This window comes from Schistocerca serialis, chromosome 1 (assembly GCF_023864345.2).
Source record: "Schistocerca serialis cubense isolate TAMUIC-IGC-003099 chromosome 1, iqSchSeri2.2, whole genome shotgun sequence".
In the NCBI taxonomy this organism is placed as follows: Eukaryota; Metazoa; Arthropoda; class Insecta; order Orthoptera; family Acrididae; genus Schistocerca; species Schistocerca serialis.
This window is the reverse complement of record NC_064638.1, coordinates 280,676,202-280,748,290: the sequence shown is the minus strand read 5'-3', so window position 1 is coordinate 280,748,290 and position 72,089 is coordinate 280,676,202. Positions and strand designations below refer to the sequence as shown.

Genomic DNA, 72,089 nt, shown 5'->3' with positions numbered 1-72,089 from the left:
AGAAAGACAAGTAAAAAAGAATTTCCGGTACCATGTGCTATAATAGAGAGCTACACTAAGTCAGTATAATTGTTCTTCATTTAAAAGAAGTATGATTCCTTTTAGTTGCAGGACCCGCAATACCAGTCTTAAAAAGGCAATTCCATTTAACAGAGCCCCGGCTGGGCCGGAAGGACTCAGATGGAGCGTTAAAAGTCACTTTACGCTGTTCAAGAGGGAAAAATTTGCTGAATTTCAGATTGCGTCCCCTTATCTACTTGTGTCACCAAAACACCAACGCAATAAACAGCAAGCATGTAATTAGACGGATATTTTGCCACGAGAGGCTGAACTTGGTAAAAAAAAAAATCAAATATTTAAATAACAAGATAATAATTAGCAGGTATCGTCTTCCCTGCCCAGTTAACGAGCATTACACAAATCGGCGCAACTTGCAAGACACTCGGCTGGTATAACGTGTCGCAGTTGCAGTTACAAAAGCGCTGCTGCACTGCTAAATATAAACAACGTCTTCAAGCTTCTCACCGGGTATCAAAGGAGACGTAAACATGCAGCTTGAGGTGCCGTGACGGCGTGTACAGTAGAGTTGTGGCGATTCGTGAATGAGTCGTTCATTTGAACGACTCTAAATAAAGAATCGTAAGAATCGAATCGTCATACGGACGAATCGTCGTTCAAAAGAATCGTAAGAGCGATTACGTGTTTCCGAGTCGTGACGATTCCAAGTTCCAACGATTCATCGATTCTTGGTACGCTATGCCTCGAAGGGAACTTCCGAATCATGCCGAGTCGTGCCGAATGATTACGACCGCCAGATGGCAGTCAAGTGGAGGATACGTGTGAACAGAGGAAGCTCGGAACGAACAAACCAAGCTGACACTTGGCGGGGGCTGACGGGAACGAGCGTAAAGGCATTTCCCATTTACTGTCGCTACCATCAGCCACCGCGCCGACGTCAGCTTAGCTTGCGCGAGTAGTACACGAACTAGTGATGACAGAAACGATATACAGCGAGTACACAGCTCCCAATACACACGATTAAAATCAAGAAATCCAAGTATGATGAATAAATACGTACCTCTAATTGTTGCAGATGCAATGCAAAACACACACACCTTCTTTACACACCAGCAATAGCACTTGGATTATGTATTATATTTCGCGTATCTCGAAAACGGCCCTAACGATTTGGATGAAATTTTGTAATTAGACTCGTTTTTGCTTTTTGAGTTCACGTACATAGTTCCATTCTTTCTTAAAAAGTCAATTTTACAATATATATATCCTACATAGTTCCATTCGTAAAAACACAATTTTATATTATAAAAACGCTATTTCACATGATCTTATAATGCCATCTAGTAAAACTTTGTTAGTACGTATTGAATGTAGTTAAGGTTTTGGTTTTCATGTTTATCTGTATATAGGTGTCTTTCCTTACAGCATGCTATTTTATACAAAAGAGTTTTTTAAACAAAAACGCGAATTTCGTGTTTCTTGGGAACGGCTTTAACAGTTTGGATGAAATTTTATATTTAGATACGGATTTTGATTTTTAAGTTTATCTATATTGGCGTGTTTCCTGAAAAACTCGATTTTACGCAATAAGTATTTTATATCGCAATTTCGTAAATCTTTGTAACTGTTGGATGTTACAGTAGAGGTGTATCAAAATTTTGTGAGATGGCGGTATAACATTATCCGAATACGAACACGTTGGACTTACCGTACATCCAATAGTAACAATCATCCTAGATATGTTTTAGGTTAGACATGGTGTCCTTTCATCAATTAAGGCATTACACGTATAAATCGAGAATCACACTTGTAACGTCATATGCATGTTTACTTATAAATAAACTATTTCTGGCATATCTCGTCATGACACAGTTCGATTCTAACCCCATTGACAATTTCAGACATGTCCTGCCATCTGTGAGTAAGATGTAGAACTTTTTGCATTCCGTAAGAATCGTGCCATTGCAGACTAGAATGAATCGTGAAAGAATCGTGAACGAATCGTAGGAATCGATTCGCTATGTGAGATTGAATCGTAGGAATCGAATCGGGAAAAAGAATCGTGTTGCCCACCTCTAGTGTACAGTATAACAGACGGCGGTTTGCTGCACTAGTCGTTAGACCGCAACGGAAATAGCCCCTCTTCCTGCGATACTACTGTCGAAAGCGGCCCACATGCCTTCCGTGTAGAGCACAGCCACCAATCCCGGACCGCCAGGTGCTCCGCAAACCCCTCCCCTTCCAACCCCCCCCCCCCCCCCCCGCCCGAGATTTCCAGCCTCCAGATGTCTCAAATGTGTATGAATTCGTAAGTGACCAAACACCTGAGGCCATCGGTCCCTAGACTTCTTAAACCAACTTATACTACGAACAACACACACACACACACTCATGCCCGAGGGAGGACTCGAACCTCCGGCGGGAGGGGCAGCGCAATCCGTGACATGGTGCCTTAAACCACGCGGCCACTCCGCGCGGCACGACCTGTCTCCTCTGCTGTCTGCCTGAGAGAGCGATCTCGCCAGAGACTTGTTAGAAGCCGCCCTTGGACGCACTGTTGGCAAAGATAAGCGCCCACGAAAGAGTGGCGATATGGATCGATTCGCGACACGGCTCACATTCAACATACTTTTGCACTGTCGGCCACGCACTCACGGAACGAGGGAGGGGCTGTGTCGTCGTGCCCATCTATTGATTTAAAGAGGGCCCCAGAGGCCATGCCGGACAGTGCAAGTAGCGTCTCTAGACCATCACCTGAACGTGCACTGTACCCAAACAATATGCTCGACAGCGGGTTAACCAGTTGACGAGTACGAGAGGGGCCGCATCGTCGGACTGCGGGAGGCTTGGTGGTCGCGTCACACCGCTCGGCACTACCATTGCACACTGTTGCTGGCGAAGGACACTGTAAGCCACGCGTGCACAACATGGACGATATGTACGTTCAACACGCACCACAAGGAGGGAGGACTATTCGCCACGCGCTTAACAGATCTAACGGAAATGGTATGTGATATTCCACGGGCCGTCCGTAAGAGGTGCGGTAAGAGGTAGGCGGTTGCACGACGCAGAACTCGCCGCACACCGATCGTTATGGCTCCTACCACTTAGACCTGTTGATAAGCTATCGATATGTTGTTATATCGATGTCTTACTGAAAGTATCGATCTATAAAACGACAAACATATACAGCGATATATCGTCATCGAAATGGCAATGAGCCGGCCGGTGTGGCCGTGCGGTTCTAGGCGCTTCAGTCTGGAACCGCGTGACCGCTACGGTCGCAGGTTCGAATCCTGCCTCGGGCATGGATGTGTGTGATGTCCTTAGGTTAGTTAGGTTTAAGTAGTTCTAAGTTCTAGGGGACTGACGACCACAGATGTTAAGTCCCATAGTGCTCAGAGCCATTTGAACCATTTTTTGAAATGGCAATGTTTCTTATATTTTTTCGCAGTTTTCGGTATATACGAGGGTTGGAACTTAAATAGTGGCAACTATTTATTCACAACCGATACAAAAGAGTTACATGTTTGCACCTGTTACTGTCCTTCATAGTAGTCACCAGCGTTGTGTAGAACCCGTTGCCAACGATATGGAAGGCGTAGTATACCTTTAGCAGAACCTGTACTGTTGATGGTGCGAAATGAGCAGTCTACTGCCTGTCGAATCACTGGAACAGTTCTGAAGCCAATGCCGCGAAGTCGTTCCTTCATCTTCGTAATCAAATCAAACTCACAAGGACTTAAGTCCAGCCCCATCAACCGAACAGATCAGCCACAGCTTGCGCTGTATGCTCCCGCGCATTGCCGTGCAAAATGACGAGTGGGTCGCGCAGAAAGTGTCGCCGCTTCTTTCGGAAAGCTGGTCGTAGGTGTTGCTCCAAAAACGAACACTAATACTGTACATGACGGTCTGCCATGGAGGAACGTAATGCGTTAGGATAACACCATCTCCGCCATACACGATAATCAGCATAACTTTAGACAGCTCCATTCTCACAAACAACAGAACAGGCTCTGCTAAAGGTATACTACGCCTTCAACATAGCAGGCAACGGGTTCTACACAACGCTGGTGACCACTCTGAAGGGCAGCTTTTTTTTTTCTTTTTTTTTGGTCATCAGTCTACTGACTGGTTTGATGCGGCCCGCCACGAATTCCTTTCCTGTGCTAACCTCTTCATCTCAGAGTAGGTAGCACTTGCACCCTACGTCCTCAATTATTTGATTGACGTATTCCAATCTCTGTCTTCCTCTACAGTTTTTGCCCTCTACAGCTCCCTCTAGTACCATGGAAGTCATTCCCTCATGTCTTAGCAGATGTCCTATCATCCTGTTCCTTCTCCTTATCAGTGTTTTCCACATATTCCTTTCCTCTCCGATTCTGTTTTCCCACAGTCCATGTTTCACTACCATACAATGCTGTGCTCCAGACGTACATCCTCAGAAATTTCTTCCTCAAATTAAGGCCGGTATTTGATATTAGTAGACTTCTCTTGGCGAGGAATGTCTTTTTTGCCATAGCGAGTCTGCTTTTGATGTCCTCCTTGCTCCGTCCGTCATTGGTTATTTTACTGCCTAGGTAGCAGAATTCCTTAACTTCATTGACTTCGTGACCATGAATCCTGACGTTAAGTTTCTCGCTGTTCTCATTTCTACTACTTCTCATTACCTTCGTCTTTCTCCGATTTACTCTCAAACCATACTGTGTACTCATTAGACTGTTCATTCCGTTCAGCAGATCATTTAATTCTTTTTCACTTTCACTCAGGATAGCAATGTCATCAGCGAATCGTATCATTGATATCCTTTCACCTTGTATTTTAATTCCACTCCTGAACCTTTCTTTTATTTCCATCATTGCTTCCTCCATGTCCGAATTGAACAGTAGGGGCGAAAGACTACAGCCTTGTCTTACACCCTTCGTAATACGAGCACTTCGTTCTTGATCGTCCACTCTTATTATTCCCTCTTGGTTGTTGTACATATTGTATATGACCCGTCTCTCCCTATAGCTTACCCCAACTTTTTTCAGAATCTCGAACAGCTTGCACCATTTTATATTGTCGAACGCTTTTTCCAGGTCGACAAATCCTATGAAAGTGTCTTGATTTTTCTTTAGCCTTGCTTCCATTATTAGCCGTAACATCAGAATTGCCTCTCTCGTCCCTTTACTTTTCCTAAAGCCAAACTGATCGTCACCTAGCGCATTCTCAATTTTCTTTTCCATTCTTCTGTATATTATTCTTGTAAGCAGCTTCGATGCATGAGCTGTTAAGCTGATTGTGCGATAATTCTCGCACTTGTCAGCTCTTGCCGTCTTCGGAATTGTGTGGATGATGCTTTTCAGAAAGTCAGAGGGTATATCGCCAGACTCATATATTCTACACACCAACGTGAATAGTCGTTTTGTTGCCACTTCCCCCAACGATTTTAGAAATTCTGATGGAATGTTATCTATCCCTTCTGCCTTATTTGACCGTAAGTCCTCCAAAGCTCTTTTAAATTCCGATTCTAATACTGGATCCCCTATATCTTCTAAATCGACTCGTGTTTCTTCTTCTATCACATCAGACAAATTTTCACCCTCATAGAGGCTTTCAATGTATTCTTTCCATCTATCTGCTCTCTCCTCTGCATTTAACAGTGGAATTCCCGTTGCACTCTTAATGTTACCACCGTTGCTTTTAATGTCACCAAAGGTTGTTTTGACTTTCCTGTATGCTGAGTCTGTCCTTCCGACAATCATATCTTTTTCGATGTCTTCACATTTTTCCTGCAGCCATTTCGTCTTAGCTTCCCTGCACTTCCTATTTACTTCATTCCTCAGCGACTTGTATTTCTGTATTCCTGATTTTTCCGGAACATGTTTGTACTTCCTCCTTTCATCAATCAACTGAAGTATGTCTTCTGTTACCCATGGTTTCTTCGCAGCTACCTTCTTTGTACCTATGTTTTCCTTCCCAACTTCTGTGATGGCCCTTTTTAGAGATGTCCATTCCTCTTCAACTGTACTGCCTACTGCGCTATTCCTTATTGCTGTATCTATAGCGTTAGAGAACTTCGAACGTATCTCGTCATTCCTTAGTACTTCCGTATCCCACTTCTTTGCATATTGATTCTTGCTGACTAATGTCTTCAACTTCAGCCTACTCTTCATCACTACTATATTGTGATCTGGGTACGCCTTACAATCCAGTATCTGATTTCGGAATCTCTGTCTGACCATGATGTAATCTAATTGAAATCTTCCCGTATCTCCCGGCCTTTTCCAAGTATACCTCCTCCTCTTGTGATTCTTGAACAGGGTATTCGCTGTTACTAGCTGAAACTTGTTACAGAACTCAATTAGTCTTTCTCCTCTTTCATTCCTTGTCCCAAGCCCATATTCTCCTGTAACCTTTTCTTTAACTCCTTCCCTTACAACTGCATTCCAATCGCCCATGACTATTAGATTTTCGTCCTCCTTTACATACTGCATTACCCTTTCAATATTCTCATACACTTTCTCTATCTGTTCATCTTCAGCTTGCGACGTCGGCATGTATACCTGAACTATCGTTGTCGGTGTTGGTCTGCTGTCGATTCTGATTAGAACAAGCCGGTCACTGACCTGTTCACAGTAACACACCCTCTGCCCTACCTTCCTATTCATAACGAATCCTACACCTGTTATACCATTTTCTGCTGCTGTTGATATTACCCGATACTCATCTGACCAGAAATCCTTGTCTTCCTTCCACTTCACTTCACTGACCCCTACTATATCTAGATTGAGCCTTTGCATTTCCCTTTTCAGATTTTCTAGTTTCCCTACCGCTTTCAAGCTTCTGACATTCCACGCCCCGACTCGTAGAACGTTATCCTTTCGTTGATTATTCAATCTTTTTCTCGTGGTAACCTCCCCCTTCGCAGTCCCCTCCCGGAGATCCGAATGGGGGACTATTCCGGAATCTTTTGCCAATGGAGAGATCATCAAGACACTTCTTCAATTACAGGCCACATTTCCAGTGGATACACGTTACGTGTCTATAATGCAGTGGTTTCCATTGCCTTCTGCATCCTCATGTCGTTGATCATTGCTGATTCTTCCGCCTTTAGGGGCAATTTTCCACCGCGAGGACAAGAGAGTGCCCTGAACCTCTATCTGCTCCTCCGCCCTCTTTGACAAGGCCGTTGGCAGAATGAGGCTGACTTCTTATGCCGGAAGTCTTCGGCCGCCAATGCTGATTCAAAATTTAGGCAGTGGCGGGGATCGAACCCGGGACCGAAGACGTTTTGATTATGAATCAAAGACGCTACCCTTTTTTTTATATATATATCTCATTTTGTTCGTATTTGTTCGTTGAATCTGACCGGGGCGGACGTCGTAAGATACCCTTTTAAGTTCGTTGTTGATCTATTAACTCAGTTTTTTTGTTACAGAGGGCAGCTAACCCTCTGACCGAACACGCTGAGCTACTGTGTCGGCTGTCCCCTAGACCACGGGTGCTACAGTGAAGAACAATAACAGGTGTAAACAAGTAGGTCTTTTGTATCGGTTGTGAATAAATAGTTGCCACTACACTCCTGGAAATTGAAATAAGAACACCGTGAATTCATTGTCCCAGGAAGGGGAAACTTTATTGACACATTCCTGGGGTCAGATACATCACATGATCACACTGACAGAACCACAGGCACATAGACACAGGCAACAGAGCATGCACAATGTCGGCACTAGTACAGTGTATATCCACCTTTCGCGGCAATGCAGGCTGCTATTCTCCCATGGAGACGATCGTAGAGATGCTGGATGTAGTCCTGTGGAACGGCTTGCCATGCCATTTCCACCTGGCGCCTCAGTTGGACCAGCGTTCGTGCTGGACGTGCAGACCGCGTGAGACGACGCTTCATCCAGTCCCAAACATGCTCAATGGGGGACAGATCCGGAGATCTTGCTGGCCAGGGTAGTTGACTTACACCTTCTAGAGCACGTTGGGTGGCACGGGATACATGCGGACGTGCATTGTCCTGTTGGAACAGCAAGTTCCCTTGCCGGTCTAGGAATGGTAGAACGATGGGTTCGATGACGGTTTGGATGTACCGTGCACTATTCAGTGTCCCCTCGACGATCACCAGTGGTGTACGGCCAGTGTAGGAGCTCGCTCCCCACACCATGATGCCGGGTGTTGGCCCTGTGTGCCTCGGTCGTATGCAGTCCTGATTGTGGCGCTCACCTGCACGGCGCCAAACACGCATACGACCATCATTGGCACCAAGGCAGAAGCGACTCTCATCGCTGAAGACGACACGTCTCCATTCGTCCCTCCATTCACGCCTGTCGCGACACCACTGGAGGCGGGCTGCACGATGTTGGGGCGTGAGCGGAAGACGGCCTAACGGTGTGCGGGACCGTAGCCCAGCTTCATGGAGACGGTTGCGAATGGTCCTCGCCGATACCCCAGGAGCAACAGTGTCCCTAATTTGCTGGGAAGTGGCGGTGCGGTCCCCTAAGGCACTGCGTAGGATCCTACGGTCTTGGAGTGCATCCGTGCGTCGCTGCGGTCCGGTCCCAGGTCGACGGGCACGTGCACCTTCCGCCGATCACTGGCGACAACATCGATGTACTGCGGAGACCTCACGCCCCACGTGTTGAGCAATTCGGCGATACGTCCACCCGGCCTCCCGCATGCCCACTATACGCCCTCGCTCAAAGTCCGTCCACGCTGTCGCGGCATGCTACCAGTGTTAAAGACTGCGATGGAGCTCAGTATGCCACGGCAAACTGGCTGACACTGACGGCGGCGGTGCACAAATGCTGCGCAGCTAGCGCCATTCGACGGCCAACACCGCGGTTCCTGGTGTGTCCGCTGTGCCGTGCGTGTGATCATTGCTTGTACAGCCCTCTCGCAGTGTCCGGAGCAAGTATGGTGGGTCTGACACACCGGTGTCAATGTGTTCTTTTTGCCATTTCCAGGAGTGTATTTAAGTACCAAACCTTGTATTTGAACTGGCTTTTTTGAAATTGTAGTAGAACATAATTTTACTTTCACTTTGTGAAGAAGTCTTGCTACTTTCTGAGCTTTCATCTAGTCCAGTTTTTCTCTTTGCCTGTGTGAAGGAAATACAGGTGGCACAAAGAAGTCCGATTGAAGAGGGGGGTGGCGGTGTGAATGGAATAACAAGATATTTTGCGATGTAAAGAAATAGTACACCAGTTGCGTTAACACGAAAAAAAATTTTTTTTTTAATGCAACTAGCGTGCTATTTCTTCACATCGGCATTCTTCAAAAACAGCTGCAAAAACTGATGAACAAAGGTCTATCTGACAAGCCTGGTCTTAGTGGTGGGCGGAAACGTGTGAGAGGAAATGCTGACGTAATCGGCGCTCGACGTTACCAACAGAAACTGCAACGTTTAACTCCACCATGCAGTTTTGACCCTGCAGTTGCTAGGTCGCTCGCGTTTGCAGAAGTGGAAAAACAGATAAGTCGACATGAAGTGTTCCGAACAAATCCAGTATGTGACGATACCGAACGGCGGACCCATAGGAAACATTTTATTGTGCCACTGTTACCATTACTAGCAAGGTGGTTATCGCCAAGCGTGAACGTGCATCGCGTAATATCCACGACTGTATTTTATTCAGAACAATAATCACCAAATCACTGTGTGGGGAATGTGAATGAAGATTCAGATGTAAATGTAAATGCCGTGTGACTAGGGCCTCCCGTCGGGTAGACCGTTCGCCGGGTCAATGGGGATGAAATGATGATTAGGACAAGACAACAGCCAGTCCCTGAGCGGAGAAAATCTCCGACCCAGCCGGGAATCGAACCCGGGGCCTTAGGATTGACATTCTGTCGCGCTGAGTACTCAGCTACCACGGCGGACAACATTCAGATGATAGTAATAACAAAAAGAACTTCATCGATAGTAAAATAATAAGTAATTGTTGTCAGAGACATAATTTAATTTTCTGTGAATAATTATGTATCAGACAATACTCATGGAAAAAGGTAATGGAAATCTCCATCTTTTGTTATCTATGATTCTTCTAGAATAATCCCTCTTCTTGTTCGAACTGTTGTAATGATGAGCGGTTCTAGGCGCTTCAGTTTGGAACCGTGCGACTGCTACGGTCGCAGGTTCGAATCCTGCCTCGGGCATGGATGTGTGTGATGTCCTTAGGTTATTTAGGTTTAAGTAGTTCTAAGTTCTAGGGGACTGATCACCTCAGATGTTACGTCCCATAGTGCTTAGAGCCATTTGAACCATTTTTGTTGCAATGATTGGACGTGATTGATGTCTTGTACCACTGAGGTCGGTAAAAACTGTATTTTGTTGCTAATTTAATATTTGAACAATAGAGCTTATCTGTCATTGAAATTAATCTTCTTGTTGGAGTTTTATTTCACTGGATTCTCTTCGTATATAAATGTTAAGTTTTCTGATCAGCTACAAAAGAGCGCAGCCATTAGCGCTATTGAGTTACAGCAGGGATTACTGGTAAATGCTGAATAGTAAGTGATTAACATAGAGAAATATTTTTAAATGTTAATGTATATATTAAAGGTACAGTAAAGATTTAATATATATTATTTGTTGATAGTAAAACAATGCCTGAACCAGATTCGATGAGTGATTGTGTTATGTTGGCTGCCATCTTAGTGAAATATTACAGCGGCAGTTTTAAATTAAACTACTAAGAAGACATGAATCTTGATGGACAATTTTACGATGATAATTGTGCATTGGTGGCCCAGAACCCACTCAGAAATAATAAATTCTACTTGGATTGCGAAAAATCTTTAAATATGGTGCAAACTTCATCTTCGTGATACAATTGTTCTCTGCGAATGTATGAACCCTGATTATTTCGTAAAAACTTTTATGAAATATTTTTGACAGGAAAGAATACATTAGTGTTGTACGCATGTGGCATTGAGTGTAAGAATAGTTCATTTTGTTTAAGGAAAAGTGTTGTCACCTTCAATAATGGTTCCGTAAATTGTATGAGATCACTCTTGTGCAAAAATTTAGGGCCATTCACACTTATTGACAGACAACATTGGTACACTTTCCCAGGTCGAGATTTCTTTAACAGAATAACTTGTAACGTCCCCTTAGAAAAATTTATGAATGACTGTGCTGATAAACATCTTGTGTTAATTGATTTTCAAGCAGCTGAGCAGAACTGAACGTTCTCAGACTTTCACTAAACTGACGCACAATATTTTTAGCGCAACGCAGTCTGACTTTCAATAATCCCTCCAAAAGAATGGCCCTGACTAGCAACAACCTATACCTTTCATGAATTCTTACCTCACAAAAATCTTTGTTACTCGAACTACTGCAATACAGCGAGCGCCACTACTGCCAGCTAAATAAAAGATTCAAACTACTGAAGGCACTAACTACTGATAGGCATAGTTAGCAAATGAAAGATTTTGATAGAGAACAAGCAATGTATTTACCTTAATAGTGTTCAAAAGTCATATATATCAGTTCATGACATCCAGTCTTACAAATTTACTGTCTCTGTCCAGATCATCCGCTCTCAAAACTCCGCCATCTCTCTCCCCACATCCACCACTGCTGGCGGCTCACCTCCAACTGCGCAACGCTACGCGCTGTTAACAGCCAACTGCCCAACACTACAATAGCAAATTCCAACAATGCCACCCAGCCACAGACTGCACACAGCACAGCCAGTGATTTTCATACAGAGCGCTACGTGACGGTGGCGTTACCAATATAAGAACCTAAACAGCCTACTTACAAACTATCTTTAGCCGGGAGAGGCAGCGGTTAAATGAAACCTCATGTTGCGCTAATAGTAAGTTACTGGTTTTGTTGTAGTCTTGCCCACGATTTGTAAAATACTGCAATCCTACCGCAGGCCACAATCGTTTTCCGTTCAATTCTTGCTATAAGGGGGTGGGGGGTGGGGGGGGTGGGGGGGGGGAAGCAGGCTACTATCTTGTTAATGTACAGAATATCTAATAATAAATCAGTACTTAAATATACAGCTCAAAAACCGGCAGTATATTTCCGATGTGCAGCCGATATTTTTACGTCCCTCTACATCGATGTTTATTCGTCTATATATCCGTAATTCGATGTTTTTCCGATAAGTCGAGCGCCGATAGTGACACTTTTTAAACATCGATATTTCGAATCTCTGATATGGTTCAAATGGCTCTGAGCACCACGGGACTTGACATCTGAGGTCATCAGTCGCCTAGAACTTAGAACTACTTAAACTTAACTAACCTAAGGACATCACACACATCCATGCCCGAGGCAGAATTCGTACCTGCGCTCGTAGCAGTCGCGCGGTTCCGGACTGAAGCGCCTAGTACCGCTCGGTCATAGCGGCCGGCGAATCTCCGATATTTTTAAAAATATCAACCATCCTACTGCCACTCACACCCATGCAGCGTCATGCCTGGAAGGGGCCCTGCGTACCAGCAACAGTTCATCCTCAGTGACGCGCCTCTCTTCTCCATTGAAAGCGATGAGCAGCCGTTTCTGTCTAGAGGCACAGTAGTGTCACGAAAAGCGGCTTATGGTCTCAATACACGACAATCCCGCCAGCCTCGTGCGATGGTGTGGAGCGATGACCTGTGGTGCCCGTTACCGTTAGTGTTCCTAACGGGCTCGGTGTCAGCCGTACGGCACGTGGAGGAGGTCCTGCAGCCGGTGCTCTTCCGTTAGTGAACGCTCGCGCCAATGCCCTTTGTCAACGAGACAACGTTCGTCTCCACACTGCTGCCACCTCCCAAGACACTGCTGCCACCTCCCAAGCGTGTCTTGCAGCTGAAGATACTCTGCCATGGACAGCCGCATCGCCGTTTTAGCCATCTCAGTTCAAGGTCAAAGCTTCAACATACACATAAAGTGCCCCTCAACAGCACCTAACAGCAAAAAGAATGAAGATTTAATAAGAGATAAGCTCTCTCAGAAAATAACGGCAAAAACTGTTAGCAGTAGGTCTCTCCACCAAACGACATCTAAAGCAGCTGTGAAAGACACAAAATCAACGAAGTATACTGTCATTCCGTACAGATCCACATTTTCACATAAAATTTTCAACCTAGTCAAAAAGAAGAACGTCAAAATCAGCTTTTCCACACGTTAGCATCCTCAAAAAAAGATCTCGACTTGAACTATAATAACTGACCTAAGTTTTACAGTGGACAAACGGCTCCGTTTCTGAAAGAAGGTTTAAAGAACACCTTGACACCCTACGAACGACTAACTAAAGCAATTCAGCCATTGCCAACCATCTCACATAAAACAATCATACAGTGCATGAGCCGGCCGCGGTGGCCGAGCGGTTCTAGACACTTCAGTCCGGAACCGCGCGACTGCTACGGCCGCAGGTTCGAATCCTGCCTCGGGCATGGATGTGTGTGATGTCCTTAGGTTAGTTAGGTTTAAGTAGTGCTAAGTTCTAGGGGACTGATGACCTCAGATGTTAAGTCCCATAGTGCTCAGAGCCATTTGAACAGTGCATGAAATACAAATTTTACGTCTTACCCATAAGGATAGCACAGTGAATCTTATAGAGGACACTGAGATCTACATACATAGGAATGTGTTCCCTCATCCAATTCGGAATGAGCAAACAGAGATCCAACATCTCCTTCCTAAGTAACTTCCGAGATACCTCTTCTTTTAGTCCAAAAAATATTGCCATAGTGCAAGACGGCCATAGCACACTTCATATGGTGTCTCATTTAAAAAAATTTTAGGCATTTTGCATGAATGCAATATAAACTACCTATACCTTTATTGTAAAATTCACATTTACATGGTATTCATATTCTGATATATAAAAACAGTACAGCTTATTTCTTACATTACAAATTGACAGTTAGTAAAATATAGGGTGGTCCATTGATAGTGACCGGGCCAAGTACCTCACGAAATAAGCATCAAACGAAAATCTACAAAGAACGAAACTCGTCTAGCTTGAAGGGGGAAACCAGATGGCGCTATGGTTAGCCCGCTAGATGGCGCCGTCATAGGTCAAACGGATATCAACTGCGTTTTTTAAAAATAGGAACCCCCATTTTTCATTACATATTCGTGTACTACGTAAAGAAATATGAATGTTTTAGTTGGACCACTTTTTTCGCTTTGTGGTAGATGGCGCTGTAAGAGTCACAAACGTGTAAGTACGTGGTATCACGCAATATTTCGCCAGTGCGGACGGTATTTACTTCGTGATACATTAGCCGTGTTAAAATGGACCGTTTATCAATTGCGGAAAAGGTCAATATCGTGTTGATGTATGGCTATCGTGATCAAAATGCCCAACGGGCGTGTGCTATGTGTGATGCTCGGTATCCTGGACATCATCCAAGTGTCCGGACCGTTCGCCGGACAGTTACGTTATTTAAGGAAACAGGAAGTATTCAGCCACATGTGAAACGTCAACCACGACCTGCAACAAATGATGATACCCAAGTATCCACTCAGTGAACAACCAAATGGAACTCAATACATTTCCTGTGTTCCCCTATCCACCGAACCGCAGTGCGCATATCACCTAGTAGTTGCGCAGCGCCGATGATCTGCTCTCTGTAGCCTTGGCCACTCAGTGGATGCAATATGCTGTCTGCAAACTCCCAGCGCTCAAATTACCTCTCTACAAGACAACACGAATCAAGATTTCTGTTTGCTCTCTAGACAGGAACAGAAATTCCACTCAGGTACTCTGTAAAGAAGCACTTCAGTGTGTATCACACTCCACAAGCGTCTTCTAACCAAACTGCGTGCCTACGGAGTATCGCCTCAGTTGTGCGACTGGATTTGTGATTTTCTGTCAGAAAGGTCACAGTTCGTAGTAATATCCGGCGTTCCCCAAGAAAGTGTTAAAGGCCCTCTATTGTTCCTGATCTGTGTTAACGACTTAGGAGACAATCTGAGTCGCCGTCTTAGATTGTTTGCAGATGATGCTGTCATTTACCGTCTTGTAAAGTCATCAGATGAACAAAACGACTTGCAAAATGATTTAGATAAGATATCTGTATGGTGCGAAAAGTGGCAATTGACCCTGAATAACGGAAAGTGTGAAGGTATTCACATGAGTACTAAAATAAATCAGCTAAATTTTGATTACGCGATAAGTCACACAAATCTGAAGGCTGTAAATTCAACTAAATACTTAGGGTTTACAATTGCAAATTAAATTGGAACGATCACATAGATAATATTGTGGGTAGAGCAAACTAAAGACTGCGATTCATTGGCAGAACACTTAGAAGGTGCAACAGATCTACGAAAGAGACTACTCACACTATGCTTGTCCGCCCTATTCTGGAGTATTGCTGTGCGGTATGGGATCCTCGTCAGGTGGGACTGACGGATGACATCGAAAAAGTACGAAGAGGGGCAGATCGTTTAGTATTATCGCGAAAAAGGGGAGACAATGCCACAGTCATGATACGTGAACTGGAGTGGTAGTCATTAAAACAAAGGCGTTTTTCGTCGCGACGGGATCTTCTCATGAAATTTCAATCACCAGTTTTCTCCTCCGATTTCGAAAACATTCTGTTGACACCCGCCTACATAGGGAGAAATGATCATCACGATAAAATAAGAGAAATCAGGGCTCGCACAGAAAAATTTAAGTGCTCGTTTTTCCCGCGTGCCTTTCGAGAGTGGAACGGTAGAGAGACAGCTCGAAGGTGGTTCATTGAACCCTCTGCCAGGCACTTTATTGTGAATAGCAAAGTAATCACGTAGATGTAAATGTAGATGAGATGTAGAGCTAAAGAACCGTCACTCGAGTAAACAGAATAATAACTGATATGCAGTACTACACAAATTGTTACTACCTTCTGTTTTAGCAAGTGTCAGCCAATGACATGTTTAATAATCAGACTTTGCACTGTAAACGTTGATCTAATACAAATATAATTACATCTACATATATGTAGGTATATGTTATTATATTTGTATCATACCTGACACACCTGTGCGACAGCTTTCGCACAGCTCGTACAGGTGTGCCCTGAAGGCTTTGGATTTTGAATGGAATGAAGTGTACGCCGACCCTGTGTCATTATTTTTGCGTGCTGCAACACTTCAAACCAGTCTCTGCTTCAATTATTGGGACAGATTTCCTAGGATTTTGCTGAATAATTCCAAAAATCGTGGCGACATTGTCAGGGGCAACTATAGTTTGCTTGCGGCCAACATTCCCCGCTACGTCATCAGGCACGCTGCCTGCCCATATGACGAGAAACTCGAGAATAGTTTTTGCATCGGGTCCTTTTGGTACATTATGTCGTAGTTGAAAACTGCGCCTTATTGCCGAAAGACTGTGTTCTAACCTTTGGTATTCCAGTGCCACAAAAACACGTTATTTAATGGAATACCAGATTTCTACCTCTTCGTTCGCTGCACTAACCTTCTTTCAAGTTTCAGTGGTGAAACTGATCGCTCCGAGTTGTGGCGCACTGTTTATAGTTACTGTTTGTCGCCATTACAGCGCCATCTGTTAACAGTTTTTTGAACTATTTCGAAACTTCTGTATAAATTTCTTACATCTTTCACAGTTAACATACCGTTTGTTGCACCCGAATATCGATCTTGATTTTCGAGATAATTAATTTTGAAATCAGGAACTCCTTCGCCGGGCACCCAGTAAAATCATTACTATTCTAACATCTATGAAACCATAGTTTTTTATTACCCAAGTGAAGCTGAGCCACATTTTTGTGAATGTTGAGCGTGTGTGCTGCCATAAAACATAGAATAGTGAGTTCTGAAGCACTTACATAGGGCATGTGCAAAATTATGTTAACTTTAACATGCAAAAAATGGAAATGTCGTGTGGCTACGGCCTCCCGTCGGGTAGACCGTTCGCCTGGTGCAGGTCTTTCGATTTGACGCCACTTCGGCGAGCTGCGTGTCGATGGGGATGAAATGATGATGATTAGGACAACACAACACCCAGTCCCTGAGCGGAGAAAATTTCCGACCCAGCCGGAAATCGAACCCGGTCCCTTAAGATTAACAGTCTGTCACGCTGACGACTTTTTTTTTTATTATTTTTTTTTCTAGTTTTTTCTTTTCTTTTTTTTTCTTATCGTAAGCGGTCGCCTTACCATTTTTTTTTGTACTTTTTACTTTTTATATATATATATATATATATATATATATATATATATATATATATATATATATATATATATTTTTCCTCTGCCATCCTTTTTTTTATATATATAGATGGAAAAAGGCGTCTTTCAGTTACGACAAACAAATTTAGAATGTACATCCGTAGCAACAACAGAACAAGAGTTTCTTCTAAACTATGAAAGAGAATTTGAAACCAATAGCGTGGTGATAGATAATAAAGAAAGAAAAACGTAACCAAATCCCGCACGCCATTCCGTGTGCATGGCCCATCTGCGTACAGATTCCATGTTCTAAATTGGTACAACATTTCGCAGCGTTTGGAGCTCCATGACGGCGGTCATCCTCTGCCCGGTACTCCCCAACTGTGAGGGGGGTTATCGAAGACACTGCGTAAATAGTTGGCAAATAGTTGTCGGTATCGGGGTGTACACTCAAGTGTGCTATGACTGTCCTGGAGAAATTGCCAGTAATCAAGCACCATCTTCTCATCATCTCGAAAGAGGTAGTATATGGACATGCCTTTAAACCATGTGAGAGCATGAGTCTTCGCAGGTGGGAAATAAGTATCCTCTGGACAAAGGAGGAGCCGTGGCTCAATTGTGCGAGGCGCGATACGTAGGTAGCAGGCGAGGATCTTCTGCACTAGCAGCCATACCTCTAACGCCGATCCACATATTAAACGGTGGTCGTCAGTATCCACGAGGTGGCAATGTGGACAAAGGGGGGAATCCGCCATCCCAATAGCGTGCAGCCTTTGTCGTGTTACAACCTTCCCGTTCACCACCTGGTACCACGCGGCTCGCACCCGCGTGGGGAGGAACGGCTTCTGGACCGCTCTCCACACTGCAGGCCATAGGGTCGTAGGGCTCTTCCTCTCAATCACATTGCGAGGGATTGACCTTAGCAGCAGTCTGTAAAAGTCTCTCGCCTTGGGAGGGCGAGTGTTGGGAAGGTCTGGGTGCACGTAACTATACTCAAGAATAAATGCCGAGAGGTGCGAGAGTGAGGGTGTAATGTGCGCAACCGTGACAGGTGGCAGAAGAGACGCCGGCAGCAATTCCTCTAACAGACGACCCGTAAGGGAAGCATCTTTGTGGGTCCACAATTTCATCATTGTGCACAAGTATAATGCTGTAGCCCTCGCTCGTACATTTATAAGTCCCAGTCCGCCATCAAGCGGAGGGAGGGTGAGTGTTTCGTAGCGGACTTTGAATAGGTGTCCGGAGGTAAGGTAATATCCAAACGCTGCTTGCAGTCTGTGTGCCATCGCTGTCGGTATCGGTAGGACCTGGGCCATGTGGATCATCTTAGTTGCCACGTGAAGGTTGAGGTATTCCACACGCTGTAGGAGGTCCATCCGTCGAAGTAAGTTCCGGCGAACTTCTGTGCGTATTGCCTGTAGTATTCGTGCATAGTTCATGGCAGCTGTGCGGCGCACATCCTGTGTAAATGTTATGCCCAAGAAACGGATCTTGTTAACGAGTGGGAGTGGGGCTAAAGCGTCCTCCTGTAGACCTCTCCCAATGGGCATCGCTGCCGACTTGGCCACATTCATGAGGCTGCCCGCTGCCAAACCATAGCGATTGATCCATTGTATCACTGAGCGTACCTCGTCACCAGATCGGACAAGTAATAGAAGGTCATCAGCATATATCCGGCAGTGAAAGGTGTGATCCCTCAATGACATGCCCGAGAGCCTGTTTTTCAACCCTCCAACAAGTGGTTCGAGTGCGATCGCGTAAAGGATCATGGAGAGAGGGCAGCCTTGGCGAACTGACCGTCGGATCGGAAAGGGACCCGCAATCCGTCCATTCACCAATACACGGGATGCAGCTCCACGGAAAAGGCGCTGAAAGATGTCGTGATGTCGAGAAAGTCAGGCGGGAAGCCCATGCGGGCCATAACGGACAGAAGGAACTTGTGGTTGACTCTATCGAAGGCGTGGTCGAAATCAATGGAGATCAGAGCAGCTCGAAGGCGACAGGATGTGGCGATGGCTATTAAATCCCTGCATTCACTGGTTGCCGTTTGCATGTTGGTCACTCCGCCCTGTGTCGTTTGCTCCATTGAGAGGAGTAGGGGCAGAACCGTCTTCATGCGGCTGGCGAGTAGTCGGGCGAAGATTTTATAGTCCGAGTTGAGCATTGTAATGGGCCTGTAGTCCTCGACCGTCCGACCTCTGGAAGGCTTGTGTACCGGTATTAGGAGACCTTCCACGAATGCAGGTGGCACGTGAGAACCGGGGGTCATCAGTTCTTGGTACATGATGATCCATCGGGGCATCATGAGATCGCGGAAAGTACGATAAAACTCGAGCGGCAGTCCGTCTGGCCCGGGAGATTTGTTGAGTGCTCCCTTGTTAAGCGCGTCCACGATGTCGTCTCGTGTAATCCAACCTAACAGCGTCGCCGCTGCTGCATTGTCGAGGGTGTGCGACACGTGCTGCAGTATGTCGTGATCGTCCGCTCCCTCGTCCCCTGTATTCACCTCGTCGTAAAACCGGCGATAGTGATCTGCGAAGGCTTCTGTAACTGCCGCCTGAGTCATTACGACCCTACCACCTGGCAATACGAGGTCCGTGATCAGCTGCTGTCGGCGTCGGCGGCTGTCGAGCACGATGTGATGCATAGACGGGTTTTCTCCTTCCACTCGGTCTTGACGTCGCGATCGCACTACGACCCCCTCCAAACGTTTCCTCGTAAGAGACAATATTTTACCTTTAATTCGGCGGCTTTCCATTTGTCGATTTGGAGATGGTGGTTGGCTGTCGAGTTCGCGAAGCATCGTGTAATAAAAGTCCAATGTGTGACGATGCCAAGCTGCGATATCTTTTCCGAATTGTGTTAGCACACGCCGAAAAGCTGGTTTTGCACAGTCCACCCACCATGCTAGAGTCGATGGGTATCGGGGAAGACGACGTTCGCAATCCAGCCATGTGTTGGCGATAATCTGACGGCATTCCGGGGCTTGAAGATGTGCCACATTCAGCTTCCAGGGTCCTCGGCTGCGCCATACCCGCTGCTGTTGTAGAGTGAGTGTGCATATGAAAGCGCTATGATCGGAGAAGGCAAGCGGCCAACGTTCGGCGTCCAATACTCCCGGCGCTAAAGCTCGTGATACATAAATGCGGTCCAGGCGACTGGCGGAGTGACTAGTAAGGTATGTCGGCCCGGGACGTTCACCGTGCACCGTCTCCCACGTGTCGGTGAGAAGCAGATCTCGAACCAGGAGCCGAAGTTCTTGACAAGTCGAGAAATGTGGGACTTGGTCTTTGGGGTGGAGCACACAGTTAAAATCGCCCCCGAAGATATATTGCTCGAAGCGGCTGATAAAGAGGGGGGCGATATCCTCCGAGTAGAACAGCGATCGTTCGCGGCGTTGGTCAGTTCCTGATGGAGCGTAAATGTTAATTATGCGCGTTCCCAGTGCTGTGATCGCCAGCCCCCTTCCTGACGGAAGGTAAGTCACTTCTTCGATGGCAATTCCGTCGCGCACTAGTATTGCCGTACCGCTGCCATTCCGGTCCGCCGGTGACACATATGTCACATAACCGTAGAAAACGGGGAGGGCCGCTATATATACTTCTTGCAACAGGGCAATGTCAACATCGGAAGAACGAAGCATCTCACGCAGCAACTGGACCTTCACTGCCGTTCGTATCGTGTTGAGGTTAAGCGTGGCGATACGATAAGCTTGTTGCCGAACCGCAGGTGTTAAGTTATCCATTAAGACTGGAATGACCTATGACGCTTCTGACTGTATTGACACCTTCTCATCCCCCCAAACCTCACCGGCAGTCCTTGCTAGAGAGCCGGCGCCAATGGCGTGGGCCCTGTTGGCGTAACTGGCATGGTTCCGTTGTCGTCGTGGTCATCCGCCCACGTCGGGGAACTGAAAGTAAGATCGGCCTCCCTAGCTTCCTCAGGACACGGCATGGGTGCTTGCATTTCAGAAGGTGGTGGGCAGCATCTGTCCTGCAGCTCGGCATCCGATTTTGCCACTGTAGATACATGTGGTTTGTCCTCAGTTTCGTTCGATGGTGTCACACTGCAGCAAATGGCGGCTGCCTCTGTGGTAGCGTCGTCATTGAAGGTGGAATCGTCATCCTCTGGAGGCTGTGTCGCATCCCGTTCGGAAGTTGCTCTACGCCTCCGCTTCCGTCGCTTCGGAGAGCGTTGCTTCCTGGTGTGTCCTTCTGTGTCAGACGATGGCAAAGAGTCACGACGATCCGGCACAAAGGCAGCCGTAGGCACAATAAGCGAGTCTACGGCCATGCTATCGTCATGTATGTTGTTATCAGTCGACGGGGGCGGCGGCATCGGAGTTGAATCCGTATCTTGTGGAACGGGTGTGTCATCATCGCCCTGTATTGGAGCATGGAGCCGCGACCCAACAGTGGATGTCGGCTGTCGTGGTGAAGTAGTAGCTGTCGTGAGGGCTGCTGCATAAGTCACAGGAAGCAGCGTCGGCTGCGATGGCGGGTCCACTTCAGCCGGCGGCAGTTGAGTGATGCGACGTTGCATACATTCTGACCTGAGGTGTCCCTCCTTCCCACAACCAGAGCAGGTCTTCGGTTGCCCATCGTAGATGACGATGGCACGGCAGCCACCGATAGTCAGATATGAAGGTACATGTCTTTTAAGTTCTATTCGAACCTGGCGGACTCCGTTCAACACCGGATACGTCTGGAATTGCGTCCATTTTTCCGCAATATGATCATGGACCGTGCCGTAGGGGCGCAGCGCTGTCACGACGTCCTCCGCCGGTAGTTCGAAAGGAAGTTCGAAAATTCTGATCGTGCGAAGTCCCATGCCAGAATAATCGACGTGCACAGTCCCCACATTGCCATCAGCATGGCAGAAACGGAGGCCCTGTTTCGTGTCCCGAAGGATCCGTTCACATGTTGCGTCGTTGATGATCTTGACATATACGATACTACTCACAATGGACAAGTGAATGCCGAGAATGTCGGTCGCCGGGATTTTAACTTCTTCCCGTAGAAATCGTTCGACTTCGAGTGCTTTGGGCCGTGCAAATTCGTTGCGGAACGTAAATTTGAGCGTCGATTTTCTGTATTGGTGCGCCATAATGATCTATATGCTGAGTACGGCACGCGCGAAACGGCCGAGTACTATGTAAACAAACACGAGCGCTCGCTCCGCGGCAGGAACACAAACAGCGCGTCCTCATCGCAGCACAGCCAAAGGCCAACTGTCGACTCAGCTACCGGGGCGGACACTTTAACATGCAGAACAAGAATACATAACGAATTCACCACAAACAAATATACAGCAAGTAAGTTTTCGCGACAGTTCATATTTGTTTAATTTCAAAATTTATTCATAAATGTTTGTGTGAAGGCAAAAAGAAAAAAAAATCTGTCCTAAGTATATGGAATAGTGAAAGAAAAACTTTGTTTATTTTTGTGCAAAAAACCAGTAAAGGGTAAAAAACGAGGCCCCCGCAGGAAAGCTAGGACATCTGTAAAGGCCATCTAAAGAAAGATTTGTAACAAACATGAAACCGGTAATGAATCGATTAAAATAAATATTTTAAACCATACTTGTGGCCTTTTGCTGCTTAAATTAAAAATCTTTTAACTGAATCGCTTATTACTAAAAGGGGAAAATTTGAAAATACGGATTTTGCCAATTTCTGTTTCCTGAGACATAGATGCATCGATTGGAATTAAAATGGGTGGTCGCCATTGCCTCGCTGCTTGTAGAGAACGGATTTAATTCTGCGGTTGATTCTAATAGGGGACAACTCCAGGATTTACCACGTTTTAGAAATGAACTAATGGCAGGTCTAGAATAATGGTGAACCAATCGGTAATATTTGTTAAAAGGTTTGATTACCGATAACTGTTCCACATATGATGTTAAGATGACCAGGTCAGAGTTTGAAATTTGAATTAGTGATGAAAATATAAAAACACGAAAGAAAGGAAAGCTACATTCTTTCTAAGTATGCTATGCGTTTTTAATTTTGAGATACTCAACATGAAAACAAATTAAAGTACGTTTTGCTGTCATCATGAAGACTAGGGTAAGGAAGACATTACGTTGTCTGTGTCCACACAAGCGAACTCCGCTTCTTCAGCAATGCACTTGGAGGACAATATCGAAATCATACGTTTATAAGAATGCTATTGCTCTAAACAGACAGCGGCAAATTTGACAAAATCTACCACTATTTCTCCATTAGAGAAAACTCTTATCTGTCATCTGAACACGACTTAGGCGCCGTGAAAGGAAAATTAGGAATGTGTGACCAAGTACTTATCCCAGATCACTATATGTCACTTATGACCGTATCAAGTCGCCTTTGTTCGCTTTAACGTTTATGCAGCAAAAACAAAAAATAGCACATTTTAAAACGAGACGGATCCCTTTGTTCTAAAACGCCATCCTCTTAGTTGAAGCAACTAGAAGAAGCACTAGAAAAAAGGAAAAAGTATCATATGCTCTCCAGTAGTTTCTAAACTATAATTACAGTTCTAAAAAAGAAAAAGAAAGAAACTGATAAGTCCTATAAGAATCAGAGACTGTAGAGAGTTTCAGAGAGAGCATTAGAGAACGATTGACAAGAACGGGGGAAAGAAATACAGCAGAAGAAGAATGGGTAGCTTTGAGGGATGAAATAGTGAAGGCAGCAGAGGATCAAGTAGGTGAAAAGATGACGGCTAGTAGAAATCTTTGAGAGACAGAAGAGATATTGAATTTAATTGATGAAAGGAGAAAATATAAAAATGCCCTAAATGAACAGGGCAAAAAGGAATGCAAACGTCTCAAAAATGAGATCGACAGGAAGTGCGAAATCGCTAATCACAGATGGATAGTGGACAAATGTAAGAATGTAGAGGCATATATCACTAGGGATAAGACAGATACTGCCTACAGGAAAATTAAAGAGGGATTTGGGGAAAAGAGAACCGCTTGTATGAATATCAAGAGCTCAGACGGATAACCAGCTCTAAGCAAAGAAGGGAAGGCAGAAAGGTGGAAAGAGTATATAGAAAGTCTATACAAGGGCGATATACTTGAGGGTAATATTACGGAGATGGAGGAGGACGTAGGTGAAGATGAAATGGGAGATATGATACTGCGTGAAGAGTTTGACAGAGCACTGAAAGACCTAAGTCGAAACAAGGCCCCAGGAGTAGTCAACATTCCATTAGAACTACTGATAGACTTGGGAGAGCCAGCCATGACAAAACTCTACCATCTGGTGATCAAGATATATGAGATAGGCGAAATACCCTAAGACTTCAAAAAGAACATACTAATTCCAATTCCAAAGAGAGCAGGCGTTGACAGGTGTGAAAATTACAGAGCAGTTTAATAAGTCACGGCTGCAAAACATTAACACGAATTCCTTACAGGCGAATGGAAAAATTGGTAGAAGCCGACCTCGCGGAAGATCAGTTTGGGTTCCATAGATATGTTGGAACACGTGAAGTAATACTGACCCTACGATTTATCTTAGAAGCTAGATTAAGGAAAGGCAAACCTTCGTTTCTAGCATTTGTGGACTTAGAGAATTCTTTTGACAGTGTTGACTGGAATACTCTCTTTCAAATTCTGAAGGTGGCAGGGGTAAAATACAGGTAGAGAAAGGCTATTTACTATGTGTACAGAAACCAGATGGCAGTTATAAGAGTCGAGGGGCATGAAAGGGAAGCAGTGGTTGGGAAGGGAGTGAGACGGGGTTTTAGCCTATCCAGTCTATATATTGAGCAAGCAGTAAAGGAAACAAAAGAAAAATTTGGAGTAGGAATTAAAATCCATAGAGAAGAAACAAAAACTTTGAGATTTGCCGATGACATTGTAATTCTGTCAGACAGCAAAGGACCTGGAAGAGCAGTTGAACGGAATGGACAAGTGTCTTGAATGGAGGATATAAGGTGAACATCAACAAAAGCAAAACGAGGATAATGGTATGTAGTAGAATTAAGTCGGGTGATGTTGAGGGAATTAGGTTAGGAAATGAGACACTTAAAGTAGTGGACGTTTTGCTATTCGGGGAGCAAAATAATTGATGATGGTCGAAGTAGAGAAGATATAAAACGTAGACTGGCAATGGCAAGGATAGCGTTTCTGAAGAAGAGAAGTTTGCTAAATTGAGTAAAGACTTTTCTGAAAGCTATTGTATGGGCCATATAGCCATATATGGAAGTAAAACATGGACGATAAGTAGTTTAGACAAGAACAGAATAGCAGCTTTCGAAATGTAGTACTACAGAAAAATGTTGAAGATTAGATGGATAGATCAGGAAACAAAGAGGAGGTACTGAATCGAATTGGAGAGAAGGGGAATCTGTGGCACAACTTGACTAGGAGAAGGGACCGCTTGGTATGGCATATTCTGTGGCATCAAGGGATCATAAATTTAATATTGGAGGGCAACGTGGATGGTAAAAATAATAGATGGGGACCAAGAGATGAATACACTAAGCAGATTCAGAAGGTTGTAGGTTGGAGTAGGTACTTGGAAATGAAGAAGCTTGCACAGGATAGAGTAGCATGAAAAACTGCATCAAACCAGTCTCTGGGCTGAAGACCGCAACTACATCAACGACAAGTCTTATATGGAAGGACTCGAATTCCATACCCTTACATAAGTGAGAGCCATTACGTATTATCCCAACAAGAACGTTTGGCATCCTAAAACTGAAGGATATGATGGGAAAGTTCCCATAAACAGTAAAAAGGAAAATGGTACTGAGAAACTACTGAAATACACTCCTGGAAATGGAAAAAAGAACACATTGACACCGGTGTGTCAGACCCACCATACTTGCTCCGGACACTGCGAGAGGGCTGTACAAGCAATGATCACACGCACGGCACAGCGGACACACCAGGAACCGCGGTGTTGGCCGTCGAATGGCGCTAGCTGCGCACCATTTGTGCACCGCCGCCGTCAGTGTCAGCCAGTTTGCCGTGGCATACGGAGCTCCATGGCAGTCTTTAACACTGGTAGCATGCCGCGACAGCGTGGACGTGAACCGTATGTGCAGTTGACGGACTTTGAGCGAGGGCGTATAGTGGGCATGCGGGAGGCCGGGTGGACGTACCGCCGAATTGCTCAACACGTGGGACGTGAGGTATCCACAGTACATCGATGTTGTCGCCAGTGGTCGGCGGAAGGTGCACGTGCCCGTCGACCTGGGACCGGACCGCAGCGACGCACGGATGCACGCCAAGACCGTAGGATCCTACGCAGTGCCGTAGGGGACCGCACCGCCACTTCCCAGCAAATTAGGGACACTGTTGCTCCTGGGGTATCGGCGAGGACCATTCGCAACCGTCTCCATGAAGCTGGGCTACGGTCCCGCACACCGTTAGGCCGTCTTCCGCTCACGCCCCAACATCGTGCAGCCCGCCTCCAGTGGTGTCGCGACAGGCGTGAATGGAGGGACGAATGGAGACGTGTCGTCTTCAGCGATGAGAGTCGCTTCTGCCTTGGTGCCAATGATGGTCGTATGCGTGTTTGGCGCCGTGCAGGTGAGCGCCACAATCAGGACTGCATACGACCGAGGCACACAGGGCCAACACCCGGCATCATGGTGTGGGGAGCGATCTCCTACACTGGCCGTACACCACTGGTGATCGTCGAGGGGACACTGAATAGTGCACGGTACATCCAAACCGTCATCGAACCCATCGTTCTACCATTCCTAGACCGGCAAGGGAACTTGCTGTTCCAACAGGACAATGCACGTCCGCATGTATCCCGTGCCACCCAACGTGCTCTAGAAGGTGTAAGTCAACTACCCTGGCCAGCAAGATCTCCGGATCTGTCCCCCATTGAGCATGTTTGGGACTGGATGAAGCGTCGTCTCACGCGGTCTGCACGTCCAGCACGAACGCTGGTCCAACTGAGGCGCCAGGTGGAAATGGCATGGCAAGCCGTTCCACAGGACTACATCCAGCATCTCTACGATCGTCTCCATGGGAGAATAGCAGCCTGCATTGCTGCGAAAGGTGGATATACACTGTACTAGTGCCGACATTGTGCATGCTCTGTTGACTGTGTCTATGTGCCTGTGGTTCTGTCAGTGTGATCATGTGATGTATCTGACCCCAGGAATGTGTCAATAAAGTTTCCCCTTCCTGGGACAATGAATTCACGGTGTTCTTATTTCAATTTCCAGGAGTGTATATTACAGATCGAAAGTATTAAGGATTTTATAATAAGCTTCATAGATTGCAACAGAAGTGGATGAAGATGACTGAAAAATGACTAGAACCAATAATTTTTGTAACATAATTTGCATTCATTTTTGTATAAATTTAATACAGTTTTGTAAACAAGGGGCCAACCAACATTTGTAACATGTTTTGTACTCATTTTTGTGTGAGTTTAGCGCAATTTTGTGAACACTTTGATTTATAAAACATGATCAGTGTTTTAGGTTCAAAAGCATTGAGAAACAATAAGTTATTTGGTTTTTAGTTAAATGTACTTCATATCATGATTATGTATGGTCATTTCTCTGTGTGATAGTACGTTCGAGACAGACATAGATACTTTACATTATAATTATTGCACTCGAGATACTGCCATTTCTTAAATTTAAGTTCTTACTTTCATGTAATTTAAAGAAGTGCTTTAAAATATTTTTGATTTCTCATTTATTGCTATAATGGGTAACTCCAAGTGATAAAATCATAATAGCAGCTATAGATATTTTTCAAACGTGGCCATATTAACCTTATGCATTTCAGAAAATGAATGATTTCACACAGAAGGTTGGAATTCAGTTCTGAATTGCTAAATAAGGTCTTTCTTCTTCCTCCTGAATAATTTATCAATAGTGAGCTGTCCCCTTTTAGAAATGAGAGATTCAACTGGAGTGCTGCGACTGTTCTCAGTATGTTAACTTTTGACAAGATAGCATTTCTTCTTATATTTGTTTTGCAATACTGGTATGCAAAGCAGTGTGTCATGTTGGTGAGCATGGAGATTTCTGCTGCTACACTTGTTTCTGTATCCCCCTGTCTGGACTGACTTACGTATTTGTGTCTGTTTTGTCGACTACCAGTAGGGCAGAATTGTTTTAAGTTCAGAGTAAGGGACGAACGAGTTTGGATTAATTCGTTGGTGTGGCGTTCACTGTACCCTGAGTGTCGGACATTTTATGAGTTCCCTTGTGTGGACATTGCCCTGTTTTGGAAAGTTGTCAGTCATGAATGCAGTGCCGACAATATTCAGTGAACGGCAGTAAGTTCGCTGCGCGATAAGGTTCACGTGACTGCTTGCTGCAGGCATAGGGATTAAGGCGATTACAGACAAGAAGGAAGGTTAAGTCTTAATGCCGTCGATAACGACGTCATTAGAGAAGTGATGATTAATGCTAAAGATGCCAAACACTGTGTTTCAACTTACAACTTTGGAAAGAAGACATTTCATTCTTTCCGAATGAGGAAGCATAAGATGTCCTACCCCTGGGTGCTCAACCTAAGTACGGTAGTCCATGTTGATCCAACTTAGAATTTCAAGAAGTAGTTTAATCTGACCATAGTTAAGGCGTGTGGTTGTTAGAGTCGTCAACATTTGACTGTGGATGGCTTTATTATATTGTGGATGATAGACAACGCACTATAGCTAAGATTATGAAAATTACATCTAAATCTACATCTACTGGCTGCTCTGCAGATCACCAATAAGTGCTTTGCAGAAGGTTCATCGAACCACTTTCAAAATAATTCTCTCTTATTCCACTTTCGAACAGTGCGCGGGAAAACGAACAGCTATACATCTTTCCGTGTGAGCTCTGTTTTCGCTATTTCATTATGATGATCGCTTCTCTCTATATAGGACGACGTCAACAAAATATTTTCCCATTCGGAGGAGAAAGTTGGTAATCGAAATTTCGTGAGAAGATCCCACCGCAACGAGAAACGCCTTTGTTTTAATTATGTCCGAATCAAATCCCGTATCATGTCCGTGAGGTACAAAACGTGCTGCTCTTCTGTGAACTTTCTCCATGTACTCCGTTAATCCTATATGGTAAAGATTCCGCGCCTGCAACAGTATTCCAAAACAGGAGGGACTAGCCTATCGAAGGCAGTCTCCTTAATAGATCTGTTGCTAGGCAGTCTCTCCTTAATACACCTTTTGCATCTTCCAGTGTACTGCCAATAAATCACAGCCTTGGTTCGCCTTCCCCACAACATTTTCTGTGTGTTCTTTCCAGTTTAATTGATCGTAATTGTAGTTCCTAAGCATTTAGTTGAATTTACGCCCTTTAGATTTGATTGATTCATCGTGTAACCAAGGTTTAACGGATTCCTTTTAGCACTCATGTGGATCACCTAACCCTTCTTTTTGGAATTTGTTTTGATCTTGAGATTTTACTAGACGATAAATGACAGCACCATCAGCAAACAAGCTGAGACGGTTGCTCATAGTCTCCTATACCATTTATATAGATAAGGAACAGCAAAGGGTCTATAACACTACGTTGGAGAACGCCAGAAATCACTTCTGTTTGACTTTCCATCAATTATTACGAACTGTGGCCTCTATCACAGGAAATCACGAATCAAGTCGCATAAATGAGACGATATTCCGTAAGTACGCTGTTTCATTACAAGCCGCTTATGAGGTACAGTGCCAAAAGATTTCTGAAAATCTACAAATACGGAATCAATTTGAAATTCCTTGTCAATAGCACACAACACTTTGTGTTAGTAGAGACCTTATTTTGTTTCACAGGGATGATGTTTTCTAAATCCGTGTTGAGTGTGTGTCAATGGATCGTTCTCTTCCAGGTAACTCATAATGTTCGAATACAATATATGTTCAAAATCCTGCTGCATATCGACTTTAATTATATGGACCTGTAATTTAGTGGCTTACTCCTGTTGCCTTTCCTGAATATTACTTTTAGGCTTTCGAGGTTACTGTTATAATAAATGGTTTTAGTGTCAACAAATCCAAAAGAAGCCACATGGAAACTGCATGAAAAAGAAACTTGGTACTGTGAAAGGAACAAAAAAAAACTGTTGATTATTATGCTGAATATAGGTTTGTCTGTACCAGCTAATACTTGATCATTCTGCACAAGGAAATTTAAAGACAGATTCGTAGGTGAACCCAAGTCTTGATCGAAGTGTTCACCTGCTTTACATACGAAACTATCAGCTACTTCTATCTGCACAGAAATAAAATTTCCGCCCCCAGGTGGGCTCGAACCACCAACCTTTCGGTTAACAGCCGAACGCGCTAACCGATTGCGCCACGGAGGCGACGAGGTTTACCGCGCCAATACATATGAGTAATTATCTTTAGTTGTTCTTTGAAGACAATACAAGTGGAAACATACTGCCGACCTTATTGTTGCTAATGATGAAGATTTCATCTTCTGCGCTCGTGTGTGACTTAACTCTTGGCTGTCATGGTCAGCCGTGTTCTACGCTGGAAGGGAAGGTGTAACGAGACTTCGTTAATTTGTCGCATTCTTACGGCATTATCATTTATATTTTTATTTTTTATGTATTTCCGTCACCTCAAGTGACTTAAGTGAACATTCCTGGGGGATTACTTGATTACTTTTATGGCAGAAAAGTGAGGCGCTGCTTAGGTACAAACCTTCGTTTCATTATTTTGCTTGGAGAACCGTCTCTGATTTCGAGTCCAAGGATGCATCCCAGCATTCACCTTAACCGGTTGAGAGAAATCGCTAAAAAACTAATTCTGGATGGTCCAGATGGGATTCGAACACTGTCCTTCTCGGATGCGAGTCCAGTGCTCTATCCGCGGCGCCGCCATGCTTGACACTTAATAACCCACTGCCAAAATAAAGAATATATTTCTTGCTGATATTTGAGTCTCTAAAATGTAACATGGTTTATAGGTTTCGAGGGAACGGGATCAAGCGCTGGTGCAAGATTCCAGTGGCACTGGCCTCCACTCCCCGTTGGTCCTGTGGTATATTTCTGGCAGTCAACATGACTTTTGCATCCAGAATAATTTGTGTTTGCGAAAAACACCGCGTTGCATCACTGTTAAGATTCCATGTTAAACGTTTCCGTTATGGATGGAAGTATGACTTGGTTCTCAGGTCTATAGAAGGACTGAAATATGGTGCAAATGGCTCTAAGCACTAGGGGACTTCTGAGGTCATCAGTCCCCTAGACTTAAAACTGCTTAAACCTAACTAACCTAAAGACATCACACACATGCATGCCCGAGGCAGGATTCGAACCTGCGACGGCAGCGCGGTTCCGGACTGAAGCGCCTAGAACCGCTCGGTCACTGCAGCTGGCGAACTAAAATAATCGTGCCTCGTAAAGAAATCGCTCTTGTGTTCCATCATCTAGTTGTGACTGCTTTACATAGTTGCCAAGAAACACGGTTTGTGTACATCCCGTGGAACGGAATACTGCTAATTTTTGTTTCCGACACTCTTAATGCGATTTTGTGTGCACCAAAGTAAGCACTACCATCTACTGAAACAAATTCGTATGAGACAGCTGTAAGTCAACAATATGGAAAATATATAGGGCGATTTTGCTAAATGTGAACAAACTGCAGAGAACGGTCCCTAAACGATAAAGCGTAGGTAAGTTCAGCTAGTCATGAGGGCAGAAATGGATGTCGTCTGTACTACTGGGTACATATTAAACCATCATGCCTGTACAGTACAACGCAGTGCGCGACATGCTGTGACAAGAACAGCGTTAGACATCCACACAGACACTCCGCAAGCCACTGTACGGTGCGTGACGGAGGGCAGCTTCTACCACTACTGCTCAATTCCTTTTCTTCCGCTCGCAAATAGAGCCAGGGAAAAACAGCTCTCTATATGCCTCTGTACAAGCCCCAATTTCTCTTATATTGGTGGTTCTTAGGCGAAATGTTCGTTGGCGGCGGTACAATCGTTCTTCAGTCAGCTTCAAACGCCGGTTATCTTAAGTTTGTCAATAGTGCCTCGCGAAAAGAACGTCGCCTTCTCTCCAGTGATTTCCATATGAGTTCCCGAAGCATCTCCATGATACATGCGTGTTGCTCGAACCTACCGACAAAACCAGCAGCCCGTTTCTGAACTGCTTCGATGCCTTCCTTTAATGCGACCTAGTGCGGATACCAAACACTCGAGCAGTGCTCAAGAAAAGGTCGCACTAGTATCCCATGTGCGGTCTTCTTTACAGGTGAACCACACTTTCCTAAAATTCTCCAAATAAACCGAAATCCTGTATTCGAACTTTACGGGTTTGATTTCCCTACTCGAATGCGTTACATTACGTTTTTGTACATTTAGATCCAGATACCATTCGTCTGTATCCTCGAACAGTCACTCGACGACGACTCCTTCTCGTACACCACAGCATCATCAGTAGACTGCCGCAGATTGCTACTCACTCTGTACGCTAGATTATTTATGTAGTCTACATAGAAAATACACTACTGGCCATTAAAACTGCTACACCAAGAAGAAATGCAGATGATATACGGGTATTCATTGGACAAATATATTAGAATTGACATGCGATTACATTTTCACGCAATTTGGGTGCATAGATCCTGATAAATCAGTACGCAGAACAACCACGTCTGGCCGTAATAACGGCCTTGATACGCTTGGGCATTGAGACAAACAGACAGGTACAGCTGCCCATGCAACTTCAACACGATACCACAATTCATCAAGAGTAGTGACTGGCGTATTGTGACGAGCCAGTTGCTCGGCCACCATTGACCAGACGGTTTCAGTTGGTGAGAGATCTGGAGAATGTGCTGGCCAGGGCAGCAGTCGAACATTTTCTGTATCCAGAAAGGCCCGTACAGAACCTGCAACATGCGAGCGTGCATTATCCTACTGAAGTGTAGGGTTTCGCAGGGATCGAATGAAGGGTAGAGTCACGGGTCGTAACATATCTGAAATGTAAAGTCGACTGTTCAAAGTGCCGTCAATGCGAACAAGAGGTGACTGAGACGTGTAACCAATCGCACCCCATACCATCAAGCCGGGTGATACGCCAGTATGTCGATGACGAATACACGGTTCCAATGTGCGATGTCACCAAACACGTTTGCGACCATCATGATGCTGTAAACAGAACCTGGATTCATCCGAAAAAATGACGTTTTGCCATTCGTGCGCCCAGGTTCGTCGCTGAGTACACCATCGTAGGCGCTCCTGTCTGTGATGCAGCGTCAAGGGTAACTGCAGCCATGGTCTCCGATCTGATAGTCCATGCTGCTGCAAACGTCGTCGAACTGTTCGTGCAGATGGTTGTTGTCTTGCAAACGTCCCCATCTCTTGACTCAGGGATCGAGACGTAGCTGCACGATCTGTTACAGCCATGCGGATAAGATGCCTGTCATCTCGACTGCTAGTGATACGAGGGCGTTGGGATCCAGTACGGCGTTCCGTAGTACCCTCCTGAACCCACCGATTCCATATTCTGCTAACAGTCATTGCATCTCTACCAGCACGAGCAGCAATGTCGCGATACGATAATCCGCAATCGCGATAGGCTAGAATCCGACCTTTATCAAAGTCGGAAACATGATGGTACGCATTTCTCCTCCTTACACGAGGCATCACAACAACGTTTCACCGGGCAACGCCGGTCAACTGCTGTTTGTGTATGAGAAATCGGGTGGAAACTTTCTTCATGTCAGCACGTTGTAGGTGCATATCACAGCATCTTCTTCCTGTCGGTTAAATTTCGAGTCTGTAGCACGTCATCTTCGTGGTGTAGCTATTTTAATGGCCAGTAGTGTACAAGCGGTACTATCACACTTCGCTGGGGCACTCCTGACGACACCCACAGGCCCCTAAGCATGCGTGAACACGGTGCAGTAGCGACCGACACACGTGTTCAGATGTGCCATCCTGTAATCGAATGGCTTCACAGGCACCATTATTACTTTTTTCTAGTCTCTGCACGTGCAGCATGGGGTCCACATACACGTCTTTCCCCACAGACAGACATCTAAAGGGTGGTCCGGCGTCCGGGCGAATCTTGCGACTGGACCTCTCATTCGAACCATCAGCTGGGGTAGGTGTTTTTGGGATGCCTCCGCACAGAATTGCGAAAGTGAGCTGGGGAACCATCATGTTGCAGCCATATGACCCTTAGGACCACCAAAGACACTTCTTCCAGCGGGCAAAACAGGCTCACCTGCAGGAAGGCGCCTACGAGGCTTTCTGGAAGGATGTCTGGTCCCACGAAGCAGTCACCGTCATGGACAACTCTAACGCTCTGACATGTGTGGAGCCAAAACACTAGTGCAAACAGAACATTCATACTTGACTGGTGAGTTCGCACGTGTGCTCTGAATCACTGAAACCTGCCCTATCAAAGATCTTTTTTATCCGCTTTCAAGTAGGTGTACCAACCTAGGAACGCAATTCCAGATATATGTCCACAAGACTATTTTTGTTCTCTTTCGTCTCAGGGACCGTTTCCTGCAGTTTACCCCTACTGAGCATAGTCACTTTTTGTAGTGCTATTCAACAAAATGGGCTCAATACAATCAAATATTGTTTCATGAACTCAGAACTGAAAAACTGTAATCCATCCACAGACGAAAACGGAAGTTTTAAAGCTTGGAAACTTCAGTTATAGATATCCTTGTGTCTCATGCTGCATGACAAACATCTAAATAGTAGTCGACCTAGTCCACACGCGAAATAACATTGGCTAGAACATATGAGTTCATACGGAGATTTGTCGACAATCGTTCTCCCTCGCCATTCGCACGTGAAACAGGGATGCGGTGAAAAGATAGCGGTAACAAAAGTATGCTCCGTCGCACACCGTAAGGTCGCTTCTTGTGTGCAGGCAAAATATAAAAACTGGAACTGTCATCAACCTGAAGGTTGGCGTGAACACCACAGTGCTTTGCTAGGCATAGTCCGAGTGGGGGTGATATTCCGTTGCGTTCCTCCGACTTTCGAACTGACTTGCGCAAACAGTTATAGGAAGACACAGAGTTTAACGTGGACTACTAACAGTGATGGAGCTCAGCATTATTCACATTAACAAACACTGTCAGAGATAAAAGAAATGATACGTGACAAATAATCATGGAACTGGCCGAATATCGAAACGGTGACGTTAGGATTCGTAGCCTACAACTTTACAATTTTTTTAAATTGGTTCGTTGCCATTGTTTAATGCAATAACCGAAGTAATCCCAGTCACAACCGATTCAGCTTTTATTTGGCAAGTCGTTTGTGCCCAAACTAAAATGAAAGACTATTCAGATATTTTGGCTCTACAACCTCCAATTTTTGAGAAACCACCTCTAAAGTTCTCGATGTGCAATCGACTCGTAATTGACGGGATCGATAGGTTACTGAAAATTTAGCATTTTTCACGAACTTATATAGGGCACGCAAACGCTTATTTTCCTAGAAATCGAGGAAAGAAACCTGCCGTTTGTATACCAGTAAGTGAAGCCATGTTAAGCAAGAGCGCCGGGGGTGTAGTGATCTAGGCGGGGAAGCAGAGAACTCCTTTCGATTTCCAGATGCATTCTGCAGATCTTTTTTATTTGTATTTTTCCTGGGTCAAATCTTAATAAGAGTAGGAGGTTAAGAAGGTAAGTAAATCAACGAGGAATAATGACAAGGTACGAAAATAAATTTCTGAAACGACTTGGACTAGTAAAGACTTAAAATTTTAAGCCTCGGTGTACGAAAACAATTTCGAGTAAGACTGCTGCGAGGCAAGCATTCGATCCACGTGATCGCAAAGGGAAGAAAAACGAACCCTTGTCGCAGATGACATTCTACATAAAGTAACTCGTTCGTCCGCTGTGCGATATTCCATTACAGCGTCTATAAAACTATTGCCAAACGTTTCCCCATCCTTATAAGAAACTAATGATTAATTTGATTCTCGTGGTACAGAAAAGCTCAATCGTTTAACAGACTCGTTAAAAAGACCAGACCCGGGAAATTTAAGAACTTTATTTACAAAACACATATTGAGCATATTTTAAAACTATACGTTGCCAATAACAAGTTTTGTCTGGTATTGGATTCCTGGGGTGGAAAAACAAATACCGTGATGTATGACAGCATGTTTATAGATGGCGAGGATCAGTCGGCTTGCACGGTAGAGACGTAACACTACCAAACTGCTCACCTGTGTGCCCCTCACGTTTATTCCTACCGTTAAAAACTTTATTGCGAAGATTAAAAATTGCAGTCTACTTCTACAAACCCAGTGGGAATTGCGCAATCGAGCGGATGCAACAACGATTCGTAACTGACTTTCAGCACCAATTTTTCAGTCAGTGTTATTGTACCTGTAGTAAGCATAAAAATTAATTTCCGAAAAATAAATACTTGTAAAATGTCAGACACTCTTTTCACATTTGTCAGACATCAGCAAAACCACCCTGCGAGTGCGTTAGCGTCACTAGAATAAATTACTGGGTGTAGGAGTGGACCCTTATTCATTGACAGAGCCCATCGGCGTTTAGCTGTACAAAATCGGTTTAATTTCTGTATTATTATCATTGAGGCATTCTGGTTTACAGAGATTGTAATACGAAAACATCAGGACAATTGTCAAGATAACGTATTACGTCTATATTAACAGAAATAACACTGAACACAATAATATCAAATTTAAATAGAAGGTTCTCTACATCTAGACAGTGTAATGCTGTCTGAGTTGGCCAATATTACGTCAAATCATCCAATTCTGGTTCTAAGTTCGGTACTATTTACGATGACAGTCAAGTCTACAGAGGACGGTTAGTTTTTGAGACAAGATATACAAAAGATAACTCAAGCTTGCTCGTGTTCACAGTGAACACAAGCTGGTGATCCAATAATTTTACGCCTTTGCCAGCGGCATTTACCTTTAGCTGCGACGTGTTGTCGGCTGCACGGCTGCTCTCGCCCTCTGAAAATCCTGTAAAAGGCTAATCAAAATGTAGACTGATTTTATCAACTGAAACTGCCCTATGTTTCACGTTAGGCGAGAAAACATGCACTCATTCCTAGTCTGGAAAATATGGCGATATACACGTGTATAGATGGAGCAGCGTGTATACTTCAATGCCCTCTCATTTCTCACAAGACCAACTAACTACGTGGCTGTTTCGTTTCTCCGCTATCCCCTTCAGAATGATTAGTTCTTACTTTGTTGCTCTTCCTTCGCAACTATCTTTGCGATATACTGAGAAAATTAACCAATTTATTTTAATGAGATAAGTACAAATAAAATTTTTTTTATTTGTATGCATTTTCTTAGCTTCCCTAGTCTTTGACTTCTACATTTTACTCTCTTTGGAATCTGGATATCTGATACATCTAATTTTTCTTGGGGAGTTAATATTAACTGTTTTACCCTGTATACACTTTCAAGTGACTCACATGGTGCAAGCCCAATGATTTTCCGGTTATGGGTTAATCAGTTCGACTGCATTGTTATGAACCGCCTTGCTTACTTCCATAGCGCCTTTACATACCGAAAAGAATTCATGGCTCTGATGTTTTTTTATTGTTAGAGAGATGGTGGGTTTTCACAAGTACTCTTTGTCCTCGTGCAAATGCTAGTGAGGTTGCTGTTTTGTTTTCTTTCTATTTAATGCCACAGCCTTCAGATTGCTCAGTGCCTGCTTTTTCTCTCGCAGTTTCGTATAAATGAACTAAACCTTCAACAATTTGGTCATCATCAGCTTTTGTACACCTACATACATTAACTGTTGACAACTCTTGTTCCTCATCATAGGACGATTCACAGTCAGTTGTCTCCCGACATGCTTGGATTTGTCTCGGATCAACCGCTAAACCTATTCCAGAACCTTGTTGATCAAAGATAATTCCATTTTCACATTGAATTGTAAAATCAACTTCATTTGGGAATTGAATCTCTTGTGACTGGTCTTCATACCGTTCATCTCGTCAATTCTGTTTCTTATCGGGGTTTAGTGGCCTCAACTCGACTTCCTGTACCGGTTCATCTGGGATGCGTTGTCGCGCTGAAGCTTAATTGTTCCAACCTTTCTGCATTCTAGGCATTCCAGTTTCACCCGAATAATTTGAATTTTGTGGTGGAGAACCTCTAAACCTTCTTGCTTCGTTTGCACGGTGATCATATCGTGAATTATAGTTGCCACCATAATTTCTGGAACCAAAGCCATTATTGTAATTCTGTGGCTCACCAAAACCATAATTATTGTTTGACCTTCGTGAGTTGACAACACCATAGCTATTATTATTCCATGGGCGATTACTATTGTTTCCCAAACGATTACCTTTCCCAACATTACCATTGTCATTGTAAGCATTATTAAAAGCCAATCGGTTGCTATTATTCCCCCTACCATTAGTTTCTCTCATTGTACGTTCTTTTTTCGCGTCATCTTCACTGAAGATGAATTCAAGTTCTCTTAACATCCCTTTAAATGCCTGAATATTATCTCCAGCTCTGCCAACCAACGATTGCTGATAACGCAAGGGTAACTTCTTGTGCACATACCTATCAGTTCTCCATCACTGTATGGATTGCCTAAACACTGGTTATTTTTCGTCATTTCTTCGAAAAGTCTAAATAGCTTCTTTTCTCACGAATTTTAAAATAACGTCTTCTGTAACAAATCATATTTTGGGTTTCCGCGGACCAGTATCGCTCCAAGAATGCAGACTTGAATTGTTCATACGACTAACAGTTCACAGCGACTTCTTGCATCGTTACCGCTATTGCGCCTTCCATTTGACCACAAATGAAATCAAGTTTATGTCGAAGTGGCCAATGTTCTGGTAAACCGATTTGGAATTGATACAAAAACGTGCGGGAGTGTAAGCCGTTCCCGTTTTCTTTGTAATGTCAAAAAATTATCATTGTCAAATTTCTCTTTTGCACTATATGGTGTTTGTGTTTTCGCAACACTTTCCGTTCCCTTCATTTGCACCATATTTTCCTTTATTTGTACTACCACATTTGGATCCTGAGACGACGTATTTGAGTCCCATTTACGTAGCATCGCAACTACGCGATGGTGTGCAATTATCTACACCGTAACGTTCCTCGTTTATCGGACTGAAAGATACATTCAAATTTCCCTTTACTGGATCTGTGTTTGATCTTTCTACTTGCTTCATATCGACCAGTGATAATCTAGCCTGTTGTACTGTAACTCCTAAATTGAGAATTTGGTAAGTGTGGCGCAGTAAACTGCTCTGTTGTCGCGTCATTCGCGAACGGTTTGATGGGTCGGCTGCCGCTCTGTTGGTATGCGCGCAGTTACCGCTTCTCGCACCACTGTCTGCTGCGAACGCACGTTGTCTGCTTCGTTCACCTGTTTCAGCTGAGCTTGTACCATTTGTTTCTGTTCCAGATCGGGAAATACTGATGCAACACCTTGTGGACATACAAGTGGAATTTCATGACTTTTTTGGGTTTCCGAAGCTGACAAGGAAGATAGCATAACGAGCTTGGTTACATCTGGATTTTTTTCCACCACTACGTCAGATGATACTACCGATTCCATCGCCTCATTACTGCTTTCTCTACGGTTCTCAATACACAGCTTCATTTCTGTACGGACACTCTGAAAATCCTTTAAAAAGCTAATCAAAATCTAGATTGATTTTATCAACTGAAACAGCCCTGTGTTTCTTTTTAGGCGAGAAAACATGCACTCATTCCTAGTCTGGAAAATGTGGCGATATACACGCACATAGATGGAGCAGCGTGTCTACTTCAATGGCCTCTCAGTTCTCGTAAGAACAATAGCAAACTGTCCCCCCAACCAGCGTCGTATCGTGCTTCGCTTTCGACCAATGGGAGCATTCCTTTCATCTCAAAAGCAAAGGGTGTAACTTCAAACTGCGCCGTAATCTCGCCACTTCTACTCCTTCCGAGTTTATTTCAGCCAATCGGATATTTTGTGCCCGCTCCTGACAATTAACATTCATTCTAGCTGCCACCTTACAAATGTAAATCAAGCTGGGTTTATCCGAGGCTCCGGAATGACCGATGTAGTTGCGCGAAAGTTGAGTATATTTGATCCGAATATGTATATGACAAGTACAATCCATGTAGGTATTCGAAGGTAATTGAGGACACATAACACAGTGAGCGAAAGAGCTGTTGTAAGGCGACCAGGATTAAATTTTTAATTCTTCAGTAATCCAAATCGATTGAGAAATTTATTTGCCTACCTTACTATTATTTCTTATTGCTTTACTTACCTTATTAACCTTCCTATGTGTACCAGTTTCGAAATGAAAAAAAAAATACAAATTAAGAATAACTTCGTAATGTAACTAGCAATCGAATAAAAATCCTCCTTTTAGCAGCTACACGTATTGGTCGCTAAGCCAGTGGCGCTTTTTTGTTTTTTTCCCACAGAGGGGAGGCATGGAAAGGAGGACAGGGAGGACAGAGTGGGCGGGGGTCGTAACCCAAGGCCTGGCCACAGTGTCGCCCTCGCCAGTCAAGGTATCAGGGATGGTGAGGGGAAATCAACTGTGGGAATTTTTTATAATTTATTGTAAGATGGCAAGAACTATACCCCTTACATGAAGTCATTGAAGATCACCTAACTCATGTTGAGTGAACAGTAGGGCTGAACAAAAATGACTGACAAGACAATGCATCTTGTAGAGGGTATAGTATGGACGTATTGGAATAATTAATGTCGGGTGATGGTTTTAAAGTAATTCAAATGACCTGAAAAACTTTGTAGAAACGCATCGATTTACTGGAGGCTAGTTTATCCCAGGGAAGTAAACAGAGTGACCGTGGCCGGCCAGCGGGGGAGTGGCGAAGGGAAGCGACAATAGGCTGCTTAGGGCGGCTCAAGCTCTGAGAAAGCGATAACGGGGCGCGGCCTCCAGCTGCCTTATGATGAGTGACAGTGAGGGGGTGGTTGACGCCATGCTGGTGTACCGGGAAGCAGACGGAAAACTTGTACGCCTGTTGATAAATGTCCGTCATCCCGTTTTCAGTGAAACATGCGAGAAAGCAGTGCAAAGCTACAGTGGAGTGGTCAACAGAGGTCAAAATATGTGTGTTCGTGACTATAGCAACTTCACGCTGAATTCACGGTCCGCAGAGTCTGAAGTAAATCAGGTGAAGAGCGACAGAATGAAATACGCCGGCCTCCGATGGGAACGTAGGACCAAGGAATTTGAAGTACTCTCCTGGGAGTCAGAATTCCGCAAAACGTGGTGTTTGTGCAGACACTAACCTTGATGGGTGGCCTGGGAGGAGCTAAATAGCAGAAGTTGAGAGGAAGGGAAATTTTGTGGGAATTTGTTCACTTCCCAGAGCAGGCATTGGTCGGCACTGGGAAGCGACGCATAATTAACGCGACTTGCGCTGCAATTGGCGTAAGTGATTTTGCTGGAGGGGAAACCGAGGCGAAGAGCAGACTGTGAGAAGTCTCCTTAGTAGTCTTCCGTTCCCACCTTGCCTAGAGTGCGGATGTGGCGTTCTTTACTCAGCTTGCCTGAGAAAGAGTGAGCATTTCTGCAGTTTAGGGCTTAGCAAATTGAATGATTGAGCTTGGAGATAGGAAGTTTAGGTTAAGCTATGTACTGAGCGAGATAGCTAGGTGTGAATAGAGGAGTGCAGCCTTGCAGCACCACGAGGTCAGCCGACATCCACACAACGACGCTGCTCCGCCACGTTGTATTCGGTGATATTGCGCCTGCTCTGGCCACTGATTAATTTGTTGGATCACGTCAGCAAAGTTTCCACAAGGGTTTCATGGGCCGTGTATTGTAGAATTCTTCTCGCACTTCGCATTACGCCTCGGTCAGTCGATAGGAATTACTTTTGAGTTATCGCGCTTTACTCCACGCAAACGCAATTTGTTACCACTGCCTGATAGGAGAGTCTTGTAATGTGATGATTGAAGGTTGGGAGTTAAAATAAATTTGTGCTAATCGACTGCATCTGTTTTCAATCAAGTAGTTGAAATCCCAAGTCACTTTCTTAATTAATTTTATGTTCAACATTTGCATCTGGTGTTCAATAGCTGAAAATCATATCAATGTGCACCCCTTTTTAACTAAAAGGGATCAATTCTGAACCAATTAATGTTAACACTGCCACCGCAGTTCAATCAGGATTCACAGGGCCTTATTACTTTCTTTGCATTATCCAACATTCCGGCAGTTTTGCACTCTCTGTTGATCTGTTAGTCAATTACCTGGAGTGAACACACACCAAAACCAGATAAGTGACAGGTGGGGTGTTACATCATTTTTTAATATATTTGTAATCTGTATTTACTTTACACCACACTGAAAATAAATGTACCTAGCACCGCATCGTGCTCTGAGTAAACAAAACAAATCTCTCGATACTTTACAACACCGAGGTATATGTATGGGGAAACGATAAAATGTGCCTCGTATGCGATGCATAAGGGTGTGTCGCTACTCTCCTTACGCTTCATCATCCAGGTATATCTTTACGCATATATTATGTTATTCCACCTATAATCGGGCATGTTCTTGTCAACTCAGTCAATGGGTATCTTCTCCTACCCGTTCATGATCCAGCTATGTGGAGGATCGTGTACGGCACTCCTTAAGTAATTAGAAAAATACTATCCATATTCTGGGTTTCGTACAATCCTGCATTGACGTTCTTGTAGGTAGTTCCAAACGCCCAATACATCTTTAGTTCTCTCGTGAAATAAGTATTGTAGCGCATGCCCACGGAACCATGTGACTGCGTTGGTTTTGGTGCTCTGGAAATACTGTTCATCTGGAAATAGTAGAAGCCAAGATGTGATGTGTTCCGGAGTCAGTCGTAGAAAATGTGACAAAATTTGTTGCACCAAGCGCCATACGTCTTCCGCCGCACAGCATGTGAGATGGTGCTCGTCCGTGTCCGGTACTCGACAGTCAGCACATAGAGGCGCCTCCGCCATATTTATCTTGTGGAGGCGTGATCGGGCGATCTGTTTGCCATTGACTGTGATGTACCATGTGGATCGGACGTCCGTATCCAGTGTAACCGTGTATCGTCCGCCACACCACCTTCCTTCTAAGCTGAGGGTTTTTGGCCTCCACGATGTTTGGTGGGCGCCTCTGCTGTAGGGCGCGATATATGGCTCTGCTAGATCGGAGATCGTAGCTGTAGTACACAGTGATTGTGGAACAGAGTTAGTAGCTTACCGAATTATAGTTATAATTATCTTTCGTATATCCCGCGCCCACGCCTGTTTCGAGGGTGGTACTGCGATGCGGAAATAACTGTGTTCAACGTAAAAGTGCCCGAAGTAGTAGAAGTGTGGCTGTATGTTTTGCGTCCTCAGTGGGGGCATAAGGGAGGATGGAGCTAAGGACTCCAGTAGCAAACCTGTCAAAAACTCCGATTGATGGCGCCACAGCTTGATGTGCGAGCTGACAAACAGGGATACCGCTCTGTCGTGTACATGGAGTAGGCCAAGACCTCCCCTTTCTGGGTGACGCACAACTGACTGTTAAGAGCATGCCTGTACTGATGTAGGCTCCGAATGCCGCTAACAGACGTCGAGCCATCAGTAACGGTATTGGAAGGAGATGCGCTATTTGTGGAAGGTGCGATGCGAGGTAAACATTGACGAAGTGTGTCCTTTGAAGAATGTCGAGGGTCCGCAGATGAAGGTTGGAGATCTGGACCCGAATTTGTTGTAATAAGCGGCGGTAGCTAAGGACCACAGTGCGCCGTATGTCGTCGTGAAACTCTATTCCGAGACATTTGAGAGTGTCACTAAGCTGTAGGGGGTCGACACACGCTGGAGTCAACCCGTCTTCTATGGGCATGGCGACCGATTTGGTGTCGATGAGACAGCTACCGGAAGCCACACCATACGTGGCAATCCATTCTAGTGCGTTACGATTGCGGAGCACGAGAACCAAGTCGTCTGCGTATGCTGCACAGCGAAATGCGCGTCACGGAAGGTGAGTCCGGTCAGGCGTTTAAGGAGGCCACAGAGGAGCGGTTCCAGTGCCAGTGTGTAGAGTAAGGTCGACAGGTGGCAGCCTTGACGCACCGATCTGAAAATCGGGAGGGACTGCGTGAGATGCGTGTTAACGAGCACCTCGGAGGTCGCCCCTTTGAGGAGGCGCAACACGACGTTTGTGAATTGCTGTGGGTACTGCACGTGTTGGAGAACGGACGTGATCCAGTCGACCGAAAGCTTGGCTAAACTCTAGTGATGCCAGCGCTCCCGGGATGCAGCGTGTCCTTACTAGGGCTAGTTTGTTCTGTGTGGACGTTATTGATACCCCCTAGGGAAGCCTGTTTAGGTTTTTATGTTGGTAACGCCACGTAGCGCTCTGTGTGAAAATCACTGACTGTGCTGTGTACAGTCTGTGGCTGGTTGGCATTGTTGGAATATTCGCTATTGTAGTGTTGGGCAGTTGGATGTGAACAGGGCGTAGCGTTGGGCAGTTTGAGGTGAGCCGCCAGCAGTGGTGGATGTGGAGAGAGAGATGCCAGAGTTTTGAGAGGTTGCTATAAGCGGACGATCTGGACGTGTGTCCGCCAGGAAAAGGAAATTTGTAAAGATGGATGTCATTATATATATATATAGGTAAATACATTGTTTGTTCTCTATCAAAATCTTTCATTTGCTAACTATGCCTATCAGTAGTTAGTGCCTTCAGTAGTTAGAATCTTTTATTTAGCTGGCAGTGTTGGCGCTCGCTGTATTGCAGTAGTTTGAGTAACGAAGATTATTGTGAGGTAAGTGATTCATGAAAGGTATAGGTCATTGTTAGTCAGGGCCATTCTTTTGTAGGGATTATTGAAAGTCAGACTACGTTGCGCTAAGTTTAGTGATGATGACAATAAGTAAAGCGAGAACTGTCTGAGTACGTTCAGTTTTATTCAGCTGTCTTTGTATCAAATAACGTAGAAGTTTACTAGCACAGTCATTCATAATTATTCTAAGGGGACGTTTCAACGTGAGGCAGGGTCGGTCGTATACGATTTGCTAATAGTCTGGCGAATAACTTCATGTCACAATTGACGAGTGTTAGCGGGCGGTAATCATGTATTAGAGCCCCACCTTTGGGTTTGTGAACTGGTGTAATTAGTTCCTTATACGAAGCCCGCGAGGAACATAAGCTCCTGACAGATATCTGTCAACTTGGAAGCCAGTAAACACTGTAATGTTCTATAAACTCGACAGGGAGCCTGTCAGCGCCGAGAGACTTCGACGGTCCTTTGCCTACGGCGTCGAGAACATCGTTTTCCGTAATGTCGTTCAATAATTCAGGTTGTAACTCCTGTGGGACAATGTCATAAACCAGTCATGAGAATCTTGTCACCGTCGTCGGGTCGGAACGTTGAGCAGAATGAAGTCGTGCGTAATCGTCGAAGACGGCTGCACCAATATCGCATTGTGTGGCGTGGTGACGGCCCTTAAGCCGTCGGCACACGGACCGTGCTGTCGAACGTTAACGTTGAGCGCGCGAAGTTCAGCGTGCTGCTGAACGCTCAGGAACGATGCTACTTGTGCATACGGTACGTGGGCCCCAACGTGGTGTACGCGATCGCAACGCACTCTAGCGGCAGTTGTTTCTAGTAGTTCGTAAATCACACTATTTACTCAACGGGCGTGCGTAAAATTCCCACGTTAGCTCTATTAAAACGCACATTTTCTCCATCGTCCACGAAAAGGAAAGTACCATGTCCAATCAATAAGGACACAGGCTTATAACAGTTCCATTAGAGACATTGCGTTACAAATTTGGAATACTTCTCCGCATAAGATAAACATTATTTCATCATTCACACATTTTAGTAAAACCCCAAGGTCAGTCTTACTTGATCACTGTTCCTACCCAGTAGCAGAATCCTTGCAACATGTGAATTACGAAGCGTAAAAGAAAAAGGAACAAAATACAAGTAGCGCAAGCTGTCCTGTAGATTAAGCCAATCGAACAAAGTCACCCCTCAAAAAAAGGTGAATTTATATTTACATAACATCAAATATTATAGCGTATAATTATATTAAACTAATAATAAAGTATCAGAACCTAATAATGCGAATGTTAGGAAAAATTTTTTTTGTAGTGTTAAGACGCGAACCACCGCCCCAACAAAATGAGCTTCTTAGACAGAGACGCTAACCATTACGCTAAACCCCTAATATCTGTGGTGTACTTAATCATATTGTATTACAGCTTGCTAAAACCGTTAATCGTAGATAATTATGTTACTAATTGCAATTTAATTATAACATATTGTACCAAGAACAATGCTTTTTTGGTGGATCTTCAGTGTGTCGCTGCCTTCAAATAGCCTACTCTTATAATACGCAGGTTACAATAATTCTTTTGCCACGAATACGATGTTCCTCACAATTTTATTGGAACGAATCACACAACTAACAACGGGTTTTTCAGTGATTCTCAATTTGCTGGTGCTCAGAAACGGCATATATACATATAGGTTTGAAATGAACGCCAATATGGCGCCTCACAACTCTGTACTGATTGGAGACGGCGTGCGTGTGACGTAGTGGCGCTGTGCCATCTCATTGGTCAACGCTCAGACGCACGCTCAGAATATCTGACATGCCAGATATTGCTCTGCACGTTCGGAAAGACTCCCGAACGTGCTATTCCACGCTATGACGTCAGAAAGTCGGCACGCTCAACGTTCAGATGCACGGTCCGTGTGCCGACGGCTTTAGCAGTGGTGATGGTCTGTATCAGCGCCCGTCTTCGCTGTTTACGTTTTAGAATGACGTTGCGAGTCTGTAATGTGTTCGCGCTCGGGTGATCGTCCCTTCGAGGTGTCGACACAAATGGGCTACGATCTGTGCCTTCGCACGCTGTACTGTCATCGGTCGTTCCGGTGTGCATGACAAGGGGCCAAATTCGCGAAGGACGGTGAAATAAAAATCGAGGATCTGCCGTCTCCAAGCAGCGGTCTCACGACCATATGTAATAAAGGTTCTCCGTGGGGCCAGTCTGGCGCAGTTTAACTACCAACTGACCGATGTAGGATACATCGGGAGGCGGCGGACACATGAACTCCACATGTCCTCGATGGAGCGTCGACAATTCGGAGAAGAGAGATGAGCAAGGTTTAATTTTCAGGGATGTCGACTGCGCCACACCCGTTGGCGACGGCACATATATAGGCCTCGTGATCAGAAAAGGCTACTGGCCACAACCCCGCGTCGCTCACTGTTGCTACGAGAGAACGGGAGCTATAAATCCTATCATTGCGACTAGACGAGTGACTCGTGAAATGAGTGTATCGCTGTCGATTTCCATGAACATGTTCCCGTGTATCTACCAGCTGGAGATCGCTGATGAGTGTCCCAAGTTCAGGGTTCGGTGAATGGCGTGGCAGCTGATAGTTATGTGCTTGGTTGCTATTGAAATCATCCCCTAATACCAAGTCATCGTGGCTGCTCTGAAAAGGCGGTGCTACTCTGCAAAGAAGAGCGATTGGTCGCGGCTGGCCGCTGTGGCCGAGCGGTTCTAGGCGCTTCAGTCCGGAACCGCGCGGCTGCTACAGTCGCAGGTTCGAATCCTGCATCGGGCATGGACGTGTGTGATATCCTTAGGTTAGTTAGGTTTAAGTAGTTCTAAGTCTAGGGGACTGATGACCTCAGATGTTAAGTCGCATAGTGCTTAGAGCCATTTGAACCATTTGATCGATCGCGACGGCGATTCTTTCGATTCACACATTTATAAACTGGACGCCTAGCACCGTTACGGCCATTCCTCTAGTCTCGGGGAGATATCGTACTTCGTCCGCGTCGAAGCCCTCCCTGAGAAGAACTTCGACTCCACTGTTAGCTGGCGAGGCGTGGGACACATGAGCCGTGTAATGATACATACCCAGGAAATCGGCGACGAAGACCTCTTGGAGAAAGACAATGTCAACATCTGCTGCACTGAGCACGTCTTGGAGCAGGGACAACTTCATGCGTGTCCGAATGATGTTAATGTTGATGGTCACTAAGCGATAGGTCTGTATATCGTCTCCTGCAATGTGGGCCGCCGTCAGCGTCGCCGTCGCCTGTAATCTGCAGGCCGCGTCCGCGCCGTCATCTGTTGCTACTCGGGAGGGCCGAGGTGTGGCAGGAGAGACCCCTCTCCGTATCCATCACAGCGGTAGTAAAAACGCCTTCAATGTCGTCCACCCAAGGGCCGTAAGTTAACAGTGGCTGCGGTAGAACACTTTTGAGCTGAGTGACAAGGGGTGAATCCGCAGTTGTTTCTGGTTGCGCACCAGTGGCGGGTTCTGTGCTTGTGATCTGTTTGCCCGAGAGAGCGGAAACGGGTATGTCGAAATCAGAGAAAGTGGCAGGTGACGGCAGTCCTGTGTCATCCATTTTTCTCATCTCGTCGGCCGTCCGGTCGTCAGCTGGAGAAGACGTCCTCTGGAGGCAATCGTCTGAGAGCGTGTGACGTCGCTTTTTATGTTTCTTCGGTGCCTTTGTTTGCGGACGTGGGTTTCTGTGTCCGAAAAAGTGTGCGGTTCCCGCATCGCATCCCCCTCAGGGAGCAAAGCAGAGGTCGATACAACCCTAGCGTCGAGGTCCATTCTTTCGTTCGAATCTTCTTGTGGAGTCAATGGGCGGCTTTCTGCAATCTCTGTGAACCCCGTAACGTTGGTGGTCAATCCAGGACATGCGACGGGTGTACATTCTAACACTCCCAGTGTCCCAGGTGGTGTTTCGTCTGCCATGACGGTCGATCGTGTCACCCCTGAGTAATTGAGGGAGAGGGCCGTGAGTGTAGGAGGTGGTGGCGCGTCATCTAATGGAATTTGCGTAACCAGACGTTAAATACAGCCAAGCGTACATGACCCTCCTGGCCGAAACCAGAACAAGTACGAGGCTGTCCGTCGTACATAACGATTACTCAACATCCACCTATGACTAAGTAGGATGGTACGTGTTTCTTAAATTCAGCTTTCAATTGTCGGATGCCGTTGAGAACTTGGTATGTCTCGAAGGTGTTCCATTTTTCCGCCACGTGGCTAATTAGCGTCCCGAACGAGCGGAAAGCTGAGGTAACTACGTCCGGTGGCACTTCGAACGGGAGTTCGAAGACTCTTAGTGTGCGCAATCCTAGTCGTGCATGGTCAACGGAAACCACCCCGATGTGACCATCGGAGTCTTTGAACTTGCGAGTGTTCGCACATCTGCTCACAACAGCGTGACATAACTGGTCATTGATCATCTTGATGTAAACGACGTTACTTGTGATGGATAGGTGGATACCGTTGATGTCCTGTGGTCGTATTTGACCTTCGTCACGGATGAATCTCGATTTGAAAGGCTCGTGGGCTTGCGTGGTCGGGCTGGGAGCTGATCTTGATGGTAGCTTTTCTGTACGAATGAGCCATAGCGACTCACTGTCAACGGACGCGAGTATTAGCTGCGGCGAGAAAGTAAACAAACTACGCGCGTTCGCGACTCTGTGGACAGGACGTAAACAAGACGTCCTCGCCGCTCACCTGCTGAAAGCAGACCTCACTTCCGTGTAACAAGAGTTGCCTTATGGGCATATAAGTCGAAAAAGTTTCTTTTGTTGATTCCTAGAAACATATGCGCTGGCGGACCTCACGTTTATTGACGAAAAATGTTCAATTCCCAATTACCTATCGATCCCATCAATTATGAGTCGACTGCGTCATGAAATTTAGAAGCAGTTCTCTCAAAAATGGGAGGCTCTTGAGTCAACGTATCTTCGAGCCTTTCATTGTAGTCTGTATACCAGCGAGCTGTCAAATGTCAGCTGAATCTCTTGGCCGTGTCTGAGATCTTTCCTTTGTGAGCTATCGAGATGTAAAATGTAAAAATGATATTGTCTCTCAAAGCAAGATAAGGTGCTTCATAAATGCTGGGTTGCATGTATATTTGCTCATTGCCGTCTGCTGTAAAATGTCTAGAAGCTTTTTTGTTATCGTTTATTGAAACCTATAAAATTATACTCTGACCTATGCATGGGGGCTTAATTATTATTTTTGAAAATGATTTTTATTTTTATTTTTATTTTTTTTGGTGGCTGTTTGTCCGATTACGCTGTGTCTCGTAAACGGTTGGCCCTGACTAGTTTTTGTCCGCAATCTGACTGCATGGAACAACAACAAAGAATGAAATGAAAATTTCCTGTTAACACAATTAATTAATTAAGTCCCCAGCAACTATAAAACCTACGAAACCAAAGCACAAGTGTAATTGTTCTGTGTGTGGGAGTGTGACTCAACGTACACATCAGGCACGGTTCTTCTTCAACAAGACAAGAAATTTTAAATACCATTTATACTGAAGTAATTAAAATATAGAAATACTATAAATGCGTAAGGAAAGCAGAATTACACTCTAATACAAGAACACAAGCCAGATGCTTTGTTGACTGAACCTGTAATGCTGCATTATTTAAGACATTGAGATAATAAAAAGAAAAGGAAAAATGTTTTTCTTTTACCTTCCTATATTGACGAAAATCACTCTAATCATTACAATATATCTCCACACCGACTCTCTACTACCACATCTCAACAAGAACTCTCCACCACGACCTCTCGACAAGCACTCTTCACTACCACATCTCAGCAAGCACTGACCCCACGAGTTCTCAACAAGCACTGACTACTACGAGTTCTCCCCAAGCACTGCCAGTGGAGGCGGCTGAATAATACTCTTTGGCGCAATCTCTGGCGCTGTGGCTCAGTGTAGCCACCTTTCATATGCCCCTCCTCCACGGGCCAGAATTTGATGGTATTTTTGCCAGTATTGGTGGTGAAAATACCACCAAATTCGTCCACAAAAATACAGACAAAAATAAAAGATAATATTAATACCTAAATATCACATAATTAGTTAAAATTTTGGCTTTCCACTGACCTTTCAATAACCTAATACATAAAATACAGTAGGCAATACAAATTCTTTCATACATGTGACTTTACATAATATACACAATACACAAAAAATCAGTTTATACAAATGTTCACATAAAATGCTTTGAATTATTCAAAAAAAAAAAAACAAGTAGTTGATAGTTCCAGCAGTAGCACCCAGCAATGGTCAACAGGTGCAAATACCAACAAGTGACATCATTTTAGTAGAAGCAGTTCATCAGTGGCACCCAGCAATGTTGAACAGGTACAGACACCAACAAGTGACATTATGTCAGTAGAAGTAGTCCATCAGTGGCACCCAGCAATGTTGAGCAGGTGCAGACACCAACAAGTGACATTTTGTCAGTAGGAGCAGTTCATCAGTGGCACCAGCAATGTTGAGCAGGTGCAGACAGCAACAAGTGACATTATGTCAGTAGAAGCAGTTCATTAGTGGCACCCAGTAATGTTGAGCAGGTGCAGACAGCAAGAAGTAACATCATTTCAGTAGAAGCAGTTCATCAGTGGCACCCAGCAATGTTGAGCAGGTGCAGACACCAACAAGTGACATTAGTTCAGTAGAAGCAATCCATCAGTGGCACCCAGCAATGTTGAGTAGGTGCAGACAGCAAGAAGTAACATCATTTCAGTAGAAACAGTTCTAACAGTGGCACCCAGTAGTGTTGAACAAGTGCAGACACCAACAAGTGACATTATGTCAGTAGAAACAGTTCCATCTGTGGACCCAGCAATGTTGAACAAGTGCAGACAGCAACAAGTGACATTATTTCAGTAGAATCAGTCCATTAGTGGCACCCAGCAATGTTGAGCAGGTGCAGACACCAACAAGTGACTTCATTTCAGTAGAAGCAGTTCCATTAGTGGCACTCAGCAATGTTGAACAGGTGCAGAAATCAACAAGTGACATTATTTCAGTATAAGCAGTCCATCAGTGGCACCCAGCAATGTTGAGCAGGTACACACAGCAACAAGTCACATTATTTCAGTAGAAGCAGTTCATCAGTGGCACCCAGCAAAGATGAGCAGGTCCAGAGAGCAGTCCATAATATTCACTATCACTGATCACACTGTTCATCAGAGTTTATAAGCAGAAATTAAACATGTCCTCGTTGCACCAATCATGTAGAAAACGTACAAGTAACAGTCCATAATATTTACTATCACTGATCACACAGTTCATCAGCAGAAATTAAACATTTCTAAGTGGCACCCATTATGTTGAAAAAGTGCAGGTAACAGTCCATAATATTCACCATCACTAATCACACAGTTCATCAGCAGAAATTAAACATTTCTAAGTGTCACACATCAATGTTGAACAAGTGCAGGTAACAGTTCATAATATTCACCATCACTAATCAGACTGTTCAGGCATGAACAATAGTTTGAATACACATACAAATGCTTTTACACACTATACATATAAATTCTAATAAACACACAAATGATATCAGATAATTGTCATATTAACTATTACAAATACTCAAATATCAGTAAACATATAATATTTATGGGTGTCAGTGCAAGCCACTACATACAAATAAAATAATATTTAGGAGATAGGTGGGTAGGATTAGGAAAGGAAAACACACAAAACACACTCATTCATCTTTCATCCACATTAAGTACTACTGTGTAATTGAATAGTTTTAACTGTGTAAATGCAATTCTGTCAAAATTTGACATTCATCTTGTGCATCAAGTAGTAGTGGCAGCAATGTATAACAGTCAATAATAGTTAAGTCAACGTCATAGTCATCATGTCAAGACCAATGTTTGCCAAGCCAGATCAAAATGTACGGTTGCTGAACAACTGTCAGTGAGCCAAGATATGCAACTACTTCCTCACTTCAAAAAAAGTATGTACTGCTTATTGATGTAACAAAGTGTGTGTAGACAATCTTCCTTCTACTTGAGTGTTCTAGTCTGCTATCTTCATCCTCCTTGTTCCATATAGACCAAAAAAAATATGCACCTCACTTACTTCACCTCTTATCCACCAAAACTCCAATAATCATCAGCATCACATAATCTCAATATTTCAATAATACCTCTTACGTCGATACATATAAACCTTATCATTAATAGCATTTACCTTACCTCTTGTCCACCAAAACTCCAATAATCATCAACTTCACATAATCTCAATAATACCTCAATAATACCACTTCAATACGTCGATACATATAAACCTTATTACCAATATCATTTCACTTCCATAACAACTGTTTCCTCTAGTCAGTCTCCTCGAACAAGTACAGATAAAATCCTAATGCAAACCTCATCATCCCATACAATCTGAAGACACATTGTCAACACACAACCTCTGTGTAATCCATCTGACCCAAATCTTCTACTCATTATGAATTATAAACAAAAGAAATGCATACATGACCTCTAACAGACTTAGTTCGAATAACTCTCAGTAATTAAGTACGATTACGGAGTGTGAATGATCATAATATTTCACAGTGTGTACACCACTTCAAGAATTATGGCAGAAGCAAAGATGTGGAGTATTTCTTGTGTCAAGTGTCACTTCCTATTTCAATTGCTCACGAAAAATGCAGTGTAATAACTGTCAATGGTCTAAACCTAGTTTTGGTATGTCATGTCGTTAGCTTCCTTCCTATTAGCATAAATTTATACAGCTTCCATAAAACCTCCAGCTCATGTGACTTCTATGAAGTTTCTTGTACTAATGTCGTTTATGTCGAATTATAGCAGTTCATTTTCCTATCTTAAAAATATAAGGCACTGAGCGTAAGCAAAACATGCAATATCGAGTAAATATACCAGTGGAGAACAGAATGTCAACAAGTGGATGCAGCACAATTCTTACAACGAGGCTCTGCCAAGCGAACAATCTATAATTAATACAATAATGTGACCTAAACTCTATGTTCATACACAGTATATCAGCATTTCTATATACCAAATTAAAGAGTAGTTATGACAACAAAACAGAAATGTGTAAATATGCAATTCATATGCATAGCAGCAAATATGTTATCTAACATAATAAAAAGGTCATTAGCATCATATCAGCATAAGCAAATAAATGTTCATATGTAATCTTAATAAGTAAAAATGAAGGCGCAAGCAGATAAATCACAAAGTATAACTTACATACATAACCACAGTCAGCACAATTAATCAGGTTACAATTATAATTTAAATAAATAAGCACAGCAGGCACATAATAAAAAAAATATGACATCAGTGAAAAAGCAGTGCAGCCAAGCGATGCATAATACACACAAGTTACAACCCAGTTCATTAATAATCATTGTCAAAATCAGTTAACGTACGCAAGCACGTCGTTTCACAAGTAAATTCATAGAACATGAAATTAGCACAAAGTATGAATCACGTAATTGCGAGCAGCAAATTACGTCTAAAGTACGTACCTAAGTGGAAATATGTTACCTGAAAAATAAACTCAATTAATAGTTACCTTGTTCCGTTAATTAGTTTCTTCTTCGAAATAACATTCTTCCTGAAATTTTCTCGATAGCAAGTTGTCTTAACGTAGGACACGCACAGAATTTACCTGAAGTTCTTAAATATTTTATAGAACCGTATCCTGAAAAATACTGAATGTTAATAACATAATTCATCAAGTCACTATAGCTTTATACTGAATTTAATCGGAGAAATTAGACTGTGTATTTGTTTACGGCTGTCAGTGCATTCGCACTGAGCACTCGATCAGCTGTAGGCGCGTGACGTAGGAAGTAATTGTTTGCGGTCAACGACTGCCTTGTGGGGCGCGCAGACTTGACTGTTGCTTTGAGTATATGCCGCCACCAAAACACAGCGCGGTATCCTTGTACTCTCTGCGTGTTTACATGTAGCTGTTAGTTTCTCACAAGTATGTCATTCCACAAAAATTTTTCAAAAGTATATCATTCCACAAAAATTTTAACGTTAGATATATGATGTATTCCCTTAGAGCGTCGTGATTTAAGAGTTTCTACTTCAACAGTGTTATCATGAATAATTTTGCGAATTCTATATGGACCGTTATAAAGCAGAAAAAATTTGCGACACAAGCCTTTTCCTTTGTGAGACAAACGGTGGGACTTAATTAACACCTTCTGACCAACTGACAAGATTTTTAAACGACCAGGATGTTTAGCTGATTTCTCTCTTCTAGCAGCCGCAGAAGCAATATTTTGTAGAGCCATGTTCACAACTTCAGAATGCTGCAGTTTCCGTGTAGGCGGAAAAGGAACGATTTCAAATATGCGATTTGTCGGTGCTTTGTTTTTTAATATCAGTATAGGCGGTAAAGAAGTTGAATCATTGGGAAGTTCATTCAGAATGTTTTGAAAAATATGAAGATACTGATCCCACGTTCTGTGATTCTGATGACAATAAAGTCGACACAATTTATTGATTTCCTTCATCCGTCACTCTGAAGCGTTAGATTGAGGGTGAAAAAGTGAAATGAAAATTGGTTTAATTTTACGACGTCGTAGAGTACGAAGCCAAATTTTAGAGCGAAACTGTGATCCATTATCTGATATAACCTTATCAACATGACTCACTTCTTTAAGAAAATGGTTAATGAAAGCATTAGATACTGAACGAGCTGTTGCTTTGCGTAACGGTGTAAAACACACATATTTTGATGTCAGTTCCACTGCTACGAAAATGTACGCAAAACCATTAGTAGATTGAACCACTGGACCGAACAAATCGACTGCAGCCATCTCCTTTAATTTCGCTGGAATGATAGGAAACAACGGTGCTCTGTGAGAAATTGTTGGCGGCTTAGCCTTTTGACATAATTTGCATTTGGCCAGAACAGATCGAATACGTTTTTCCATATTACTGAAGTAGCAATTTTCTCGTAATTTATGAAAGCATTTTTGGGACCAAAGTGTGCATAACTGAAATGCGTATACCAAATCAGCTTATTAACCCACTCATCAGGAATTCAAACTAACCAAACAGAGTTGTCGACCGATTTTCGTTTAAAAAGAATGTCATTGCGAACTAAATAATGCTGTCTAATCGCTACGCTTTCCTTTCTCCTCCACTTCTCCTTAATGTCCTTCCAGATTGGATCCTTATTTTGCTCCTTAGCGATGTCCTGGAGCGAAGACGAAATAAAGTTCTCAAACGCAACACCTTGAATATACATCAAACAATAATTGTTTTCCTTGCAGTCCTCTTCAACACTTTGTTTCAAACCCATAAGTGCACGTGATAAAGCATCCGCAACAATATTTGAAGAACCCAGTATGTAAACAATACTAAAGTCAAATTCTTGTAGATACAACGCCCATCGTGACAATCTGCCATGAGTTAATTTTGTCGACATAAGAAATTCCAGAGCTCGATGATCGGTGTAAACCTTAGTATATCTGCCATACAAAAAGATGCGAAATTTTGTGAAAGCCCATACAACAGCCAAAGCTTCAAGTTCCGTAATCGAATAATTCTTTTCTGATTTAGAGAGAACACGACTTCCAAATGCAATAGTCTTCTGTACTACAACGCCGTTTTCTTCTATCTCTTGAAATAAATGTGCACCTAGGCCTTTGTATGATGAGTCCGTCGCCAAACAAAAATCTTTAGATAAATCCGGATGTGAAAGAAGTGGAGCAGCAACTAAAGCATCACGAAGTTGTTCAAATTCTGCCTGAGCTTCCTCATCCCAACACCAATTAGAATTCTTTCCGGATAGTTCACATAAACGAGGTGTGGCCAAATCGTTCAATTTAACAAAGCGTCTAAGAAAATTACAGACACCAAGGAAACTACGAGTACGAACATCACGTTTTGTGGTAGGAAAAGCATAATTACGAATAGCGTCAAGTTTTTCTGGATCAGGACGAATACCTTCTGTAGAAATAATGTGACCGAGAAATTTCACCTGAGAACGACCAAATTCAGATTTTTCTAAGTTCACTGTAATGCCAACTCTTGCAAAAATACGTAATAATGAATCCAAAATTTTGTTGTGCTCACTCCAAGAATGTTTAGCAATAAGAATATCGTCAACATATGAAGTAATGTTGTCACGAAGATAAACAGGTAAAATTTCGTTTAAACTACGAATGAGTGCTGCTGAAGATACAGTAAGTCCAAACGGTAATTTCCGAAATTGGTAACAGTTACCAAAGGCTAAAAAGGCAGTGTATTTTCTACAGTCAGGGTGGAGTTCTATTTGCCAAAAACTTGCGCGCATATCAATCGTGGATAAAACTTTAATTCCATGGAAATGTTGAAGACGTTCATCTAAAATTTGTGGACGGTCCGTTTCAGGAATGATGATATTATTTATCTGTTTGGAATCCAGAACCAAACGAATTGACCCATCCTTTTTAAGAACAACGTGTAATGGGCTGGTATAAGGACTGACTGCTGGCTCAATAATGCCCTGATCTAACATGTATTGAAGTTCATTCTTAACCTTGTCTCTGTAAGCCAAAGGAATAGCGTACGTTTTTCCTCGAAATGGTGTGTGTTCTTTTACTTTAAATAAATATTGTAAGCCTTGTATAGTTCCTGTGTGATGACTAAATACTGTAGCATGTGAAGTCAAAATGTGGTGCAGCTCTTCTCTTGAAACGTCATCTGGCACTTCAGCTTTCTTAACCTTCTCATTAATTAATTCTTCGCTATTAATTATATCATCCATCGCGTCTCTGTATCTATTGTCATTGTCATGAATAAACACACCGTCGTCATAATGCTCAACGAAAACATGAGAAGTAAGAAACCTTAAACATTTTGTATCTGACTCAGATCTTGTTAAACACTCGAAAAATTTCAAACATTTCGGCATTCCGGCAACAGTCAAATTCACACTTCCTTCTTTAAAGTTCAAAATTGCCTTATGTGCGTTAAGAAACTCCATACCTAATATAATTTGTCTACTGAGTAATGGAACAATAATAAAATTAGCAGAAAATTCGTATCCTTGACAAATGAAATTTAAGTTGGTCTGTTGTCTGACTTCCACACTTTTTCCAGAAATCGCTCCTCGAATTGTAGTTTTAGAAATAGGTAACACAGGACAGGCAATAGTTCCTTCACATATACGAAAAACTGATTCACTAATGACGTTCAATGGGCTCCCAGAATCTCAAACTGCAGTGAACTTATTCTTACCCACACATACTTCAATAACAGGATGTAAAAATGCGTCTACATTATTTTCCTTTTCGTCTAACAAAATGTCTCTCATGTCTTCCAGGCGTACGTAGTGTAAAGTCGTAGTGTCATTACTTTCTGAACCGTCTATATTGCTGCCAGAAGCCGAAGTTGCAAGTCATTGTCGATTGTTTGCGTCACGTCTTTGATTATTCCCGTCATTTCGCGGATCAATTTCTACTATTTGCACTTGTCTCTCTGAAGTTCTGTCACGTGGAGGATGCCAATTAGGTCCCTCCTGTCTGTTAGATGCAAATTCTTGGTTGTGTCTGTTATTAAAATTTCTATTTTCCTGTCTGTCTGCATGACTACTCCTTGTATAATTTCGACTGTCACTTCTGAAATTATTGTTGTATCTACTACCCTGGTTATTTCTGTAGAAAGAATTTCTATTACTGTATGAATAATTTCTGTCTTGATGATACCGATTACTGTTTCCATATGATTGATCATTCTGGTACGAATTACCGTTATTATAATTGTCTGTGTAATTTCTGTTAGAACGTCTGTTATTGTCATAAGGCTGGTATCTATTGTCCTGTCTGTTACGTCTGTCATTCTCAAAGTTACCCATATAACGCCCGTTCCGATCACTATCCCTTTTCTCTGAAAATCTATTGTAATTACTGTTACTGAAAAAGTTACAAGAAGTCCCGTCGTCGTTGTCATACTCAAGTTCTTGCAACAAAGTCTTAAAAGTCTCGATGTCGTCTTTACATCTTCCAGCTAAAGCAATTTGTCTTATGGATTGTGGCAGCTTAGTTAAACAAATGCGAATTAATTCAGTCGGGCTATAATGGTTGGACAGGAACTGATTCTTTCGAATCATGTCTTCAAAATATTCCGCTGGCGTGCGGAACTCAGACTGTTTGAAATTACGCTGCATAATAATACTGTGTTTGACTCTGTCTTGCGTGTTTTCGGACCAATATGCCGATAGAAATGCATGATAAAAATCATTCAGATTATTACAATCTCTAATGAGTGCGCGCATCCGCGTCGCCGGTTCGTTTTCTAAATATCCACACATAAATTCCAGTTTGTGACTTAGTGGCCAATTTGGTGGAAGTGCGTACATAAATTGATCTAACCATGCACATGGATGTATGTCATTCTTAGAATTGCGGAAGATCTTAAATTTCCGAACAGTCAAAAAGTGTTTATAGTCAAAGTTTTCGCCTCGTGGCGACAAAGACCTACCACGTCTGTCCCAGTCACAATGACGATTATTGTTAAATTCACGCGCCTGGCGCTCTCTTGTTGCATCCCGTACATGAAACAAATTACTTTCTTCAAACCCCTCTGCTATCTGTGATTCCATATTTCTTTTTCTGTCTTTTCCTACGATTTCGCCTTCAATTTGTTTGACTTGCTTTCGTAATGCCTCAACTTCCCTTTTAACGCGTTCATTAAATTTTCCCTGATTTTCAACATGTCTATTTATGTTCTGGTACTCTTCGGTTTCTGCAAATGGTAATGGAGCTGTATCATCCGAATCTCTGTCCCCATTTAAACTAAGACTTGTCAATTTATCTGCAATCTCCTCAACTCTTTCCGATAAGTCACCTATTTTTTCTTTCTGTTCATTTACGTCTTCCGTAAGTGTCGCGACTCGGGTTTCAGTATTGACACATTTGGTAGTTAACTGTTCATATTGTTGTGTTAGATTATTTATTCTGTCATTTGGTACGGATTCCTCGATTCTCTCAAATATTGCTTCCTTATCGTGTGCACGTTGTAAATTTAACTCTGAAAATTTTTGTACTATCACGCGATCTCTTTCCTCCTGTTCTCTATCCTGTTCCTTTTGTCTAATCTCTACTGCAATTAATCTATTATTGTGAGAATTCAAAATCGGTTGTACTTCTTCTCTGATTTCTTTCTTTAATTCTTCTTTCATGTTTTTGAAACATGTCCCTATTCGTGAGTCTAACCGTGTTTCCATTGTTTCCATCTCTGTTTCTAAACGTGTTGCCACTGTTTTTAATTCAGATCCTAACCGTGTTTCCATTGTCCCCATCTGTGTTTTTAATTCAGATCTAAACTGTGTTTCCATTGTTCCCATATCAGTTTTTAATTCAGATCCCAAAGTTCCCATCTCTGTTTTAATTGTTCCTATCTCTGTTTTAATTGTTCCTATCTCTGTTTTAAATTCAGATCGCAAAGTTCCCATCCGTGATCCCAAATGTAATATAGCACCCATCAACTGCTCCATATTAGCCGGTTCGAAATTCATTTCGCCACTAACATTTCCCGCAAAACTAACTTCCTTCTGCATAGCCATAAAGCTATCTGTGTTCGATACTATTTCAGAATCTTCTATCGTTACTCTCGTATTCTGTGAATTTTCTGATTGAGAAAAATTTTGAAATGGTTCCGGACTGTCTTCCCGACTTATTAAATTGTTTTCAACTCCATTATTCATCATACTGTTGTCCTGTGTTGGCGAGTTCGCCATGTCAACAATTTCGTCATTCTCACTATTCATCATTTTCGCCTTTTTCATCAATCGCGTAATCATTTACAAAACATACAAAACTCGTCACTGTACGAAAATTACACACAATGACTCCTCATCTCCAACAATACCATTCACACGAGATGTTTCTCTCAAACACGATTAACGAACAATTGAAATAATTGCACTAAATTGTCAAACCCATAGACAAGACAACAAATTTAAATTTTGGAAAATACCATTAGAAGAATCTACACATGCAAAATAGACTACAATTACTAACTACAAATTACTACAACAATACTACTGTCTACTATTTTTACAATCAGAAGAATTCCAAGGGACGATCCGAAGCAGAGGTCGCCACGTGCATGGGGGCTTAATTATTATTTTTGAAAATGATTTTTATTTATTTATTTATTTTTTTTTTTTTGGTGGCTGTTTGTCCGATTACGCTGTGTCTCGTAAACGGTTGGCCCTGACTAGTTTTTGTCCGCAATCTGACTGCATGGAACAACAACAAAGAATGAAATGAAAATTTCCTGTTAACACAATTAATTAATTAAGTCCCCAGCAACTATAAAACCTACGAAACCAAAGCACAAGTGTAATTGTTCTGTGTGTGGGAGTGTGACTCAACGTACACATCAGGCACGGTTCTTCTTCAACAAGACAAGAAATTTTAAATACCATTTATACTGAAGTAATTAAAATATAGAAATACTATAAATGCGTAAGGAAAGCAGAATTACACTCTAATACAAGAACACAAGCCAGATGCTTTGTTGACTGAACCTGTAATGCTGCATTATTTAAGACATTGAGATAATAAAAAGAAAAGGAAAAATGTTTTTCTTTTACCTTCCTATATTGACGAAAATCACTCTAATCATTACAATATATCTCCACACCGACTCTCTACTACCACATCTCAACAAGAACTCTCCACCACGACCTCTCGACAAGCACTCTTCACTACCACATCTCAGCAAGCACTGACCCCACGAGTTCTCAACAAGCACTGACTACTACGAGTTCTCCCCAAGCACTGCCAGTGGAGGCGGCTGAATAATACTCTTTGGCGCAATCTCTGGCGCTGTGGCTCAGTGTAGCCACCTTTCACCTACTAAGAATCAGCTTCGGTCTACAATTAAAATTTTACTCGTGTGAGTTCCCGTGCGCAGGTGTTCTGTTCAAATGCGTGTGAATTCCTAAGGGACCAAACTGCTCAGGTAGTCGACCCCTAGGCTTACACACTACTTAAACTAACTTACGCTAAGAACAACACACACACCCATGCCTGAGGGAGGACTCGAACCTCCGACGGGAGCGGCCGGCAGGTGTTCTATTGCAGCATGAGAATGCAGGGCCCCAAAACATATGGGTTTGAACTTCGAGTTTTTCGTACCCACCTTTCCTTACATCCGAGGCCTTCAAAGAAGCAATGAACAAAATTAGTTTCATCCTGATGAAGACAATCGACACCTGCTGCACGAGTTGTTAGCTCAGAGTTCTAAACAAATTTTTTTCTGCGAAAATTCTGGCCGTCGGTAAACGTGAATGGAGAGTGCTCCATATTTGTCGAAAAGTGATACTGGTTTGTGTGGCAACCACACAGAAATGTTTTAATGTGTTTGTTGTAGCGTAACAAGCTAGCTACGCCACATTGAGAAGGGAGTCGAAAGGCACGCGTACACACACGCCGACTGGCGTCAAGTCTGGAACAGGATAACTATTGAATGGTAGCAAGAAAAGTACGTAGCTGCTTTATACTTAACTTTTAATCTTTGTTGGTTTACAACGTTCTTCTTGAGACATTTATACGATAACTCTCAAAGTAGGTAAGGCTAATGGCGCCTTGCTAGGTCGTAGCCATGGACTTAGCAGAAGGCTATTCTAACTGTCTCTCGGCAAATGAGAGGAAGGCTTCGTCCGTATTGTCGCTAGCAATGTCGTCCGTACAACTGGGACGAGTGCTATATCGTATCTCGAGACCTGCCTTGTGGTGGCGCTAGGTCTGCGATCACACAGTGGCGACACGCGGGTCCGACATGTACTAAATGGACCGCAGCCGATTTAAGCTACCACCTAGCAAGTGTGGTGTGTGGCGGTGACACCACAGTGTTTTTAATGTTATTCAGCCTCCTAAGATTGCGAAGGGGAACTAGAGAACTCTTTAACAATTAATCTTTGATTGACAAGCAGATAACGCCAGTCGTCCGAATAACCGAGCGCATTCGAGACAGAGGCAATCGTGACCCACATCGATTTCATCTCGAGGATTAACAACGAGGACTGGTGAGCCGGCCAGCATGGAAGCGATTTTTAGGCGTTTTCCCATGTCCCATAATACCGGGCTCGTACCAACGTCCCGCCTTACATACAGGGTACGCAAAAAATTAGAAAACGTTGTCACATTTGTCCATGGGAATTACTCGAGACTTAGACAGATGAGACTGATGACCATGGATGTTCAGTTTCTTTAAACCGGTAATCTTCATCATCGTTTAATGTATTGAACTGACACTCGAGACGAAAAGAACGCAAAGCAGTGTGCAGCCATCTTTAATTAGGATTTTCATGCCTTCCATAAAAGAGATTGATAGAATACTCAAACAGGGCGTGGCTGAATTCTCTCGGCGTTAGCTGGGCTGGGGTTCTTTCAAGAATTTCTTCGACGTCGTAGGCACGTTAGGAGCGTCTTTCGTTTTGGTTTCACATAATGATTGGCTTATTGTTACAATCTTGTGCTTCACTTTGTAAATAAATGTTACGAAATGTGAGAAAAGCAGCTTTTCGTATACGTTCTATGTAAATCATTACTTCGTCACGACCTTTATGACAAGAAAATGAAGCAGTATAATATTCAGTAGCTCTAACTCTCTCTCTCTCTCTCTCTCTCTCTCTCTCTCACTCTCACTCTCACTCTCTGCCTCTGTCTCTCTCACTCCATGTCGCCGTACGGGGCTCCGCTTCTATAACTATTGGTAAATTTATTTTAACTTTGTGGCCTTCTTGGTAACAGCATGGATACATTGGATTAGCCCAGTAATGCGTCTTCAAAGCATAAAAACCCCGTGTGCTAGAAATGTTTTGTAGGTCTCCGAGTACATTTAGAGCATCACAAATGCGAGGATAGAAATGATTTAGTTTACTCGACAGATTCCAAATTTTTATATTTTAATTTCTTTAAATACGATCAGCTAAATAACAAACGTAACAGTATTCAAAAAATGTTGTCTGAAATTTAAAGTTGTAAAACCTATACAGTAAATGCGCAGCGATATTTAGATTGAATATAGCTGTAGAATAACTCTTTTGTAATGAATTTTGATCTATCCTTTACTGACTAGGCGAATAATTCTTCAGTGTTATTAATTATATCCTATTGGTTACTCTTCAAACGAACAATATCATAGTTTTCAGCAGCACGGTGATCAATTGAACCATTAATAGCCGAGAGAGCTAGTCTGACACTGATAGGGCAGCTGATAGCGGCAAATATTGGTTCACTCGACTTGCGTGGCAAAGGGCCTAGTCAAGCAGAACATTCAATAACAGCTGTAGCGGAAGCCAATCACAATGACAACTTCCGGATACACGGCAAACAGTAGACTAAATGCCCCATTGTAAACGGCAGTGGCACATGAAACTGTCTGGGCTCACATTGTCCAATGGGTGCATTCGAAAGAATGCTGGAATTTAATTTCACTGAAGGAGACGTACTCAGTGAAACCAATATACAGCTAATCTACTGCAACTAAGCAATGAAGTAGGTCAGATGCGAGGTGAAGGAACTTGCATCTAGCAAGACAGGTTTATCAGTTTTTTACTGAGAACACGTCATGTGCTTCGGAGCGCTGGAATCGAAGAAAATCACCTTCACGAAACCCATAACTAATTGTAAGTGAATAGCGTCTTATGAGAATACAACACGCACAGAAATTTGTTATGCCACATTAGGACATCCTGTGCAGTTAAGGAACACGGTTGGACAAAAGTATGAAAATACGAAACACACAGTACATTTCCATGCCTAAGCCTAATAGAGTATAGCAAACCCGCTGGCGTTCAAAACAGCTTCCAGTCATCTCGGAATGAATAAATGGTTCAAATGGCTCTGAGCACTATGGGACTTAACATCTGAGGTCATCAGTCCCCTAGAACTTAGAACCACTTAAACCTAACTAACCTAAGGACATCACACACATACATGACCGAGGCAGGATTCGAACCTGCGACCGTAGCGGCCGCGCGGTCCAAACTGAAGCGCCTGGAACCGCTCGGCCACTCCGGCCGGCAATGAATAAATACAGGTATTGTTTGGTATCAGCGGAGCCTAATACTATTCTTCTTCCAAATCAGTGGGTAGTTCAGGTAACGACAGTGGAGTTGCATAGCGATCATGCACCCTTCTCTTCAAAATAGATCAAAAAAGCTCAATAATATTGAGTTCTGGTGACTGTGGGGGCCAGGGCAGATGCGAGAATTCACCATCGTCTCATGAAACCAGTCGCGGGGTCTCGCTTCAACAACTCCTCCTCCTGTATGCTTCGACGCGCTTGCACATTGTCATCCATAAAAATAAATGACGGAAGAGTACATTTTCAAAATTACGCTGACCAGTGAGTGTACCGTGATCAAAGATTTGCAGGCCAGTACGCCCGAGCAACATTATGACTCCATACACTATAACATCTGGGCCACCAAAAGTTTTAACCACAAATGACACGTCGTTTCTGTGGAAAAATTCCTTGAACCGACCATGGGTACTTGTACCTTACCGCTGATACACTGCACTATGGATAGGATTATTGGCGAAGAACTTGGCCGATATACGTCTTGTATGCGGGTTCACTGAGTGCAGTGGAAGAGTGGCACGACGACCCTATGCTGAGGTTTTCGCCCAACACCAGCAACCACAAATAGTACTTTTGCATCTGTTCCTAGGCGGCTTTGAGAAGCCAGATATTTCCGTGTGTGTTTCACTTCTGTGCAAGTATTTTCACAGAAACAAAGGTAACTGGGGTTACAAACCGCATAAATCATACAATATTTCGCTGAAACGAGCCGTTGGGCACCATACGTTCTTTATACGAAATATCCTGAGTATTTATACGTGAAAAACATCTGGAATTTTGCGGTGTATTTGATGGATAGCTGACATGATGACCAAATAATGCTAAGAAATCCTACCTGCAACATTCCAGCCACCAGTAGTGTAAGAAAGAAATAGACTCTGAATTTAGGATCCAGGCAGTTTCGGCAACATCAAGCATAGAAGAGGCATTGTGGTGGACTAGTATGAGGCAAGGGATCCAATATGGACTGGATGGGAACACTATTTCAGCAATTGTGTTTTAGTGAAACAATAACTAAAGGGGACAACTTGGCGAAGGTTCGAGATCGGTTTCTCGAAAAACGATTGTCATACCCTACAAGTGTGTAAATGGTACACAGAAAACATTTTCAATCTTGAACTTACAGAAGCTCACGCTACGCACTTTCAGGCGAATAAAAATGGTCTGCTAGAAACAAATACGAATGCTCATAAAGTGACACTACATACGCAATTCCTTATGACGAAGTTGAATAACACTAGAAGAACTGCGTGGAAAAAATAATCAGAAAGCTCAGTTTATCATGCTTTGTAGTCGTTATATAAAACCTATAAATATCTCCCACATGCACTCACCCAGCCTCTCAAGACTCCAAAGATAGGTTTGTGGTCTCGTGCAAAGGTTCTCCTGAAATTCCATCTGACACAAAGCTGTATGCAGAGAATTTTCTGGTTATCTAGATTCAAGAATTGAAGATTGCTATTAGCAGCTCCAAGAGCTGTCAGTTGCGACAATTATCGCACAATCAGCTTAACAGCTCATGCATACAAGTTGCTCACAAGAATAACATAAAGAAGAATCGAAAAGAAAATTGAGGATGTGTCAGATGTCGGTCAGTTTGGCTTCAGAAAAGGTAAAGGCACCAGAAAGGCAATTCTGGCATTGGGGTTGATAATGGAAGCAAGGCTAAAGGAAAACCAAGACACGTTCATGGATTTATCGACTTGCAAAAAGCGTTCGATAACATACAATGGTACAAGGTGTTCGGAATTCTGAAAAAATAGAGGTACGTTATAGGGATAGGCGGACAATATACGATGTGTACAAGAGCAGAAAGGGAATAATACGAATGGACGATCAAGAACGAGGTGCTCGAATTAAAAAGGGCAAGACAGGGGATATAGACTTTGACCCCTACTGTTTAATCTGTATATCGAAGAAGCAATGTTGGAAATAAAAGAAAGGTTCATGAGTGGGATTACATTCAAGGTAAAAGGATATCAATGACACGATTCGCTGATGATCCTATCTTGAGTGAAAGTGCAGAAGAATTGCAGGATTTTCTGAATGGAATGAACAGTCTAATGAGTACAGCATATGGACTGAGAGTAAATCGAAGAAAGACGAAAAAACGAAGTAGCAGAAATGAGAAGAGCGAGAAACTTAACATTAAGATTGATGCTCACGAAGTAGATAAAGTCAAGGAATTATGCTACCTAGACAGCAAAAGCTGGGAGGACATCAAAAGCAGACTAACACTGGCAAAAAGGGTTTTCCTGGCCAAGTCTACTAGTATCAAACATAGGCCTTAATTTGCGGAAGAAGTTTCTGAGAATATACGTTTGGAGGACAGTACTGTGTGGTAGTGAAACATGCACTGTGGGGAAACCGGAACAGAAGAGAATCGAAGCATTTGAGATGTGGTGCTACAGACGAATGTTGAAAATTAGGTAGACTGATAAGGTAAGGAATTAGGAGGTTCTGCGCAGAATCGGAGAGGAAAGGAATATGTGGAAAACACTGACAAGAAGAACGGACAGAATAATAGGACTTGTGTTAAGACATAGGGAATGACTTCCATAGTACTAGAGGGAACTTTAGAGGGCAAAAACTGTAGAGGAAGACAGAGATTGGAATACATCCAGCAAATAATTGAGGATGTAAGTTGCAAGTGGTACTCTGCTACAGGAGAGGGATTCGTGGTGGGCAGCGTCAGACCAGTTAGAAGACTGATGACAAAAAAAAAGTGGAAATGCTCAAATAAATACGCTTCTGTTCTTGCGGCACGAAAATAACTACACTTCAATAAATTTCAATGTAGAGGGGTGGACATTAGCTTAGCAATTGGAGGTAAACAAAAACTCTATAATTTAACTGAGAATTCAGCGGTGTTTTCACGGTAGTGTCATTTTTCTTATTTTAATCTGAACTTCAATAGCCACAAATTGCTTATAGGAGTATAACGATACTTAATTACCGATGCAGTACTTAAGCTCCATTTCCCTGTGTTATAGTGCATCTCGTCTCGTTCTCCTTACTGACGGGTTCCACGTAACATGTTTAGTAATGGGATGTACGTACAGAGTGATTTATCTGGGATGAGTAAGAGGATTACGCCCCTAAATTGGAATTAAAGGGAACGTCAGCTGAGTTCTGTCGGTGAACGGAAGTCTGCACGCCATCGCTTGCCAGTGAGACAAAAACGTATTAGGGCACCGTTCCATCACCAGTAAACATACCCCACACGGGAACTCCGCCACATGGTTGAGTGCAGCGCTGTTGGCTATTGGAAAGCCTCGCCTCAAACGCTTTTCGACAGACTCATCTACTGCCATCGGCGTGCACAAGTGTGAACCGCGAAGGATCAGTCAAGGCAGCGTTTCTCCATGCTTCGAGCGTCCAGTAACGATCTTACAGCGCCCATGCAAGTTTCTGAGCACTGTGACGTACGGTGTTGCATGGTGGCTCATGCACCACACAGCGATAGTGGTTCTGGACAGTATGGCAGTGTACTTTTGCGTGTCATGTAATAACTGACGTACTGGAAATTCCATTTTCTCATAATGGAGTTCGGAGACTTTTACAGTGGAGCAACGACCGTGTGCTCCGAACGCTGCCCTGAGAACGGCAGCCGCTTTCCAGTAGGTAATGGCCCTGTAGCGAGAGTGAACATATCCCGAATCACGAGAGATGTTACTGACTTCTACGGCCAGACTAGAGTATATGGCAGTAACTTGTTGTTGGTTGTGGCTCCATAAACTTTCCCGGCGTAGTAATTGATGATATTCATATCGGGCGTCCAGCCGGTAGATGACGTTATGTATCGGCTGGAGACCCCATATGAATATCGCTGTCGTTAGTTACTTACATGTTACATAGACCATTTGAACTATGTTTTATCGAATAATGTGGAACGAGTCAGTTTACAGGACTGTTTGCTTTTAACATTAGTGAAAAAACTACTTTTAAAGTGCTCAAGAAACGACGCTTATAAACTAAGTCTTTTATAGGCTACCAGTTTTTAAATAGAAATTAGTCCATGGGATGAGAGGAGTTGTCCAGGGTCAACGATTATGGGTTACATTTAAAACTTTTTTTGCCACCTTCAACTAATTTATGCTACTGGGCAAATGATCAAAAATTTTTGTTACTTCATATTGAAGTCATACCTGAGCCGCTGACAGCTTTAATAATGGATAACGAAGATCATTTTTTCCTCTAGTGTTGTCGGTATGATCATCCAGGGGCGATTCTAGAAGTCGGTCGGGGGGGGGGGGGGGGGGGGAGGGAGCGGGTTTGGGGGAATGGAATATCGCTCAACAAAAGGAGAGTTGGGGTCCTCCAACGACAAATTGGTAAAATTTGGTGCTGCTTAAAGTAGTTTTTTGTAACTGTTTGGAGTTCAGGGTAATAACGTGTCTACAGAATGTGTGTGCCAGGAAAAATAATACAATTTGACCCAGATGTCCGGCGATTTCGAAGTTTTTGTGTGGGGTCAGCAATTTAAGTGTTGGTAGGTATACCCGGCGTATTTAGCTTTCTTGATTATTGTAAGTGGTATTCGTGCATTAATATACATCCAATGTATTAATAAATAATAAGATGTACATTTTAATTTAAATGATACTTATTGGTTTATATAGTACGCTATTTGCCGCTCCTATTCTTTTGTTAAAATGTGTTGGAAATACATTGCAACCTATATTGCTACATACTTATAAAAAAAATGATTGAATCTGTTGCACTAATACATTCGCTGATTTCTGAAGTCATTTCATCCAGTGTAATATGATATTCCATTGGGGTGGGAGGGGGCTATAGCCCCCTAGCCCCCCTCCCCTCCTTTCCACCACCCCTGTGGACGTCGATATTCTTCTCAAATTGTGATGGATTATTCGTGACGAATTTCACTAGCTAATTTATGTATTGTGATACCGCGCAGTTCAAATCCTAACTACTTGAAGAGGTACCTCCATGATGGCCGCGGGCAAACACCACATATTATTCTTACTGCTCGCTTTTGTGCAATCAGTACTTTCTTTCTAATTGCTCAGTTACCCCAGAAAATTATTCTATAAGACGGTAATTAGTGGAAATATGCCAATATGTCAGAAGGATAATTTGTTTGTTTCCAAGACTAGCAATTATATAAAGAGCAAAGACAGCAAAACCTAATTGTTTGACGATCACAGTAATATGCTTCTTCGAGTTCAAGTATTCACCGATTTGTACACCCAAATAACTTGAAGCTTTCTATCCTACTTTTTGACTCCTGTCCATGTGCTACATGAATTGTTGGTATGACCTTATTCGTCGTACAGAACTGAATACAGAGTGTTTTCTCAAAATTAGGAGAAAGTCCACTTTTAGAGAACGACTTAATAATTCTATGAAAACATTATTAACAATCTCTTCTGATGCTTTCTCTCTAACGAGATTTACTATAACACTAGTGTCGTCTGCTTAAAGTAGCACTTCTGCTTGTTGAACGTTACATGGAAGGTCATTCAGATATATGAGGAATAGAAGTGGACCCAAAACAGAGCACTCTGGGAACCTCTTTGTGATTTCTTTCCAGTCACTGAAATTTTCTACCTTTCCAACATTGCTTAACCTATTCAGATCACCTATTTACGTTACGCTTGTTACATATGATTCAAACCACTTGTGTGTGAAACTATCAGTTCCATAAATTTTTTTTCTAGGAGAGCAACGTGATATACACACTCAAATGCCTTAGAACGATCGGAAAAAATACCAGCTGGAGATATTTTATTATTTAAGGATTGTAATAATTGGTAGATGAATGTATAAATAGCATTCTCATTTGAGCAACCCTTCCGGAATCCAAACCATGATATGCTTAGTAAATTGTTTCTACTTAAATGTGAGACTGCTCTTGAGTATATTGTTTTTTCGAATATTCTGAAAAAAGATTTCACTAACGAAACTGGACAATAATTATTTAAGTTTTCTTCTCAATTTTCTTATCAACATTTTCAAGAATTGCATATTTTAATCTGTCTGGAAAAATTCCCTGTGCTAGTGATGTAGTACTTATTAAGCTGCAGCAGCTTTTCAAAACCCTGTTTGAAATCCCGTCAACACCATATGCACTTTGGTTTCTCAGAATTTTTATAATTTTGTTAATTTCAATGAAGGATGTTGGTGCTACTTCTAGTTACTTGAAGTTTCGTGGATTGACATTTTTAATACATTCTTTTGCTTCTGCAGCGGAGCTACCTAATCCTATTTTCGTTACTACATTTAGAAAGTAACTGTTAAAATTACTAGCAACTTGTAAATTATCAGTAACAACATTGTCATGTAGTAAACAGAAACAACCATAAAGCAAAGATGCGATGCGGTTCTCACATGCTGAAATCGGAAAATATCGTTAAGTACGACAATTAAATCATGAAAGCAGCAATAATTAAGGAGAAAATGGTAGAAAGATAGCTTATAGGGGGATAAAGAAGCCTCCTGATGGGCCAGTTTTCCCATCTTTCTTGGGAGATGAAGGATCATTTAGAACGGTGGGAAACATCACATGGTTTTCTGTTCTGTAGAGAGAAGTGTGTGCTCCTGACTGTCGAACAAAGTTTAATGAAAAAGCTGATTGGTTTTCATATTGGTCTATATAATCAGTAAACCACTTAGTGTATTCATAGCTATATCACTTAGAATCCAGCATCCACTTTAAGAACATCTTTTATTCCACTCAAGTTATTATAGTTACGTTGAAACGATTGTTTAATAAACTTCTCAACAAATCTGTGGTCTTCCATAGACGATATTCTCGTTCTGGGATGTTTCTCAATAATGACCTTTGCTATGAACCTAATGTGATGTATTGGACTATTTCACAGCCGTTTTCTACAGCAACCAAGCTTTCTTATCAAAGCACAACACCAGCCGCGTTGTAGTAGTTGTTGTTTATCACTGAATTCACGAATGTTTTGATGCACTGTGCCCATTTTTTAGTTGTTATAATGCACTGGAGATGACGGCGACCATGGTTGTCAACGCATTGTTGCAAACGGCGGCTGGTTGTCATGGCAGTGTTTGAGTACGCAACTTGGGTTCAGCGTCGTAAAGCGACGAGGACACTAGGTGGACACACAAGCTAA

The 72,089-nt window shown here is 43.1% G+C and overlaps 1 non-coding gene across 1 annotated transcript; it reads right to left on the bottom strand.

Moving 5' to 3' along the window:
- Window positions 1–30,340: 30,340 nt before the first annotated feature.
- Window positions 30,341–30,414, bottom strand: Trnan-guu (transfer RNA asparagine (anticodon GUU)). Its single transcript has one exon. It is a non-coding gene; the product is annotated as a tRNA-Asn (tRNA).
- Window positions 30,415–72,089: the final 41,675 nt, after the last annotated feature.